The sequence below is a fragment of the Betta splendens genome, chromosome 21 (assembly GCF_900634795.4).
Source record: "Betta splendens chromosome 21, fBetSpl5.4, whole genome shotgun sequence".
NCBI classification, from domain to species: Eukaryota; Metazoa; Chordata; class Actinopteri; order Anabantiformes; family Osphronemidae; genus Betta; species Betta splendens.
The window spans coordinates 7,371,902-7,427,783 of NC_040899.1; the positions used below are offsets into that span (position 1 = coordinate 7,371,902).

The following is a 55,882-nucleotide window of genomic DNA, read 5'->3' on the forward strand; positions in this document are numbered from 1 at the left end:
GTGGTTGTGTCGTTATTGACACTCATTTGCAACTTGTGAATGACTGCATTGTTTGCTGGAGACGTCCAGCAGTTTGGTCTCGCATGCAGTGATTAAGATGTTTTTAAGCCACTTATTTAAGCCATTTTTACAGGAATTCGTTCTAGGTTTGGATAGTAATAAAATGACCCGTCTATTCAGTTCCACTACTATAAATGACTGTGCTTTCTGTTATTGTTGACAAGGATTACATAAACCCAAGCAAGGCCTTAATAATCTGCTCAGAGCCAGAAGAGGATTGGGTACTTCCAGGCGTCTTTACACAAGATTCAACCAATCAAAAACTTGGGATCAGTGGCTTAAAAATCTCTCCTTGTTTCCACTTTAGCTCCATACATCCATTTATCCTCTGTGGGCCAAAGGCCACGGCCCTGAGGCTCTCCATGACTATGAATAGATTAAGTTCTCAAAGATACTACATAACTGCTCAGTTTGATAATATTGTATATGGTATGAGTAACGTGCAGCCTAAATAACTATTTTAAGGACAATTAACACTGGTGGATTAACTTGCCTTAGTCCACATGACATTTCGAGTCCACGATCTGTATTTCAGTTTAGACAATGTGTTATGTCGGCAGCCGGGCTTTCTGGTTTTGGGCTTTTATTGTCGTGGATTTTGTTTTACATCCGGTTGTTTCGTTCCTGTTCCTTGCCTTGTTGATTGTTTTCACCGGTGCCTCATTAGTCGGACTATTTAGCCCTTCCGTTTCCGAGGCATCCTTGTCGGTTTATTGTTCGCCCACAGCTGTTTGAAGCCGTCCAGGTTTGATCAAGTTATTTCGCCTTGTGACCATAGTCCTCGCTGTTGTATTTTTGTTTCACGTTGACTTAGATTTTGTTTGTGCTGGCCACGCCAGTTTTCCGTATTTTGTACGCGCTTTGAGTTTACGGTTTTGTTTTCTGTTCGCACGGTGAGCATTTTGCCCGTGCCATTTCGGACAAAAAAGGACACTGACGTGAGGACGGTCCTCCGTCGTTCGGATCGCGCGCTACTAGCCGTCGGACCCGGTATTGTTACGTGAAGCGCTGTGCGCGCACCATTGTGCTCCTCCACAGACACCGTGGGAAGGAACCTCCGGAATAACGCTGGAACGAGGACCCGGTCTCCACAGCCACGCCATCGCTGTTCCTCAACCTGCCTCATGCTCGGAGCTTCACCTCGCGTTTGCCCGGTTTTACCAGGTAGTACCGTTCAGTGAAGACAAGTCCAGGTGTATGCTGAACACTGTCCAGTATATAACTTGCCTTATTACTTACCTTCTCTCTCTCTCTCTCGGTACTCAGGGACGCTACTATCTAGGACGAGTTTACGCCCACGCACCCTTGTTTCCTTTTTTTTCTGTAAATAAAACCCTTTTGTGTGCATACTAGGTCTCTGACTCGGTTCTGTGGAACACTCCCTGGGGGTCCAGCTGCGCATTTAATGGTGCACAGGGTAACATTTCTCTGACAGAATAAACCGACCAGCGACCCTATGGACCCCCCAGAACCGACGATGAAGGCATGGCAAGCCGGTATTGAGTCGATATTAGTAGAGCAAGGTAACCAGATAACGCGTATTGCGCAGTCCCTCTCACAGTTAAGCTCTATGGTCTCTCAGACATGTACCGCTGAGCCACGGTTACATCCCCCGGCACGTTACAGCGGCGAGCCCGGGGGAAGCCGCTCTTTCCTTACTCAATGTGATATTATGATTCAGCTACAGCCTTCAGCTTTCCCCTCAGAGTCCTCCAAGGTGGCATACGTGTTAACCTTGCTAGGAGGTAGAGCGGCAGCTTGGGGAACAGCAGCGTGGCGGAGAAGGGAGAGCTACTGCGATACCTTAAAAGCCTTTGGTGATCAACTCTCCCGAATCTTTGACCCAGTTCGGCCCCAGACGGAGGCATTACACGGACTGGCGGGCCTTTCTCAGGGACATCGGCCGCTCGTGGACTATGTGATCCAGTTCCGCACCCTCGCAGCAGACAGCAGGTGGAATGACCACGCCCTTTATGATCAGTTTTATTTAGGCCTCAGCGACCGTATTAAGGATGCGCTATCTTATCGGGAGGAACCACAGACCCTGGACGACCTCATCGAGGCTGCTACCAGGGCGGAGCAGCGTCATAAGGAGAGACAGTATGGGCGGAGTGGTTCCCGTGCCACCCCTACACATAATGCTTTTACCAGTTCTGTACATAATTTCCCACAGCAGAAGCAGGGAACGTGACAGCGCCTCACCACGGAGGAACGAGAGCGACGCCATCAGAAAAGACTGTGTTACTACTGTGGTGAGTCAGGACATTTTGTGTTGCATTGTCCAGCAAAAGGGGTGGCTCAGTAGCCTCCGTGGAGGTGCTACTGAGCCGTTCTTTGGTCAAAGCCTCCACCGTCAGACCACGGACCCAGGTGGTGATCGGTTCAGGACCATTCCAAAGGACTGTGACTGTGTTGATTGATTCAGGAGCTGACGCTAACTTCATCACGGAGACCCTGGCCAAGGAGCTTCACCTAACCCCTGAACCACTGAGTCAGGCCTTACAGGTCAGATCACTGAATCGAACATTTTTGCACAACGTTACCCACATCACTGTTCCTGTATTCCTGTCAATGGGTAATCACCAGGAAAAGATCTCCTTTCATATTGTTGACATGGCTGAACCACCATTAGTCCTAGGAATCCCATGGCTCCAGCTGCATAACCCCCATATAGATTGGGTAACAGGAAAGGTTCTGGGGTGGAGCACGGCCTGCCACGCCTCCTGCCTTCTCTCCGCTCGCCCCTCCAGGGCGGTCTACGTACATGAAGACTGTTATCCAGACCTCTCCAGGGTTCCCCAAGCATATCATGACCTCAAGGAAGTCTTCAATAAGGCCAAGGCGGTCACCCTCCCACCACACCGGCCTTACGACTGCGCAATTGACCTTCTACCGGGACACACCCCCCCCAGGGGTCGTTTGTTTTCACTGTCCGGTCCGGAGAAGGCGGCGATGGAATCCTACATCCAGGAGTCCTTATCTGCAGGTATCATTCGGCCGTCGACCTCGCCTGCAGGGGCAGGTTTCTTTTTTGTCGGGAAGAAGGATGGGGGCGTAAGACCGTGCATAGATTACAGGGGCCTTAATGCTATCACGGTAAAAAATAGATATCCTCTACCTTTGATCGCCACTGCTTTTGAACTGTTGAAGGGTGCACGAATCTTTACCAAGTTAGACCTGCGTAATGCATATCACCTAGTGCGCATCAAGGAGGGGGACGAGTGGAAGACTGCTTTTAACACACCCACAGGCCATTTTGAATACCTCGTCATGCCATTTGGCCTAACGAATGCCCCAGCCGTTTTTCAAAACATGGTTAATGATGTCTTGGGGGATATGTTGAATAAGTTTGTTTTTGTATACCTCGACGATATTCTCATTTTTTCAAAGTCTGAGACCGAGCACTTCCAGCATGTCCGAGCGGTTCTTCAGCGTCTCCTCCAGAACCAGCTATATGTTAAGGCTGAGAAGTGTGAGTATCATGTGTCCAAGACGTCCTTTTTGGGTTTTGTTATTAGCCCAGAGAGGATTGCTATGGACCCTGATAAAGTGCAAGCCGTTAGAGAATGGCCGGTGCCCACAGATAGGAAGCAACTACAACGGTTCCTGGGGTTTGCAAATTTTTATAGAAAGTTCATTAAGGGATACAGCGGGGTGGCAGCACCACTGCACAAGTTGACATCACCTAAGACAAAGTTCTTGTGGTTCCCAGAAGCCAGGGATGCATTTGAGAAACTGAAGACCCTGTTTACAACCGCTCCTATTCTCACACTCCCCGACCCAAATCTGCCATTTGCCGTCGAAGTTGATGCCTCGGACTGTGGGGTGGGAGCAGTGCTATCCCAGCGCTCGCCTTCAGATTCAAAGATTCACCCCTGCGCTTTTTTTTCCAAGAAACTGTCCCCCCCTGAAAGAAACTACGATGTGGGCAACCGGGAGCTGCTGGCAGTCAAGTTGGCCCTAGAGGAATGGAGACACTGGCTAGAGGGTTCGACTCACCCTTTCACGGTTCTAACAGACCATAAGAACTTGGAGTACCTCAAGTCGGCTAAGAGACTGAATTCCCGCCAGGCTAGGTGGTCGATCTTTTTTGAGCGTTTTGCTTTCACCCTGTCTTTCAGACCTGGTACTCTGAATAGTAAGGCGGATGCTCTGTCTCGTATTCATGCCCCATCTGACCCCCCGGATAGGTCAAAGTTCATTCTCCCAGGCTCAGTTAGGTTGGGCGCTGCACGCACCGGTTTGGAGGAGAGTGTCATCGGCGTGAATCAAGGTACCTCAGCACCTTCAGGTTGCCCTGATCACTGTCTCTTTGTCCCTGCAGAACTCAGATCACGGGTCTTGCAGGTCTGTCACGACTCCCGCCTTGCTGTGCATCCGGGGGCAGCACGCACCGTACGAGCGGTGCTCCAACGTTTCTGGTGGCCTACAGTGCGGAAGGATGTGCGAGAGTATGTTGCCGCCTGTCCCGCATGCTCCAGGTCGAAGGCTGGCCACCAGGCTCCAGCAGGGCACCTACATCCCCTGCCCGTTCCAAAACGCCCATGGTCTCATTTATCCATGGACTTTGTCACTGGGCTGCCTCCTTCCAACGGGAACACTGTGGTCCTCACGGTTGTGGATAGATTTTCAAAGATGGTGCACTTTGTTGCACTCCCCAAGTTGCCATCGTCCTCTGAGACTGCTCAAGTGATGATTGACCATGTTTTCAGGCTCCACGGCATCCCGGAGGATGTGGTCTCTGACCGGGGGCCTCAGTTCACCGCCAAGTTCTGGAGCGAGTTTTGTCGGCTGCTGGGTGTCTCTGTCAGCCTATCATCGGGCTACCATCCCCAGTCTAATGGGCAGGCCGAGCGTTTGAACCAGGAACTGGGAACGGGTCTTAGACTGTTGTGCTCTGACAATCCAGGAGCGTGGTCTAAGAATCTGACCTGGGTGGAGTATGCTCATAACAGCCAGCCTTCCGCCTCTACGGGACTATCTCCTTTCCAGGTAGTTTACGGCTATCAACCACCGTTGTTTGAACCGCAGGTGTTGGATGCCATGGTCCCCTCCGCTGCTGCGTCTGTCCGCCGTTGTCACCTAGCCTGGCGTAAGGCGCGCCAGGCTCTGCTTTCCTCTGTTTCTCTCTATCAGCGTCAGGCTGACCGCAAACGCCGTCCTGCTCCCACCTATCGCCCAGGACAGAAGGTGTGGCTGGCCTCCAGGGACATTCCTCTAAAGGTGGAGAGTCCCAAGCTGGCGCCGCGTTTTATTGGGCCCTTTCCTGTCTCTAAGGTGATCAACCCTGTGTGTGTGTCAGACTTCGTCTTCCTCGGTCGTTGCGTATCCATCCCACGTTTCATGTATCTCGTATCAAGCCGGTGCAAGCCTGTCCGTTGGTCCCCTCCTCCAGGCCCCCTCCGCCCGCCCGGCTCATTGGCGGGGGGCCGGCTTATGTGGTGCGTCGTATCCTCCGTTCCCGGCGCAGGGGGCGTGGTGTGCAGTATTTGGTGGATTGGGAGGGGTATGGGCCGGAGGAGCGCTGCTGGGTCCCGCGGGGCTTCATCCTGGATCCCGCTCTCCTGCGGGAGTTTCACGCTGCCCACCCCGATCAGCCCTGTCGGCCGTCAGGAGTCGGCCGTTGAGGAGGGGGTTCTGTTATGTCGGCAGCCGGGCTTTCTGGTTTTGGGCTTTTATTGTCGTGGATTTTGTTTTACATCCGGTTGTTTCGTTCCTGTTCCTTGGCTTGTTGATTGTTTTCACCGGTGCCTCATTAGTCGGACTATTTAGCCCTTCCGTTTCCGAGGCATCCTTGTCGGTTTATTGTTCGCCCACAGCTGTTTGAAGCCGTCCAGGTTTGATCAAGTTATTTCGCCTTGTGACCATAGTCCTCGCTGTTGTATTTTTGTTTCACGTTGACTTAGATTTTGTTTGTGCTGGCCACGCCAGTTTTCCGTATTTTGTACGCGCTTTGAGTTTACGGTTTTGTTTTCTGTTCGCACGGTGAGCATTTTGCCCGTGCCATTTCGGACAAAAAAGGACACTGACGTGAGGACGGTCCTCCGTCGTTCGGATCGCGCGCTACTAGCCGTCGGACCCGGTATTGTTACGTGAAGCGCTGTGCGCGCACCATTGTGCTCCTCCACAGACACCGTGGGAAGGAACCTCCGGAATAACGCTGGAACGAGGACCCGGTCTCCACAGCCACGCCATCGCTGTTCCTCAACCTGCCTCATGCTCGGAGCTTCACCTCGCGTTTGCCCGGTTTTACCAGGTAGTACCGTTCAGTGAAGACAAGTCCAGGTGTATGCTGAACACTGTCCAGTATATAACTTGCCTTATTACTTACCTTCTCTCTCTCTCTCTCGGTACTCAGGGACGCTACTATCTAGGACGAGTTTACGCCCACGCACCCTTGTTTCCTTTTTTTTCTGTAAATAAAACCCTTTTGTGTGCATACTAGGTCTCTGACTCGGTTCTGTGGAACACTCCCTGGGGGTCCAGCTGCGCACTTAATGGTGCACAGGGTAACATTTCTCTGACACAATGACTCATGAGTGAGTCCTATGACTCCCCATGGCAACAAGTGAAACTGTAGCAGACATTGCTACAGGTTGTGTGGCTAGCAGTTGAAAATTCACTATAAAAATGATCATTTTAGGTTTTCACCTCAACCAGGACATGTGCATATATAACTTCATTATTTCACGGGAACCCTTAATGTGACCTTAAACTCGACTTTCAGTGTCTCACTTCATCCATAGAGGTGCACATTTCTATTCTCTTCATTTAGTCAGTGTGAATGACTTTGAACGGTTCAGCATGTGACCATAATTGCCGTCTGCTTGAAGAGCACTACTCCCCGCAGGCAAAAGTCAAATTGAGTAAACACAGATTAAATTTCTTAGTGCTATTACTGAACTGAACTGTTTTTTATTGTTGTATTTATGTACTATATTTATTTAACAGTTTTTTTTACTTTAAGACAAACCTTGGTTATAAAAATGTACAATAAAATCTTATGTATACATTATATTGCTACAGTTTGTATCCAAAGTTAAAGCAAGTTAAAATATTTCAATGATAATAGAATGGAACAACCACAAAACAATACAGCAGTAGTTTGATTCCATTCTTTTATGTAATATGTCGCAATGCAGATTTGATCCTCCCTGGCATGAATGTTACCAGAATTGCACAAATCTCTGGAGAAAGGTTCCATTTTTAACAGATGATTCCTGTCAGTTGCTCAGGGCAACAGAGGCAGAGTCTTAAAGTCTATCCTCCATCGGTGAACGGTGATCACAGGTAGACTCACTGTCGAGATATTTTCAGCGCAGTGTGTCTAATTCTCTGTCATTGCTGCAGCAGGGTAACACGGTGCTCACTGTGCCACCAACCCCCTCTAGACTCATGCCCTCTGTGTTTCCCTAGAGGAAACTAATCATATTGTCCTTGTGGAAAAGTACTGGCATCCAAGCCATGCTTTGTTCATTGTCTATTTTGGACAGTGAAAACACGAACAATAGTCTGTTACAAATCCTATAAATTACTTCACAGTAAAGGAATGGTGGTGCTCACAGATGTGATGCATATAGAGCTACTGTATGCATTATAAAAGCTATGTAGAGTAGTTAGAAAGAAAGAAAGACGTGGCTAAATATAGCAATAGCTTACATCACATATCTTTACTGTACATAGAACCTTCTCTAACAGTTCACTGGCATGATGTCAAGTCTGTGCCGGTCCAGATGCAATCTGTTTTGCAAGATCCAGCCCCCATCCCCCCCAATCTTGAAAATCTTAAAGCCCAACTTTATATCTCTTTCCCAACAGGACCGCCTGTTGTTTCTGTGTTTGCTGTGATCCAGCCTTCTGCCTATAGTTTGTAGCCATCTCATCATATTACAGTCTGGCGTCTCTCAGCGTGGTAATCCTTTGGCAGAGGATGTAAGATTCAAGAATGTTGATTTAAAGCGTTTCCCAACATGCCTCCGAGCTGATAAAATGTTTGAGGTTTGATGGATGGTTAAGATAAGGCTCTGGGTTAAAGTCTGTCAATCTGTTACACAGGCAGGATTTAGGATGGTCTGAGGTTCAGCTCAGGACATGCTACTGAGGCTGCAATACTGCCAACCTATGAGAAGCACAGTGAGTCTGTGTGTTGTCACCAAGTTCAAATACATTATTTTACAGTACATTAATCAACTGTAACTGCCATCTTTAGAAGATGGAAGGTACTGTACTATGCCAGGTAAAGGTGGAGTAGAAGAATGCAGAGATAATTGGTGCTTTTAATGGTCTAACCACACCTCACCTAGATAATAAAGTGGGAATAATAGCTCCAGAAGCCCTGCAGCGTATTCAGAGACACAATGTCATAGCTTCTATGCATACACTAGTTTGCATGAAGTGGGTGCACGTGCATGATGCTGAGCTTCAGAGAGGCCTCGTTTAGCTGTTTCTTTAAAGGCCCAGATTTCAAAATGTCCTAACGCCATATGAGAGGCACCCATCACAATATGATTCATGTCACAACTGAGAAGTAAGCGATCGTTAAGAATTGTATTTAGTCAGACCTGCACACTCAGACACAGGTCTGCCCCAAGGACAACCCACTCATTCCTTCTTTACAGAGAGTCATGGATACATTTAAAACAAACAACAAAACCACAATGTCAGACAGGAGGAACGATGACAACCCACTGTAAATCAACCTGCCAATACCTCTGCTCCTTTATTTTCTTGTAGCCTTGTTCATCTGGTTCTATACACTTAAAAGTACAGAGGGTGCTCTTAAACATTGGCTTACTGGGTTTTGAAGGGATTTCTAGGAAGTGCCGGTTCCACCTCTGAAAGGTATGACTGGGTGTCACCCACTAAAATTTATATATGCTTTACAGACAAAGATTGGATTTGGAGGCCGATATAGTGTCTACAGGTGTACCTAATGAAGTGGCCAGCAAGTGTATGCTCATGTATCACAAGTAATTATTCACGCGTCCAAAAGCTTCAAAAACATCAGTGTTATTCATCCTGTTTGGGACAAAAACAGAAGCAGCCGCGTAGGGAATGTGTTGTGACCTTTCAAATATACTGCAAACACATAGTCAATGCATTCCTGCCATTCCCCGTGCACTGGCCAAGCTAATCTATGGTGGCATGCCTGGGATTCTACCGCTGATCCATGGAACAGGGTTTCAATGACTAAAGGAAATATTTACCTCCTTTTGTAATAACAGCCGGAAGAACAGCGTCTAGAGGTCACGAGTGTGAACCACCCGCGATAACAACACTGATGTGGACAGTCATTCCCGTGTTTAAGCTGCGGGTAACAATAAATATCTAATTAGCTGATGTGGAATGAAATAAACCTTATCAACAGTTGATGTTGTAAGTTGTGTTGTACATCTCTCTTATCAGTCTGATTTAATAGTCTGCAGTAGCATGTGACTATGCGCTCAGTGCCACAGCTTTTAGAAATGAGGTGATTGTGAATGGGAGTATTTAAGGCAGCGGCTAAATAAAACCTTGAACGTGGAACGTAACGGGCGTTTCTCTGCTCCTGGGAAACATACAGTACAGTATAGAGTCCAGATGCAGGTCTCCTTCCAGGTTCTCAGCCATAGACAAAGGGATGATTGGCAGTTCAGCCTGACATGTTCTGTGACTTAAGCTCGGGTTTAGAGCTTGGCAGAGGTGGATCATGGGAAAAATGCTACAATCAACAATGGCTTCTCCCATTGCCAGCGCAGGCTCTGCTACGACCAGGCCTCAATCCAGACATGAATGTGTCAACACGCGCGTTGAGGTCTGTCACGGTGTAAAGTGAAGCCTAAGCCTGAACCAAGAGCACCCGATAGAGTGGAGATTAGGTGATTTTAAGAGCGACGGCAGCTCGTGGAGATAATGCAGACGCTCATCAGCAGCACCAGGCGGAGGGAGTGGCAGCGGAAGCAAGAGCCCGCGTCCACGTGTGGAAAAGTACTGAGCTCCGTGCTTCCCTTCACAAGTCACCACACGTCTGCATGAATCACTTGTACAGGAAGTCATCCCTCAAACTGTTATCCCCTTACACGTACATGCGGATTTCGTACTCATCAAACCTGTAGCTGCTCCCGTTCTTACGAGCGCGCGTCGCCTCCCGTGACTCCAGAGAAGCGAGTGGCACAAACCCGATGACACGCACATGCGCGCTCACATGCACAGCCTCACACCGACCTGTGAGGTAACAGGACGCGCTTTGTGTGAGATCATTTAATCAGTGGCAGAAACATGAAGTGTGTGTGTGAATGTGTGTTGGGTCTCGGGCCCAGCAGGGGGTTTCTGGGTCACTGGCTGCGGTGCCACTGCCCTTTCTTTTGCATATGCCAGTTTTGCCTCTGGGCCTCGGATGCTGTTCCACTCCATCTCTGACCCCTGATATTAATTCAGCCAGGCTTGTTCTGCTTCTGGTTGTTTCGGTCCAACAAACCTTCACCACACTTTTGATGATACTTGAGCTTAAAAATGTCACATTTTTGCGCTATGAGACGGAAACTGAGGACGTGCCCATTATCACCGCTCGTCTACCACCACTGTTTACTGCTGATCCGTCCTCTTTGACACGCTAAGTTCATGCTAATACATGAATAGCCAACAATAACCAACTCCTTGTCTGTTCACACTGTGTGGTTAGCACTGATGCCTCTTCATTTGTGTGCGCTCCCCGTGGGTTTTGTGGGTTTCCTCCCACAATCCAAACACATGCATTCAGAGAATTTACTGCTAATTAGCATATTGGTGACTTTGAACTTGTCTGTCACTCAGACCTGTGGTGGACTTGACCCTTGCACGCAGTGACAGCTGGAAAGACCATGACAGAGAAAGTTAATGGACAGACATTCTACTGCCTTATGTGCATAAATGGGGCATTTGTCAGGAAATATTGAATATAAAATTGTATCGTTATTATTGTAATGGTGGCCATGTATCAGATTTGTGCATAAACATATAAATCAAATCAGTCGCCAGTGCTCTACAGATTAAATACAAATCATCAATAACAAAAACATTTGGCTTGGTACACTGTGAAACATTCATTAAGTGATTGATCGCTTTGTTTGACCACTACACACGCTACAAAATTAAAATCATTTAAATACTTCAGTTGTGAGAAAAAGTTGGTTGAGTTGATTTAGATTTCAGAAACTCTCTTCCACTCTCCTTTACTATGACAGCGTTTGGAGGCTGTGGTCTCCTGCTGCTGCCTTATTAAACACACACTGTGTTGTAAGATCCTTGCATCACACTGAGGCACCAGAGACATTCTTTTTGTAAAGAAACAATAACTTGTGAAACATCATCTCACTAAATTGTCATATTAGCAAGAAATGCCAACTGACCAGAGAGTGATAAGTAGAGAGTGTAGGCCCCCCCAACCACCAACCACACAATCCGCCGCTGTTTTGCTGTATGCAAAACCTTTAACAAATTTGCTAATGCAAATTGTATTTGCAGAAGGCACCACCTCCTGGATTTGCATTGTGGGAAAGCTGCATTTGCAATGCAGATAACGTCCCCCTTTTTATTTTAAACCATAGAACAGTTGAAACACTTTGCAAGACATGCTTCACATAAATTCCTTTGTTGTTTGTGTTTGCAACATTTTCGCCCCTCTCTCTCTCTCTCGCTCTCTGTCTCTCTCTCCAAGCTCTGGAATCTTACCAGTTCAGCTCATTTCTTCACACTTTTCCGTCCATACAGAGAAGAAGGTCAGCATAGGCTGCACCCGCTGGCACAGCCCAGCAAAACATAAATGATGTGGTAATGATCAGAGGTGGTGGGAGACATTCCCTCCTGCTGCGTGTCTCTGTGGGGGAGAAACGCCGCCCCTTCACTCACAGGGACTCGTTTCAACTATTCTTGTCCAGCAGACAGACACGTTTTAAGCTCAGGGCTATTTTTCCTCTCCTCCAAGTTTTCAGCGGACTGACAGTCACCTTACGGCAGCAGATTTGGTTCAGTTGTGAAAGTAATTTTGGTTTCGTCCGTCATCGTCTCTTGATTCGTCAGAATTGGGCCATATGTGGCACGGACGGATCTGGGCCACTCAAACCAAATCACACTTGAGCCGCATCAAACCCGTATCTGCCAGGTTGATAAGGACGATGTCTCAGATGAAAAAAGCCTATTATTTTGAAAAATATAAATATGAATAACATAAATGGAAGCTAACCTGTGTTTAAAAAGATACACATACTGATATTTTGATGGTTTCTGTAGCTGAAAGTTTGCTGGAGCAAAAAAACCTACAGAAGAACAATAATAAATCTTTTATTGTAAGCGATAATGAATGACAAGGCCTTGACCGTGAACAGTTGTGCTCTTAGAGCAGCAGTCTGCTGCCATCTAGGGGGGATGCTCAGTAAAACATCAAGGGGAAGTCAGACAGCTCAGGCAGGACAATGCAACGGATTTGATTTTCAATACAGGCATATTGCAATGCATGTACATGTGTGTATGTGTGGGTTGTATTGAATCGCAACACTCCCATTTCTTTATCAGACCGATCATTTCAAGGTCGTCAGTCTATTTCTAACCAAACACACACCTCGTTAGTCCGCCGCAGTAACGATTAGGAAAGTAAATAACACATGACTGAGCCTGTGGCGCGGCGAGCTAATGACTTTGCAGCTCACTCACACTAAAGCCCTCGATCGGTTAATTTGTTGTTTTCGTCGTTGTGTTCCTGCTTCTCCGGTTCGGTGAAGCGGCCTTTGGACACCTGGAGCAAGGTTGGTGACACAATGACATGCGTAGTGTTCGACTTGGCGTGAATTCCAACTCTTTAAAGCTCAAAAGCCTCTCAATTAGACATTTGAAGCATCTTATTGAATTGAGAGCGATGACCCCCCTCCCCCCATCACACTCTGATTAGATGAGTGCCTCTGAATGGTCCAACCTGACTCTGCATCTGGAGGATTCCTTGACCAGCGTCCTGAGTCACTATCTCGACAGCTGGAGGCGTAACCTGACGACCGCAGCGCGAGCCCTGGACAAGACGCTGGCCGAGGAGAACGTGCGAGACGTCATCTGGTATCTGACGGTGATGATCGGCATGTTCGCCTTCATTCTGGTGGCCATGCTGGTCAGCACAGTTAAGTCCAAGAGGAGGGAGCACTCCAACGACCCCTACCACCAGTACATCAAAGAGGACTGGGCTGCTCAGAAACAGCACAATGGCCTCTCAGACGACATCGGAGGCTGATAGTAGGCGTTTTATTCTTTCTTGTCATATGTGTAATCATAATAAAAATAAATAATTAATGCTGAAAAGATTCATTGAGATTTAGCTCAACTTTAAGCTACTTGCCTATATGTTCCCCACAACTTTGTGATTTTCAATTCAACTCTTCATGCTTCAGGTGAAGGGTAGGAAATCCTTTGGAAAAACAAGCAGCTCGTACAGAGGGAGTCGCGGTTCTGCCTCTAGAGAGCAGCAAAGGCTTTATCCCAAGCAGCACAGTAGTTGTACATGCTTAAGAACAGAGCAGGGATGGGGAACATTAAGGAGAAGCAAAAATAGAAGCGCAGCTGCTGTTGCTTTGTCAAGTGTTACAAGTAGAGATTGAATGTACGGCTCGAGAGGGAACCTGCCTTTGAGTCAATGCGTGGGTTCGTGCAAAATGTTCTCTACTTGTGGACCAACTACACAACAAGTGCGATTACAAAAAGACGTTCAGCTGTGGGGGATCAAAAACGGAGTTAAAAGTTAAATTTAGAACGTCAGCCCACGGAAACACACTCGTTGCCCTTTGCACACCTGACACATTGTCCCGCCGCCAGCTTCTTGACATATTTGTAGAATCATCTGCTCCAAAGCACACATCTGCCTTACTTCCGCTCTTAATTAACCACCTCAAAATAGCCGAACCTCCAAATCTCTGGGGCTCGTCTCCCTCATCCCACATCCTTGACATCCTCCAACTCACCATTAAGCCCCCACTGTGTTATTTTTAGCATCCAAACAACTGGTCTCCTAAAAATGGTGCTGTTCAGCGTGGGTAGGGGCAGGGGAGAACTGCTATGTATGGTATCCGCCCCCCGGCACCTCGCATGCCCGGCCGCTCGTCTTTCGCCTTTGTGTCTGCACAGAGAAGGCGTGAAGAAGTAGCTGCAGCGGGAGAAACAGGCACTGGGTCTGAAGATGCTTTGAAAATTGGACTTTGTGGAAACAGGAATGCTTCTGATTCACCCCTGGACCACGATTTACCTCTAAAAACATAATTTGCCTCTCTTCCACTGTGAAACTAAACCACACTGTGACTTGTGTGACTGTAACTCTGGACCATGATGTCTCTGTGGCTGTTCCTGCTCCCCTGTCTGAGCCTCGTGGCCCCGGCTCCGGCTGAGAAAGGTCTGGAGTTCCCACAGTACGACGGGAAAGACCGCGTCCTGGACATCGATGACAAAAACTACAAGAAAGCCCTGAAGAAGTACAGCATGCTGTGCCTGTTCTACCACGAGCCCACGGGAGACAGCAAAGAGCAAGTGAAGCAGCAGCAGATGACCGAGCTGGTGCTGGAGGTAACTATAAAAGGAGGGGGTGCAGGAAAGGCAGGTCTAGGGCTTAAAGTGCCCAGTTTCAAGGTCAGGGAACTTCATGAGCGTGAGCAGCCACTAGCACAGTCCAGGGAACACGTCTCAACAAAGAGACATCTAATTCAGGATGAGCTAATGGCTACATGTGCAACTGACAGGTTAAACCTTTGACTCTCAGAGAGCAGGAGGAAGCCACGCAGCTCATGTTACACAAGGCTGAGGGTGAGCTGATCTCTGGTCTGTCAACGGTAACCTGAGCCGGGACATCTGGGCGCTCTCATTTTACGCGGCACAGGTGGACTCTGGAACCCACCGGTGACCCACACAGAGCAAACGCCCCCTAAGTTACTACTGTGGCGTGGACGTTCTCGCATCCTCTGCGTCACACGTTTCTTCTTCACTGTCGCTGCTAAGTTTGCTCACACGTTACCACCACCTGCTGTGGAGACGCGGAACAGGGTCGAAGCGTTGGCAGAACATGAACATGAGCCACGGCTGCACGTTGGTGCATTTGGCTGCACGTTGGTGCATTTGGCTGCACGTTGGTGCATTTGGCTGCACTTTGGTGCATTTGGCTGCACGTTGGTGCATTTGGCTGCACGTTGGTGCATTTGGCTGCACGTTGGTGCATTTGGCTGCACACAGTTCCACCACAGCCATGTAGATGAAAGCCTTTCTTCAGCTCATCGCTGCAGTGTCTGGTTATCTTTAGCACAGGCAGTCCAGCTGGTTATGTAACTGTGTTTTACAGATCCTGGCCAGATCACCTTGTTCTCCGCTTATTCACCTCACAGCGCTCTTGTTCTTAACATGTTCCCCTCTTGTTCTCGTGGCTGCAGCTCGTGGCTCAGGTTATGGAGGATAAGGACATTGGCTTTGGAATGGTTGACTCCCACAAAGATTCAAAGGTGGCCAAGAAGCTGGGTGAGTGTACGACTAACCTTAACCTGAACGTCAATTCTATTTTCTATTTAGCAAAGAAAGACAGCGTTTTAAATGGCCTCCTGTGTTGCAGGTTTGGAGGAGGAAGGCAGCGTGTACGTTTTTAAGGCCGATCGGGTGATCGAGTTCGACGGCCTGCTCTCCGCCAACACCCTGGTGGAGTTCCTGCTGGACGTGAGTAGATTCCAGCCCTGACGCCAGTGTGGTCCAGTTCACAAGGTTACTGAAACGCGTCTCTCTCCTGTGCCCGTCTGTGTCTAGCTGCTGGAGGAGCCGGTGGAGCTGATAGGGAACGCTCTGGAGCTGAGAGCGTTTGATAGGATGGAGGAAGACATCCGAATCATCGGATACTTTAAGAGTGAAGACTCCGAGCGTGAGTCGGCCCCTTCGCCGCTTCGTCTCATGCCCGCTGTCGTAACACAGGTTCCTTTAACCCCCTCATCTCCATGGATTTACAGGTCCATTTTTACACTGCTAAACGCACAGCTGTCAGCTGGTCCGCTCACATGCTTTGGAAGCACTAAGTCTAGAGTAGTTTACTGGTGGTGATGGGATCTGCTTCATCCCGCTGGACAAACTGTGGGAGCATTAAGTGGAGGTTAAAGTTCAGCTTTTTCCATTGGCCAAAGAAAGCAGAGGCAGATGTGTGATCATGAAAACAGGAAGTTCAAATCATGTAGTTCATACCATGTACGTAATACAGTCACAACACTGTTTTTGTGGACTTATTTGCAGATTATGAAGCTTTCAAAGAAGCTGCAGAGCATTTTCAGCCCTACATTAAGTTCTTTGCCACCTTTGACAAATCTGTAAGTAACAAAGTCACGAGTTAAAGCATTTCGACAGATGTGCGGTTGGTTTGAGAGAACTGTCGTCTGCTGCAGGTGGCCAAAGAGCTGACTCTGAAGTTAAACGAAGTGGACTTCTACGAGCCCTTCATGGAGGAGCCTGTCACCGTCCCAGGGAAGCCGCACTCCGAGGAGGATCTGGTGGAATTCATAACTGAACACAGGCGGTAAATGAAGAGCAACAATAAGCACACGTCCCATCCATCGCGTGTAATTATTAACTGTGAAATGTTTCCGTGCCGCGGACCAACATCAGACCAACTCTGAGAAAGCTTCGTGCAGAAGACATGTTTGAGACCTGGGTGAGTGGAGAGCTCTTGGGAACATAAACAGTATTTTGCAGTATTTTAGTAACACAACTGTCATGTTCTCAGGAGGATGACATTGAAGGCATCCACATTGTGGCTTTTGCGGAGGAGGAGGACCCTGGTGAGAGAATTTTAAGTACTACCATTATTAATGGAAGGCAGGCTGTATTCATTCATTCAAAATGATCTACATCTGGGTTTGATGTTACTCTCCTTCAGATGGATATGAGTTCTTGGAGATTCTGAAGGAAGTGGCCAGGGACAACACTCACCTGCCTGAGCTGAGCATTGTCTGGATCGACCCTGACGACTTCCCCCTGGTGAGACGCGACCCCTTAGGCCTTAGAACATGGAGGCACAGCTCTAATCAAATCTGTCTGACTCTGTCCAGCTCATTCCCTACTGGGAGAAGACCTTCAAGGTGGACCTGTTCAGGCCGCAGATTGGAGTAGTCAACGTAACAGACGTAAGTCCGTGACAACCCGACAGCCTGTTCGACACCACGTTGGATGTTGCGTTGAGTGTCTGTGTCTGTGATCAGGCCGACAGTGTGTGGCTGGAGATGGACGACGAGGAGAACCTGCCCAGCGCTCAGGAACTGGAGGACTGGATCGAAGACGTGCTCTCTGGCAAAGTCAACACTGAGGACGATGACGATGACGACGATGATGACGATGACGATGACGATGACGACAATGATGATGATGATGATGATGATGAAGATGATGAAGATGACGAGTAACTCTTCAGGTTGAGTTGAACATGGACAGTTGTCTAAAGTCCATATTTTCAAATTTATACGTGCCTGCTAATAATAAAATGAATAAGTGTAATATAAAAATTATTCTTGACAATGTATATAAGCCTAAAAAAAAAAGTTTGGGAATTTCAAATAAAAATACATTATTATTTAAATGCTATATTATAAACTGAGTTGTAAACTTTTAAATAAACCACTGTCATCGCCAACCATCAAATTAATTCAGTCTTTTTCAAAGATGTGTGAAAAAGTATTGATGGAAATATCGACAGGTGTCAGAGTGGATCTCTTAACGTCACTGCTGTTCATTCCTTCATTCGTCTTCACCAGCTGACTTATTGGTGCAGGCATGGATTCACATGAAAAGCTCATTTGAATTCCTAATTTCTCTTCCTTTGTGATTTACCTCCATCCTTCTCTCACTTGCTTCTCATCTTTCTCTGAACACATTTAAGCAGAACAAAATCAAGTGATAAACCTACTACACCAATACAACACATACAAATACAGTACAGCAGGAACAAATACAATGACTACGTCGGTACAAATATTTATTTATAGTGTTTTTACAAATGACTTCAACACAGCTTCTGCAGTTTTACATGTTTTGTTATAAAAAATGACGATGTAGGACTCAACTTGTCACCTACACTTAGAAAAGCAACTGGGATTCTTCAATATGGTCCCATTGTCTCTCTCTCACTCTCTCACACACATCCACACACACACATTTGAAAATGTCTAATGAGCAGATCCTACATATGTCAAACTGAGGCACATGTGTAGTCAAGTAGTAAGTATTTACAACCAAAACACTCCGAAGTCCTAAACATCACTACTGGGCCAGCGACATTTACAAACGTACCGTCCACATCCAGAGAGACCGACTGATGCACAGGACAGTCGCTATTCCAGTAGTGTGAGAGAGGTGGCAGCAGTGAGACACAAACAAAATACTGACATTTCAATTTACTGAGATGTAAGATAAGAGTCAATTAATTCTTGATTTGTTATTATATTGAAGAAGGAGTCACATTTTTGCTCCGGACACAAACAACTCCTACATTTCATACATTGTCTCATATGCCTGAAAACGTCTTTTTGAAAACAAATGGTATCAAACGACATATATAAAAATGTCAACCATGAGCCTCAAAGCTACAGATCATCTGACACTGCACACACTTAACTCCACAGACGTGTTCGTTCACAATCTATTGGCTACACAGTCAGTTGTGCTATGGTTGGCGTTCAGTTCAAAATACTCCAGAAAACAGGTCTTCAGATATTTACAGTCCATTTATCGCCACAAACACAGCCAAAAAAGACAAGGTATAAAAACATTCAATCAAAGCACGATCTTGATATAAAAGTCTGGCAAGATAAAGTATATTCACATATAAATACTGTACATACTGTGATAGAGGACGGTAAATAACTTAGGTGAGAGAAGGGGATGGGAAGCTGAGACAGACCCCTGGTACAGTATATACCTCACACACTTAAATCACTCACACACCTCCTAAGTCATTACCTATCCCATGCAGACACACACTGCTGCATGCAAACTGTGGAAACATGGTGGGTCTGATGTGCATAGAGAAATACCTGATCTGTGGTCTATAAATGTCAGGACAGACAAGTCCAAGCACATTCCCTCCAGTCTTCTGTCATCACCCTTCATGTCTCCTAGAACCATCCACAAGGACACAAAGATACTCCATGTAAAAAAAACACATAAGCATGAGTACAAAAACGGTACAAAAGTCTGTCAGGGAAGCATAACAGTCCTGTTTCACACCCAGCACCAACAAGCCAGGCGTTAAACCGAGGTTTCCGACTGGAGCAGCAGTATAAACTTATGGGACTTGGGGTCGATGTACTCCTCCGTCACTCGGATGTAAGGGATGCTCTTGACGGTGACGGCCAAGCTGAAGTCGAGACACCTGAGCAGGAACTCCGTCCCGTCCTTTACCCCGCTGGTGACAGACGCCTCGCTGACCAAAGTCCACTGATCAGCCATCCAGCGCTCAGGGCCGTACTGCAGGGTGGGACCGGGGGCCAGGTAGGTCTCAAGGAAGGCCTGGGTACAGAGACATTCATATTCACACAATGACTTCTGATCTGTTTTCTTCAAGGCCCAGAGCCAAACTGACCTTAGGGCTCATGTTATTGACGAGGCAGAAGGCCAGGTGCTTCTGGATGCTCTCCATGCTGTGGCAGTGCTGCCTCCTGGTGGTACGGAGGTACTTCTGCAGGGAGCGCGCCATGGAGGGGAATATGGCCAGAGCTGCCTCCCGCACATCCATAATGTCGGAGGGCGTGGCACGCTCGTCCTCCTTCTTCATGCGCCGCACGTGTGTGAAGGCCTCCTCTACAGCCACTACCAGCCTGACAGGGGGGCAACAGAAGCATGACTCGCCCCGAAGCTGAATCCTAATTAACGCAGCAGCAGCAGGTGTTTCTCTTGTTAGTGCATTGGGTTCCCACGACTCACCTGGCTCTCCGTTTGCGGACCCGTCTCTCGTAGTCGGCCTCTTCGTAGTACAGCTCATTGTGGGCGCTGTCTTTGCGTTTGGCAGCAGCTGTGACCATGGCCCGTGACTGATTCCCATTACCAGACTGGGCCCCGGCTGTGTTCCCCGGGGCTGCACCAGAAAGAGGGGACAGAGGCAAATGGCTTAAAATCAATCTGGGCTGAAGGTGGTGCTGCCCGACCCCCGCAAGAGCCTGATTAATGGGCTATGTCTTAATCTGAATGGTCTGAGGGAATAGGTCACATTGGAGCAGGGCTCAAATCCAACACATCACTATAGGTGTAAAACAAATGCTAATCCACCTGTTCGGGCGGTACGCTGTCAGAATGGGTATTTGAGACGGATCTGTGCTAATCTGTGCAATTTATCTGGGGCATTCTGCCAGATCATGTGTCTCAGTCACAGGGAATGTTAATTATAGCGCTGACAAACGAGGCAACATCCCCATTTCTCCACAGTCTGATAAAGAAACCTTCTTATCGAGAGGAGGGGGCAGATTAACTATTCATCATTTTGCACTTCAAAGGCCATAGTTGTTGTCTGATGTGTGAATTTACTGGTTCACAGATCATACCAGAAAACTAATGGAGCTTGTACAGCAATGTCTTTAAGTTCCTGGGGTATCATTGTGGGGGAGCGCGATGTGGTCCATATTCATGAAGATCAGCACAGTTTGGGGGGAGGACACGGAGAGTAAACCCTGCAGGTCAGGTATGGATATAAATCATTAATGACCTCATCTGCATATGTGCATTTATCTGCACGTTTAGGTGCGTGTGCAGATGTGAGAGAGACACGATGAAAAGCATCCTATTGTATATTGCAGAGACACTGCCGTCAAATCCTTTACACTGTAAACGTTAAGCTCAGGTAAACAGCAGCCTGGGTAACTTCCTGCCTTCTATCGCATTCCTGCAATGGCGAAAGACTGTGAATGAGAGAAAGAAAAAGGGAGGGGTGGGGGTTGAAGCGAGTGGAAAACAAGATAAAGACGTGGGGGAAGCAGGAGCTGGAGACGGCCTGAGCGGGAAGAGGGAGAGATGTGGAAGTATGTGAGGAATGAGCGATAGTCTGATGAATTATTTAAGGCTTGAAATTCCACAGCCCCCTAGAGGCGCTTCCCCTGTACTTTGATATGGAAGGAGGAGGAGCGGAGCTCGGAGGACACGTCTCCTGCCGTAGATCTAACCCACTGTTCAGTCATCGGGCGGTGAGGGCAGGAACCCTTTTAACAGCAGGACAGGGCGGAATATGAGGCGCGTGTGCATGTGGGTGCACGGAGGCCATACACCAAGTATCGCTTTGAGCGGCCGCAACGCATTCAGCACATTATGACGGGGACAGAAGCTTTAGAGTGCAGCCGAGGTGGAATGAAGCGAGCCATGAAATTAGCAGCTTCCCGTCAGAAAGTGCTGTCAGAGGCCTTTATGTGCAAAGACAACCGCATCCAACCACTCAGCTCCTTTCACTCCACGAGAAAACGTTTGCCTCCTGGAAGCGGAGGAACACGGAGCGGAGCACAGTGGAGACGCCCGTGGCCGCGTAGCGTAGCCCTAATGTGGCACGGCGCGGTTCCTTCAGGCAACAAAATATACCAACAATGTCCTCACTGCTGCACACGCCTGTTTTCCTTCTCATTGCACCACAGCATTCTTAAACAGGCTCGTGTTATGCTTTTCATGCTCTGCCCCTAGAGGCCGGTGAGCGTTCGCGTTCTGGCCGGTGGCTCGGGTTTCACGCTGTTCGGTCCAATCTGTTCACTCAAATGACGCGACTGGGACAGAGGAGGGTACCAACCATCCACGTTGTAGACCTTCAAGCCCGCCAGGTGCTTGGCCGCCCTTTGCTTGGAGGCAGAAAGAAGCGCCGGGTTGTGAAGAGGGAAATCTCTGTAGTAATACTCTAAGATAGAGAGAGCAGCCCTCTGGATGCTGTGGGAGGGAGAGAGACAGAAAGAGACTGCAGGAATACAGTAACATCACAGAAACACAGGAGCTCCTCTGTTGCGTAAATTACTTAACTCAATAAATTAATCGCCTGCATTTCTCAAATGTTATTTAATGTACTTCAGACGCATGACCACCACTCTCACGCATCCGCTCAGGATCCTAAATCGGCCTGCTTTGAGCTAACGAGGAGGCCGAGGACCGACAGAGGACAGGGGACAGTTGTGTTGACGCGTACCTGAGCTGCCCTATGTTGTAGTGGCGCGTCTCCCCATCTGTGGAGCGGATGACGCACATGCTGTAGCAGGGCTGGAGTTGACGCAGCTCCAGCAGCACCACAGCCAGGTAGTGGACGAACAGCTGGGAGTCCACGAGCGACACGGCGAACTGGACGATCCCATGGTAGTCGCCGTTTGGCTTAGAACACAACAAAAAGGCCCGATTACACAAAAGTCATTGGGTAAATACTTGTGTATTTGTGTGCTAATGCTAAATATAGACCCACCTGGGAGTCAAGGATCCGGACCCCGTAGAAGAGCCAGTAAGACATGGTGAGCAGGAGGGTGAGTGTGATGAGGAAGGCACGGTACACGCAGACCCGGGGCAGGCTGGCCCGGCCCGGCCGGAAGAACAAGGCCCAAACCGCCACCAGGAGGATGAGGAGCTTGAAGGAGATGGAGAGGAAGAGGCCTTCGCAGGCTGCCTCACACGTCTGCGTGCTCCCCGGCCACATCACGGTCGGAAGCAGCAGGAAGGCCAGCGGCGTGGCCAGCACCAGGAGCCCCACGCACGACACCACGGCCAGGGGCAGGTAGCGGCGGAGGCCCACGGTCCGGCCGTGCATGCCCTTCCCCAGGCCAACGACCTCCTCCTGGGACACGCTCAGCTCTGAGGTGCCCGTCACCGCGGTGGTGGTTTCCCCCCAGTTGTCGTCCTGGAGGAGGGCGGACAGGAAGGTATGTGTAGGTTCAGCATTGAAGAGGAGTCGGTCCACGTGCCTCTCTTTTATTCTAAACATACTATATAATAAATTCATCAGATGTGGGGCATTTGTACATACAGTAAATATAAAACAGGCTGAGCTTCAATTTGTCTTGACCGAATGCGCACAGCAGTTCCTTCATGCTACATAAAGATCCCTTATTTACTCGTAGTTTTGCCTCATTATGATGATGATGAGAACTAGGATGGGACAAAGCTGCAACACACACACACACACACACACACACACACACACACACACACACACACACACACACACACACACACACACACACACACACACACACAACATAGCAAAACAAAGAGCTGAATCTTTCCAGACCCATCACTGCAAATTTAAGTCACTTCTTGTTCCACTCCCCAGAAGAATTGTTTTAAGCATAACTCTTCTGAACCAACAAAAAAAATACAGGGAGAATAAATTAATGATAATTCTGTTGTTATTTCCTGCGCTTGTCATTTATTCATGCAATTAGACATTCATTGTCCCCTAGAGTGTCAATGCAACGTATAAATCACCAGCGAGAGGAACGAGGGATAGAGAAGATGACAAGCTGAACAAATAAACCGTAATGACTTCACACAGACTGTAAGTAAACAAGGCAAAGGGAGACACATTCATTCTCACCGGTCTGAAGGATGTGAACCACTGTCAGCGGTGCCTTTCTGGGCTGTTTAGAAGCTTGCCTGAGGTTAAATGTGAGGTAAACCCTGCTGCTATTTCTATTTTTAAATGTGAATTGGGGAATCTTAATTGACTTGGCACAGTTGCCAACAGGAAAATCCGACCTAAATAGGAATTCTGACCTCCATTTTGGTTCACAGCCAATTAAGTCAGCGCTGCTGGAGGAGCGGATGCCGAGAGGAGTCAGAAGATGAATGATCATGAGGAGTGGGGGGGGGGGGGGGGGGTCAATGTGAGAGGGAAAGGCAGCAGTTGAGGTGTAAAAGCGGAGGAACAGCAGGGCAGGGGGCTGGGGGTGGGCGTCAGCTGATGTGTGAGGCCGGAAGGAGACGCCAAGACGACGCGTTTCTCACTCAAAGTCACAGTAAATGTGAAAACGCTTCGGAAAAATGAAGCTCGGCAGAAAATGCATAGGAAGAATAAAAACACAAATGCAAAAGCTTTAACGGAGGCAAGCAGCTAGCGTAGCATGTTAGCATAGCATGTTAGCATAGCACTGCAAAGCTAGACCTTTAAATCATTTTCCGGTGTTTTTGTGCAGAGCATTTTCTTAACTCAGGTGTAGAACTAGAACCAGAACCGAGCCACGGTCCAGGCTTAGCTTAGTTACAGTACAAGTATAGAACAGGACGAGACCCAAACGTTGAAGGAACCGGACTCAACCGCAACAGATGTTTCCTCCTAATCATTCATACTCTACATAATCCTCTATCAGAGACGCACCACGCTAACAGTCCTCTCTCCCCAACCATCTCTCTGCCAAGGTGTTTTCACCCACATTCACGCTAATGTCTCACTTAGCGGAGAAAAACTATCCCTGACTGAGCCAATACAGTCATTAAGTCTCGGTGGATTAATCGGGAAGATTAATCCGGCACTAATCAGAGCTGATCTCCACATACAGTAAACGGAGGAGCGGCAGTAAGTAACCGGGCGGCTCGGTGGCTGCCTGCTTGGCAGCCGCTTCCCTTGGCACCGGGTGAATGTGGATTATGTTTGGGCCTGTTCTGCCGCCACAAAGCAGAACACAGCGACACACTGGGTAGTGCTCGCTACAGTCGCACATACACACAGCAGGCTGCCAGCTACACAGCACACAGACTCACGCCCTCTGGTCCGGCTGGAGGTGACGGTGATGTTTGGACGCTTCGCTGCTGTGTCGGTCAGATGTGTGTTGCTTTTGCATTGAGTGTTTTTTTTTCAGACGTGTGTGGGTCTGGATACATGAGCTTCTTACCACTCGCTTTTGGCACCGCTACAGATGACATTATGATCAAATTGGCTTTCTGGCACAGAGGCACAGCTGCGTCTAACAAAGCAGCATGGGCAGTTTCAGTAACAGATTTGGTCTCCCTATGAGTCACACACACACACACACACACACACACACACACACACACACACACACACACACACACACACACATACACACACACACACACACACACACACACACACACGAACAGAAGCCACGTTTCAAGGCCGCTCACATGTCGTGGACATGCGCGTAAACACGGAGGATTATTCATATCAGCTTCCCTCAATGTGCCGTTTGGCTGGATGCTAAAGCTAATCAAAGTCTGTGAGAATGTCGGAGCTTGGACTTCGGCAATGGCGGCGGTGATGTGCCATTTGGAAACATTTGTCTGGAGGGCGAATACAATACAATGGCAGATTACCTTACGCTGCCAACAATAGATGTAAGGGACAAGCTGACAAAAACATGACGGCAAGGAATGTGGCAGATGAGCCAAATAGGTCAGGGCTCTGAGAAATGGTCAGTCTGGCTGAGGCCATTTCAGTCCTAATGGAATGAAATGATGAGGTGGGGGAAATACACGGTTGTATTCATAAACTGTATATACATACAAACATATATTTCCTGCCCTTGTGCATAAACCAAGAGTCCATTCACTTATATATATATATATATATGTTCATCCTAAATTATTTGGAGACCAATCCTGCTCTTGTATCTGTGCACTAAACATGGAGAAGAGTAGCTCTGTGCAAATATGAAACCTCATACCAGACCCTCTGAAGCCCCCTAATTAAAACATTAAACCTCATTAGCTGAGCATGTGTTTTATTCAGGGTTAGGACTTGAAATAGCACAGTGATAAGAACTGAGACATAATCAGACACATACTGTACAATACACTAAACGAGCTTTAAACCCCCTCTGTGTCCAGTTCTCCATAGAGGGATTTCTACATATGCTTTATTGGATGACTGACGGTGATTTTACCTGCTTTCAAAGGTTCACACTCAACCCACGGTCCATGCTAATCTGTCTAAGAGGGATGTTAACCAGCTAATCTATCGCATCTCTTGCCTCCATCGTTATAATGTGTGAGTCACTGTGCCAGAGGGCAGTGGGCTGTGAGGGTGGATTTAAAAGGTCATGGGGCAGAGTTTGTAGCCGGGTTACTGGGCCTGCGTTCTTCTCTTTACTCCACAGGAATGTGGTTCCTGCACAGACTGTTTGGAAGCACCGTAGCTTTCAACAACATGAACTGCCTGCATCTATTTACAGGCGTTAGACACAAAGCCGGTACCTGGGCTTCATCCCCGTGCTCCGCCGCCGGCGTGGGCTCCCCGGGCAGCGGCTCTCCGTTGTGAACGGGCGACTCCTGGGACGGCGTGTCGGGGGGGTTGATGACGACCGACCGCTCAGAGCGGCTGCTGTCTTTGCTGCTGCTGGGTTTGTGCCGCTCGCGACTGCGATCCCTGGAAAACAACACGGATGATTCGATAAAAGAAACAAAGCACAATGGACGGACTCAAGCGCTAAAATCCACTGCAGCCACTGGGTTGTGATGCTTTTCATTAGTGGGTTCTGTCTGTTCCAGCCTCTGGTTTGTGTCTGTCTCCTCGTCTCTCATCTCACTTACTTGGCTTCAACCGACTTGTGGCCTGTCTAAACTGACAACAAACACAATATGGCCAGGGAGCTTTCCAGTGCAAAACAAAAAAATCCGCCATGCAACATGTGGTCCATCAAAACAAATGACCGTCACCAGAAGAAACAGACAGATGCAGTGGACAGCAGGCGACGGGAACCATACCCGGGTCGGGCCGACCTCCCGGATCGGCTGGAGTGATAGGAGTAGCCCGAGTGGGTCGACTCGGTGTCCATCCCAACGCGGCTCGGCGCTGGCGGTTGGCCAGGGGGGTGAGGAGAGGCTCGTGCGGTGGAGAGGGGGAGCTGGCAGCGGGGCTCAGGAGCGGGAGGGGGTTGCTATAGCGACAGGCCTCAAGAATCCACGACAACAGAGACGACTGCGCCAGAGCCCGGCTTCAGCAGCCACATTGATCTGAGAGAGGGGAGAAACAGCAAAACATTAGACCTGACCTGTGTTCCATAGTTCAGGCTTTGTTACATTAAGTGTACATTTTCAGAGGGAGTTTTTTATTATATTGCAATTTAAGCTTTTTCAATGTAGTCTAAAACAATACATTAACAAACTTCTACAACTTTTACATTTTTCTGTGGTTCAAATTGATAAGTTCGCATTCATTTCCTGAGCCTTAAAATTTGCTGTGATACATGAGCATGTCTTATTGCGCTTTACCATGCATGACTATTCATTTAGATTCAATCTACACCCTGTCTGTCTCCCAGCTGTTGTCCTGACAACCACCTGCCCATCACCATCCGCGGCTCAGCCTCATTTTACTAAGTGGGATTCCGCTGCCTCCTGTCGTTTGCAGCCTATTTGTTATCTGTCGGTGGCAAGTGTTGCGAGCAAAACCTACAACAGCTCATTCAGGGTATTAGGAATTCACACAGTCGCATCGAGCTCAGGCACTGAAGACGACGGCTTCTACAGTAGAAGATTTCTATTAAGATGACGTCGATGGGATTAAATGTTGTTTTCCTATTAGCCATCATGGGAAATGTGACTGGCACCGCCTAAGATTTTCCATTAGGATTGGAATACAATACACAGGAATGGTGTAATGGCACTGCCACCGGGGGACATACTTATTATCACATAAATGCTAGAATTCGCATTCGTTTACAGATCTGTGCAGTCGTCATCCAGCCGGGAAATTATGCTATGACGACAAAACGAGAGTGAATAAGAAATGATTCTCCACTGATGCAGCTGCTTGTGCTAATAAAGGTAGGTGAACATGAGCCGAGTTGGATCTACTGTACTGAGCAGGACGGCAATAAATAATGCACTTAAACATGCTCACAGCTCCAGCGCTACTGTAGCAGCATCAAATTTTAAACACAAGCCAGAGTTTTGACTGCGGCTGAACCAGCGTCTCGTCTCCAACCCACATCTGGAGCGTCCACTGTTGCCTTGGCAACGCTGGAGGCTGGAGGCCTCCCGTCTAAGAGGCATAATCAATCATCCCTGCTGAGAGTAAATTTGTGTGATACACTTATGTGTGTGCGCATGAGGCTGGGGGGGGGGGGGGGGGGGTACAGAGAGAGGGCATGAAGAGCAAACAATGACTTCTCACCACGCCCGTATGCCTAAATGAATAAGCCTGTGACTCGTATAGCTGGTAACCCCCTGGGTGCTGATCCCTGAGCCACGTGGCAGCGGTATGTGGGCCAGGACGATCACCCCGAGAAGCCACTCAACCGCAAGGCAAGCACGGAGACGCACAGTGAACCAGGCCATGTAGAAAATCGCAGCCACGGGGTAAGAAAAACTATCAGTTACAAACCAATGGACGACTATGAATAAAGCATGGGGGGGATAACAATGTGCATTAGAGGCGCGCAGCTGCCTGTTCGGGTTGATCCATCAAAGAAAAAAAGCAGTAGTGCTCTGTGACAGAGTCTGTGTAGAAATGCTATTCTCTAGTGGAGCGTGACGCCATCACTGTAGACCGTTCCGCTCGGCCGCACCAACGAGAGGTTCACGGGAGCAGAAAGTGACACTAATGCAAAACAAACACTCATTAATGTGTTTGTTTAGCGGATCAGGGCGTTTGTGCAGCGGGAGCTGCTGCGATTTTACAGTACAGGTTCACGCAGCATATGGACTGGAGAGGAACAGGCACGCGCACGCGAGCCACGCCGTTGCCGTTCAGACGCTCAGTGTGAGGACGCGCCGGCGGCGGCCGATCGGCCTCGTCTCTCGCGGCTCCCGCGCGCAGAGCCAGGTTTCCATGGCGTCTGTGCCCTCCCTCACGCCCATGCGCCGCCGCGCCTTCCCTCCTTCATGTGTGCCCTGCCCCACTAGCATTACGCCATAATCTGCCAGATGCGGCAGCTGCTAGTCTGCGCTGCTGTTTCCTCTCGCAGACGCTGGCCCGATCTGAAAGCAGTCCTCGCGTGCAAAAACTCCCATCTACGCCTCTAAGAGTACGCCAGAGAGGATCTGAGGCCTGCTATAACTAACCTGTCCATTACTGGCAAATCTGCTGAACCTAAATGTGTGATGAACCCGTCAAATGCAAAATCAAGCGTCTGTGTACTACCTCGCTTTTAACAAATGCTTAAAAGTGGCAAATAAAACAATAGAAGCCACACACACATGCACAACACAGTCTCTAAGCTCAGCAAAACCCCTTTGGAATCCAACAAAGGGTGACACAGTACGTGCCTGTATTATTTAGAGTGATAACAGCCTCCAATCCCTCCAAGGACTAATCCAGAGCAACAGCTGCTGATTAAGCGACTATTAAACTCCTGCAGCTAGAGGAAATTCTCACAAACTCCGCCAAAGAAGCAAAGGTAGCGATGTGGGCAGATACCTGTGACCTTTGAGTGACAGGGGAGAATGTTAAGCGCACACACACACGCACACACACACACACACACACACACACACACACACACACACACACACACACACACACACACACACACACACGGGGTAAAATGAGACAGTTAAGACCTGACACAGTTCTCTGGAATGCACACTTCCCCTCCTCTGATCCGCTCATGTGCAGCTGAATAGAAGCAGGGGCTGAGGTTGTCCAGTCCAGTCCATTCCTAGTGCGATGTCTGCGAAGGCACTGCATCGCGCCTTACACCACGCTACAGCATGGAAGCTTGGCAGGAACCTAATGCCCCTGTGTCGCCTGAAGGCAGCTGAAAGGTAGCATCTCTCTTTACACACTGCCCTGCCTGCCAGAAAACATCCTTCAGAGGAGAACAATGGCAGAGAGCATTCCCAGCACCACTTTTGATCATTAATGGCCAGAATAGCTTCCAGGGGCATGAGTCATGTGTTCGAGCAATTCCCATAGCTCACGGTGTCCTTCAACCCTTCTGCACAGGACCCATCGGCACTGTTCAATAATGCATTGGCTGTGCGCGCTACGGTTTCGCCGCGGCGTCATGACCGGAGGACGGACGCACGTGAAGCGGCTCCGCTCGTAGTAGCAGCTCATCCAGCGGCGCTCAGCGTGCCCGGACGGCTGCTACTGCTGCTGCTGCTGCTGATGATGATGAGGATGATGATGGTGATACAGACGAGCGACAGTCTGGTCTGAAACGCCCTGGATCTAAGCGAAAGGATGCGATGCTGCTTCTGCCACTGCAGCGCCCCTTTATTCTCACCCTGAAACCCATTATTAACCATAGCGGGCCATTAAGGCTGCTATTCCTTCAAATTACGCATGCACGTCATTCAGTCTATTCATTTTTACGCGAAAGATGCCCAATTCCAGGGCAGCGTGCTCGAATCCAGCCCGCACATGAGATAAACCGGGTTCGGAGGGGCGCAAACCGAAGGCTACATCTGTCTGCTTAAAGGGAACCATTTTCCCACGACGACAGCGTTGAACTTCACCAGCAACACCCACAGAACGCGAGGCTGTGCCAGGCTGTGGGTGAAGGTGTCGCCTGGACCGCCTCACCGCGCGCATCTGCTCGTCGGACCCACCTTTTATCCAGATGTTTGTCATATTCCTTCAGTGGCGAGCGTCCGTGGAACCGCTGCTGCTGCTGCTGCTGCTGCTGCTGCGAGGCGCGTCCGTGCACTGGGAGGCAGCTCCCTGCTCACACAAGCCTGGCCATTGTGGTTAGCAGGAGCAGAGAGGGGAGAGGGAGGCAGCATGGAGCCGCAGCAACTCAAAGTGCAGAGAGGATTCTGTTTAGCTGCAGGCCACAAGAGGTCGTGCTTTACGTTTGAAACGACGATTTCGGAACCATCCTCTCAACTATATGAACTTCTGCAGAAGACATCCTGTCTTGCAGCGTGCTCATTGGATTAAAATTAATTTGTGACTGTTTTCTTATTATATCTGCACTTACTGGAGTCACGTGGTGATACAGCAGCATACCTTCCAACTTGAAAGTTCCAGGGAAGAGGTTAATAGGGACTTAATTCATTTTCTGCAGCGAGCACCTGCGTCTGATTAATGTCTGATTAGAATCATCCCACAAATAGTTTCTATTTAGATTTAGTGTCATTACTGCTGTGGAACAATGAATGCTCTGATTTTTGAAGTTTAGACTTTTGGCCCAAGTCACGAGTCTCAGAAGCAAGAGGTTAAGAAAACAGCAAAGAAAAAGGGTCAAGACACACGACATGAGGAAAAATGGAGAGACAGGAAATAAAAGCCTTTCACATTCTATTTAGTGTCTCAACAGCATCACTCAGACGGCGCTGTGTTACAGAGCTCAACAAAGACTCATGTTAATGATCAGATACGATGTCTGGCCTTTACAAGCTCCCCCGTCCCATTTATCTTAGACTTTAATGTTGAGCCTGACCTCTCCCCCTCCAGTGGCCAACATACCTATTGTATGCAGTGTGTAGAGCCGTGTGTGTGTAATGTGCAGTGTGTAGACAAAGGGCTGTCACTCTTGCTGCTGCAGTGGACATGAACAATACCCCGAGCCCCTTGGGCCACATTATACCTCAGAGACTTGCATAAAAGGATGACAGGCAGTCTGTGACTATTAAAGAGAGAAAGCTACGGCGCAAGCCTGAACTCAGCACAGCAGCAGCAGCTGCTGGTCAGCACCCTGAGAAACACAAAACCATGCATTTGCAAACATTTTCATGTATGAGCTGAACTTATCATGACAGTTTGTCCAAATAGTCAGAGTTAATTTGGAGAGCTGCCCCACATCAGGAGGCATCAGGGCTAAATGTTGTGAAGGCTATTCACCGCTTCCTGCGTATTTTATCATTAGTGTCTGATTTGTATGGCTGCACATTTGTGTGTGTGTGTCCCCAGAGAGGCAGCAGATGGATGGTCATCGTATGGTTGTTGTGGTTTGTCTGGTGAAGCACCTGCCTCATCCATGGAGAGAGAACCGCCCACAAATTAGATCTGGCACATGCATCAGAGGAGACGTGTGAGTGGAAAAGTTCCTCTCAGGCCCTTTACTTAAAAAAATAGCGAGAGAAATATGAATAAAACAGGCTACAGTATAAGATTAAATCTAAAACCCATGAGGATGGAATAGGGTTGGAAAAGACTGACTTCAAAACAACAGACGGCATGAACATGTTTTTCACTGTTTATTTTCATCACAATTTTGCAGCTCGCACATAAAGCACAAAAAAGCAGCAGTAAACAATAAGCTCATTATAAATAAATATATTTACACATCGGTGCAGCTATACTTAACATTCAAGGTCAAAATTGTTAATTTTTTAGTAGTTTGGGTTCACAATGATTCCACAACATACATTCAGTTTAAATTGAAGTAAGACAGATGTTTCCCAGAATGAACCCACTGACCTCTCCACTATAATCCTGGGAGGTCCCAGACTTCCGCTTCATGTCTGGGCCTAAACATCCAGCACGTGGTTGAGGTAGGAGATGTAACAAATTGCCAGTCGTAGTATCTCAATCTTAGAGAGTTTCTTGTCTGGTGGGAGCGTTGGGAGAAGTTTTCTCAGTTCTGCAAAGGCCACGTTGAAGGCGACCACGCGGACTCGCTCCCTCGACGCGTGCGCGGATCGATATTTAGCTGTCGCGCGCCTCCTCCGCCTCCTCTCTTGTCTGCTGAGACCGGGCGCGTGCACGAGGCTCACCGTGCCCTCGTGCTCGGCGGGCATGGATCCACTCTGCGCATTTGAAGTGTCCAGGAGGGTCCTGGAGGCGGTTCTTGGCGAGGGCGGTTCGGGCTCGGGTCGAGCCGGACTGAGCATCATGCTCCTGCGCGATCACACAGACGACAAATGCTTGATTGTGATCAACCAAACGCTGCACCACAGTAAATGTCATGATCTATTCATGCACATCAGGGTTCCGTGACGTCTGGTTCATAATAGCCAGATCTGTAAGTTAAGTTAAAAAACTCCACTGATGGACACGAAGCCACAAAACGCGAGGTTCTCGTACTGTACACCCCCTAACTCGGATACTGGCGCTGTCCGAGGTGCTGAAAAACGTCAAAACAACGCCACGACAGACAATTTAGTAAAATGACCAAGATATAAGTCTAATGGGTTGTGTCAAAATAAATGAAAATCAAAATTAAACGATGAGAATCATAGTCTGAACTGTCAAAATTCAGACGAAATGTCTGATCGAATGATCGTTCAAAACTTAAACTCATATATGTATATATACATAAATACATATGTTTTCTGCGGTGAACTATTTGAAGTTAAGAAAAAAATATTGTGCATGAATTTTATTGTGATTTAATATTTAACTAAAACGCCAAACGAGCAGCGTTCACTACGTGCAGTAACTCACCGTGAACATTCAAACAGACGAATCCATCGGAGTCGTGTCACATATTAAAGCTGCACCGGGTCCTAGTTGGAGTCGGCAGGTAACGTTCTCCCCCCGTCAGCCTCCATTCTGTCCAGGGCTGAGTTAAAGATCTGGACAAGCGACGCGGGATCACTTTGTACCCGGGTGGAAGCAGACGCGCGGCCCCTCTTGTCCTCCTCTCTGTCCATCACGGTGACCAGAGCGCATCAGTGCCCTCAGCAAGCGACAGCCTGTCTTGTTGCTCTGCCCCGTTCATCCATCACGCGTCTCCTGTCCGTGCGCACGGCGACGCTCTCTCTCCCTCCGTATCCGTAACCGTGGAGCCAAGTGACGCCGCGCGCAGCGGGATCACGAGGACGCGTTTATTGTCCAGACCTTTCTCTCCTTTCACCTTTATTCCCTGCAGACCTGCCGCATTAGCCACATCTGTTTGTGAGGACGATTCAATCTAAATGTTACAACCCGCTAAACGTGGATGTCGAGTTAAAAAGGTCCTAATAAATCATGATATATCTTCCAGGATGGCGTGAAAGTCAGCTCCTGTGTCCAAACAGAAAAAACACCAGACAGAAGCTGCTGTTAAAATACAATCAGCTCTTGGCGTCCATTGCTTTGTGGAATATAAAAATTATTTTATTTGTGCAAATGAAGCCGGGTCTGATTACAAAATGGGGATTTATGAGACCAACAGGCCTTTAAATACTTTTAACGTTTAAACCACAGTGCACAACATTTAGTTTGGTCCAGTGCTGCAGAGACACATGTGAGGACATTGGTTATGAATGGACAGAATGTAGGAGAAGAGAGTTTCTCCAACAATGCAGCATAAGCTTTTCAGACCACAAAGTGACACAAACTCAGCTTTGTGTGGTTTGCGTTGTGCATTGCAGCCTGCTGCGTGGGTCCGATGTGTTAAGGCTGTGGCATTTGAGTGGGCTCATCTCCTGGATAGAAATGTCAGCGCTAATCATTAGTAACATAATGACTGCGAGTCAATCACCAGGGGGCCTCCACCTCTGGGCCAGTGGTGGACAATATTTCCTCAGACGCTGTCAGAAAAGGCTCATGAAGGCTCAGCTGGGACGGCGTGTGGTGATTGAGGAGGCCTTGGCATATGGCTAACGTCGTTATCGCCATCGTCAAGCAGCCCGTTTCAGTCCCGTCAACGGGGAAAGGACGTGGATTCACCGCCGACCACCGGCTGATGTGTGAGAGCTGTTATTTTAGCAGACATTAACATTTATGTGCAATAGAGCCTTTATGGCACAATTTGGGGTCCGGGGCAGTAAATGTGTTGTTGTTATGGGTAGAATATTTCCACTGATCTACAGTAAATACATCAGTTTAACGCTACAGTCATCAGTTTCCTGGATCAATGTTGTGGGTTTCACTGCTCGTCTGTCTGGACACCATCTGTTTGAAGGTCTGGGCCACAAACCTGACATTTTCATCTCCTCCTCTTGGTCTGTTGGTACGTGTGTGTGTGTGTGTGTGTGTGTGTGTACATACAACTGCAGTATCTTCTATACATCACCTGCAGCATAAAATGGTGTGTGACCATTGATTAATTCCTGGTTTGTTTTGTATTTTGCTGTAAGTTTCCCTCTCTCCTCTTACATCATCTTCTCCGTCCAGCTTCCAGTTTCTTCAACGACAGAATCAAACGCAATAATTGTAAATTACCTGAAGTAGCATAAGTTTTTACATTTGCGTTCTGTTTCCCACCTTCCCCAGATCTTCCCACAGTTTCTTTCCTGTCTCTTAACGTCTGCTGTCGTATTTTTGTTTCTGCTGATTTGGAATCAGGTGACATCTAACTGTTCAGTTTGTCACCATGGTTACAACACTGGAAAGGAGGAGGAGCTGAGGTGAGATGATAAAATAGTTCTTTAAATAATTCTCTTTTTTCACATAACTTTAGAAGCAGAGTCAATAGTCCATTTTATCCTTATCCTGTAAAACTTCACTACAGGAAGTCTGCATTGAGATGTGCAAGATGTGCAAAACATTCATCTGTCACTCAATCTACAGTAGAAATATAAAGCTTAACCTGGCTCACACAGATTTGTAGACTCACAAGTTATGACAAACTGTGACTTCTCTTCTGCAGGTGATGCAACGCCGCCCTTTCCTGGTGCAAGCTCCTCTCAGCCACATCAGACAGATCCAGTGAAGCCCACATGCTGATGCTACAGCTGCCGTCACGTAGAATACGGATCACCATCAACATGAAAACTCATCCCTTTATCGCACTGAGACAGAGGAGCTGAGGTCACGTCAAAATAAAAGACGCCCGACGTTAGAAAGAGGCGGCTGCAAACTTCCTCCAGCTGCCATGGATTGAATCAGCAGTGCTACAGTACGTGCAAGCGGCTGCCAAACCTAAATCCTGGCCCTGTTTGCGTTTGCCCGATCCAATCATCCAAAGATTGCAGTTTACGTGCTCTAAAAAATGTGTTTTGCCATTAAATAGTCACATTTCATGACTTGCCATCTGGATGGCTGTTACTCACCCTGGCCTCCAACACCAAGCGGACTGGCAGATCTTCACAAACTCTGATTAAAGCACGAGAGGCCTCAAATCAATCTCTTGACACCATCTAGTGGTGAAAGGAGGAAGTTAAACTCTGCATCCTGTGAAGAGAGAGCATCCAGGATTCTGTTTACTGTAGAGATGAAACATGTCTGACGAGAGCTGAGACCGTGTCCTTTACGTCTTCCCTGCCGTTCAGACGAGGGTGGGTTTATATTAATCGGTATTTAATCACCTTTCAAGACATAAAGGGAAAAAGACGTTGAACATTCAATCACAACCCTGCACCAACCTGGTGTTCCCCACGCTGACCACACGGTGGCACTGTAGGCTAAATATTATATCCAGCGTTTGCTCCAAAGTCCAACTTACTGACACCATCTGTGATTGCTTGCATGCACTCGTGCTTTGAGTATATACTCCCTTCTAAAGGTGGACTGCACGTGGTCCTCGTATATGTGTCATGACACCAAAATGACTCATGCAAACAACCGTGAGCACATGTAGAAGTAAGTGGGAAACATGCTGGTGAGGCCGCAACAAAAAGCGCCCTGGATCGTATGACAACATACATCACAAAACATAAAAACACGGCTTCAAGCTCAACATTTGATCCATTCCCATGACAACAGGGGGAATGCAGCCAGAGGCTCCGCGTGGACAATGAGCTCCAACATCTCAGGACACTGGCAGCATGAGAAACAGGGAGGAAACGGCATACTTCTACTTCTGCCGCAGTAAATAAGTAAAAACAGGAGCAACAGGAAGAAGTAGAGCGACAGAGCACATCCATGGCTCTAACTCATGTGGTGTCCCTGCATGTCTGTGCACCCATTTACTAATGTGAAGCAGGTGCTACACATACTGTACCGCCGACCCATATGTGAAGCAGCTCACGTCTGCCTTTGATGCCCATGGCTTTTTACGGGGCATCAGTCGCGAGCGCCTTGGACCGCAGGCGACTGTTCCTCTGCAGGAAAAGTAACGCGAAGGAAAACACCGAGCTGTAAACCAGCAACAGTGGAGCGAGAGGTTCACCCGCCCACAGCTGCTTGATGTGGGCTGCAGATGCACGCGGCGGTGAAACATCTTGAACGCAGGCGGCCGGCGACAGAGACGCACGCGCGGGAACGTCCACGGTTGCTGCGGGGAGCACGTAAAACAGGAAAGCGTGCAGAAACGGGGAGAGACCCGCGCTGCGCAGCAGCACTGGCTGCGTGTGCACGTGTCGTGCAGGTGCTCGGTCAGCCCCAGTCAGCTGCTGCTGGTGCCGAGCTTGATTGCTGATTGGGAGCACATGCGAAGGTGCAAATGAGCCAGAAGTCCGGGAGGGCTTTAAATGCAGCATCTGGAGCACGTGCTCCGTCATCAGCGCCTCTGTCTGCTGTTCTACAGGCGTCATCAGGAGTTGGGCCTTTTTGTCAGGATGGGTGAGTCTCGGTTTGCTTGTCTTTGATTGAGGAGGTTTTCGTTGGCTCTGTTTCATGTTTCCTCTTCGTCGTTTGCTCGCTAGGAAAGAACGTGCTCGTCGTTTATGCTCACCAGAGCGCCGGCTCCTTCAACGCTGCGGCCAAAGACGCTGCTGTGGAGCTCCTGACGGCTCAGGGCTGCACAGTGGAGGTCTCTGACCTGTACGCCATGAACTTTAAGGCCACCGCCACCGCCGAGGACATCACTGGTATGGGACCGTTGAACTGGGACCTTGATGTCTGGGTGCTTGTGATTAATGCACGTGTGTTGCTTCTGCAGGTGACGTGAAAAATGCAGAGCACTTCTGTTACGGAGACGAAACCAAACTGGCCTTTGAGGGGAAGGTGTTGTCTGCCGACATCGCAGAAGAGCAGCGTAAACTCTCCGAGGCGGATCTCGTCATCTTTCAGGTTCTGGCACAAACGCGTCGGGCTTATTGTGTGATGGTGAGACTCATTTGAGGTTCTGCTTGCAGTTCCCCATGTACTGGTCCACTGTGCCTGCCATCATGAAGGGCTGGTTTGACCGGGTGCTCACGCTGGGCTTCGCCTACTCTGAGGAGAAGCCGTACAGCCGGGGAGTGTTTAAGGTGAGCCTCAGGAGGCCGTAGTCTCACTATCAGAGCTCTGGGACTTAATTCTATCTTATACAGGACAAAAAAGCAATGCTGTCCTTCACTACTGGATCCCACGAGGCCATGTTTAGGGTGACTGGCATCAACGGGGACATGAACGTCACCTTGTGGCCACTGCAGGTACTGTCTGCAAACGTTAACGTCATTATCCTTTTGTTTAGAGCATTTCTAACCTAATTTCCGCCTCCAGAATGGCGTGCTGCACTACTGCGGGTTCCAGGTTCTGGCCCCGCAGATCTTCTGGGCCCCAGCTCATGTTTCCTCGGAGGCCCGCGGCTCCATGCTGGAGGCGTGGCGCGCGCGGCTGCGCGGCCTTTTGGGAGAGGAGCCTCTTTCCTTCACGCCTCTCGACTGCTTTGACACAGAAAAGGGTTTCCAGCTGAAGCCGGAGGTGCAGGAGCAGCATGCCACCAAGGAGTTCGGCCTGACTGTGGGGCACCACCTTGGAAAACCCCTGCCCCCCAACAGCCAGATGAAAGCCGGCGTCTGAGGCGTTGCTGGGCTCAAGTGCATGAATAAAGCTTGTCAAATATATTTATGGTCTTCACTTTTTTTTTTTTTTTTTTCTAGTCATTCAGTCGCTAAGGGCTGGTTAAAGGGCAGCACTGGCTTATTTCAACCTCCATTCTAAAGTCCAAGCATGACTCATGGACAGCATTAATGCAGGCAGCGTCTCATGGCACGTGGTCCTGACAGGCTGAAACCAGGTTCTTCAGTCTATTGCTGGACCTGTGAAAACAAATGTTTTTCACATGTCCATAACACGGCGTGTTGTCACAGGGTGAGAGCCTGAAGCTGCCTCACGCTAGGCGTAAACACGTTCTCCTAGTGGAGCTAATCTAAACGCGCTAACCCAAACAAGCTGTCACTCAAGTGACTAAGTGTAGTTGCCTATGGATGAGGAAATGAACACAAACCAAAGGCATTGTCCCAGGAAATCTGCAGGATGTGCTGCTGATCAGAATGGTTTCACGTGGCTAAAATGGATCATTTGGAACTTTGGACCAGGTGGAACATGTTTGGTTCCTTCACATTTAAAACCTCTGTGTGTATAAATACTAATAACCCTTAACATTTTTATCGCCCTTTGTTCCCTCCCCAGTGAACAAACTAAGGCCCTCTCAGAGCTATTGAAGCGATGCCCTTTTCTCCCACTTCCTGTCGCCGCCTCGACAGGAAGTGGGACTTCCAGCTGAAGCCTACGAACCCTGAGAAACCGGGAGCCGGTTCCGTCTGTGGGAACCCACCTGGCCCGGCGGCCAGAGGAGCCTCCTGCCCTCATTGTGCTGAGCCTGAGTGTGTGTGCGCCACGGGCTTTCATCGGCGGTGAGCAAATTGTTTTGGACTGGTTGTTTTGACCGAGCCAAACAGACGTCTCACGCGCTGTCTGGGCCGCGGCCGGAGCCTGCACCTTGTATACAGACGGGCAAACAGTCCGCTCGCGTGCCGGTTCGGTCCGCACACAGAAACGCGGGCGGTCGGCCGCTTTTCCCAGAGAAGCCGCTTTTGTTTGGGGATGTGGGAAACGGGGCGGGGGGGGAGGGCGAGTGGGCCGGGCACTGAAGGAAATGGCCTTGCACGCCGATGTCCAGACCGCAGCCTGTGATGGAGGACGTTTCACAGCTGGGGGTTCCACCGGGTCGCCGCGTGTTTGTTTGTTAGACTCAGGTCTAGTTTAAAGATCACCTGTCACAGGTCAAGAAATGAGGGAAGGGATTTGAACCGTTCAGCCGCCCGTAGTCTTCCTGGCTGAGACCTCCCCCTCTACCACATGAATGCACTCATGGGTAACAAACAGGAGAGTTTAATCAAGTTCTGGAAGAATGTGACTCAGTGCCGTCATTCGCTTTATCCTCATAATTATCTGTGTATACACAGATCTACACAAAGAGTAAACAGCTGCTTCAGTTGTTGGTTTCCTCTGGTTTTATACGTCATTGTCCGAAAGCAGAAGTGTTGGACGTGGTGCCACTGAGTGTTTATTGACGCTTGGGCTGCACCACTGTCTCATCCTCGTCACCCATTGTCCTTCCTCGTTCTCCCAGCCTGGCTGCACGGAAGTCCATTTTCGACGGGTTCAATGGGAGGAAGTGGGCACCGTCTTGTAGCAGGAATGGAAATGAGCCCTCGGATAAGCCGTCGTGTTATTTTTTCAGATACGCACATTTATTCTGATTAAAAATAGCAATTTAATGTTCAGAGGAAGTTAAGTGGAGCTTAACAAACGGTCCTCCTATAAACAGCACAGGAGGAGATGGATAAGTCACACTTAGCTCATTTTTTTGATTGTTCAGTTTCTTCGTTTGATGAAAAGACTAAAACCACTCTCGTGTCTAATGACTGCGTTAATCTACCACCAGCAGCCGCTTATTTCAGCCCGGCACAAAGACCCGACAGAGAGAAACCGCTTTCTTGGCTCTATTCAAGTAACAGAATCCACCTAGCGGTGCCTCTGAAGCACACGCTACAGGCTTTATTAGTTTAAACTGACCTAAAAGTGATATTTAAATCTAACCTCCATGGTTTTCTGAGGTTCTCTGTGCCAAACGTTTGTCGAGGAGTTTGGCTGGAAACAGCTTCAAACCAGCACTTCATCTCTTAATGTGCTATAAAAGTGACATGTTTGCATTTAATTTTATTTTTCCTAAACTTACTATTTACTATTACGCCAGTAAAAGACTTTAATATTGTGAATATTGAAACTGTAAATACAACTGGGTTTTCTTTCTTCCCTGCCTCATGATTTGAACCATTTGTAATGCTTGAGCAATACATTTGAGCATGCATTGCTATGCCATATGCTATTGATTGTTCTTTGCTGACTTATGGGTGTTTTGATTAGGCTGTAAATGGGTCCTTGTGTTTGCACCAGATGTCACAGGGTTAACAACAGGGCAGCCATTAAACACTGAGATCCAAACAGAGAGAGAGAGAGATGGTGAAGCTGGGAAAAAAGAAACTGGTTGAAAAATTAGGCAAAAAATTTATATGATCCATACTCTGGTTCTTTCGGGGGCCACATTAAAATCCAATCAATTACAGGGCACGGAAAACCCCTTGAACGTCATCTGTGTGTGATGTTTCTGCAACAGAGTGGGGCACAGTTCAGGGTAGTTCTATTAAGATTGGCAGCAGGAAAGGTTTGTAATGAAGAACTACCGGCGTTTCCCCTTTGTGCTTTAACTCGGGTTATAGCATAAAGGCTACTTTTGTGCCACAGAGTGTCCATTGTGTGTTTCTCATCATAATGAAACGGAGGAATTCACTGTGACATCTGAGCACAATCATTCCCCCTCTGCACCAATCGCAGCAGCCTCCTAAATCAAGGTTTTCTCGAGGAGCATCGATGGGTTCCCACAGTCGGGAGAGCAAATAGAAAATGTTTAGTTCAAAAATGGATTTTATTCCCGCTACTTTATATTCTCGTAAATTCAGTGTGAAACGTATCTAAGTGTGAGCATCGCAGACATGTAAGAGCTGATAAATGGGTTTACCAACAGCTGTGGAGGAGCACAGATGTGAAAAAATAACAATTGCTTCCGTCTTCCTCCTTTCATGAGCTTGTGCAGGATGCGTCTTTCAGGCCGCGCTCGTTCCCATCCCGTCGCCATCCTCCTTTTCTCTCGCCGCTGTGAAAACCTCGACCGCGCCGGGACTTTTCACGCATCTTTTGCTCGTTTACCGACCCCAGTTCGCGGCGGGGGCGCGGCCCTTCGGCGGCCGGGCCCCGGTTCGCCGCGCAGGAGCAAGCGCTAGCACAAATCAGGCTCGCAACAGGCACGTCGGGCGGTGAGAGGGCGCGGGTCCGCGGAAGGTCGGCCATGACGGCCGTGATGAATGCATGGACGTCCGGCTATTGGCTCCCATTCAGGTTCTGATGCACAGAGTGCCTTGTGCCGGCAGGCTGACGTGACGTGAGGCACCGAGGCTGTTTCGTATTTACAGGCGGAGGCTGAATGCGGGGAAGGCTCTTGGTGGTTTGGCTGTGAGTGTCAGGGTTAAGGCTGCACTCAGCCATCACGCTCCTCTCACAATCCTATATCGTAATGAGAAGCAGATCCCCACTATCTGTAGAGTGATGGGAGAAGCAGCCCCATGGTGACTTACCCTCTCTTCCATAATGTATCTATATTCTTTATGGCACACAGATATAAATGATGAGCAATGACAGTCTGATGTTTCTGTCGGTGAATAATGGGTGTCGGGTGCTCAGGGGTGACAGATGAGGCCACGAGGGAAGACTGCATGAATAGCTCTGGTGCGTGTGCCCCTCACCAGGAGCTCTAGGCGCTCACGGCTCACATCCAGATGCTGCCTGGGTTGCCACATCCTGGTCGTAATCCCCCCGCAGTGCCGCGCTCGCGCAGATCCCGGGGAGGACGCACGAACGGGAAGCACCTGGAAGCCAGAGAAATTCCTCCAGGTCATTTTCCATCGTGTGCTGCACATCGTTTCAGCTGCAGGGGGATTTTTTTTTAAAGGACACTATTTACAGTGGGATGCCATTGCGATAATTCTCCATTAAGCGAGTCCAGCTCATTTCATCTGACATGTTTATGCACATACTTACTTTATCATCTTGTTTGAGTGCTTTGGACTTGTGTTTATATCCAATAAAGCCTGCGGTGTTTTCTCTGAGTAAGTGTTAAGGCTCAAACTTGACATTCTTCTGTTTGCACTTTCACCGTCACTGCGTCTGCGTTCACCCGGCCTGTTTCCAATCGATGCAACCTTAAAGCCACAAATGAAATTAAACCCCCGATCCCAGTAGTTGGGTGTCAGCGCCGGCGCCTGCAGTGCGTGCTCAGTCCTGGTCGAGCAGGACAACACCTACAGGTGATGCCGGTGAAGCCGTTCCTGCAGGCCTCTGCAAAACAGTGCATTCCAACAGCCAGTCAGTCCATTTTTCATTCGGCGTGACAGCACAATGGGGGTGAGAGTTAGCCATCCTGTGTGTGAACTCTGTCAGCAGCACGGGGAGGCACTGCCTCCAAAGGCACGTATCGGCATCGTGGGGATAGGATTACTAGCTTAGCGCCGCAGCCCTCGGGGAGCGCAGTGACGCGGACGTGGACAGATCCCGTCGCTCCCTGAGCCGCGCCGCTCGCACACCGTCCCCCGGAGCCACATCCCCCCCAGCTCCTACCCATCCCCGGCCTGATCCCGCTGACCCCGCTCATATTAATGGACCCGGCACGCACGTCTGTGTGTGGAGAGGGTTGGGGCTGCACAGAAACCCCCGTGACGCTCAAGGAAAGCGGAACGCGCGCCGTGAGTTATTGCCGTGTGCAGCGGCGAGATGATGGATGAAGTCAATGGAGTGTTTGAGCCGCAGACGGCAGCTGAGCGTGACGGCAACGACAGATTCATCAAGGTCAGAAAACGAGGGGAAGAGAGCGAATGCACGGAGGAGAACATGTTGGGAAGCGAGCGGGTCCTTCCTACGGCCTGACAGCAGCCGGTCCCGGACTCGCTCTGCTTGTATCCATCCTCTTTGTGCCCTCGTTTCTCATAAAAGCCCATTTTATGCAAGTAGCTCTGCACCAAATGAACTCTCCACCTGTTGAGCATCGATCTGCATTTAGCCGTTTAATAGCCAGATATTTCCCCCGGGAGCCGGTACCGAGCAAACAATCCAGAATTTAAAGCCGAGTCAATATTGGACCCGCTCACCACACGGACACCGGCTCAACTCCCAGCGTCGACTGGAAGCAGAAGGCTCATTTCAAGTTCATGCCACTACGGCGAAGTCATAATAATGTATTTCACACATGTGACACACAGGCTTTTAGCACATCCTCACTTTTCTGCACGCTCGACATCCGAGCGGTTCTCGGGCGTCACTCCGGTTCGGGCCCGGCGTGTGGAATGCCTTGATTGCTACGTTTCCCGACAGGGACGCGTCCCCGCTGCCAAACGCACGCCTGCACCGACAGGTCCCTCAGAGACACGGAGCATCGCCTCATCGCGGGCAGCGAGACAGGAAACTGGCTGAGACTCACAAGCAACAGTCAGAGCCGACACGCGGCTGGCGGTGTTTTCGTGAAGCTCCGACGCCTCCCGCCCCTCGCGGTCCCTCGCTCTTAAACCTCGTGCACACGTGTGCGTCGGCGCCACTCGCTCGCGCACACTCGGCTCCTCCTCGAGGATAATTGAAAATGGAAGCAATTAAGTGGGTGAGACGAGCAGGGGACAAGGAGGAATGCGAGGGAGTGGGGAAACGCTGACAGTTGACCGAGGGATGTGTTTGAGAAGGACCCTCTGAATGGAGATTTGCACAAAAAAGCCCGCGTCTCTCAGACCCCCCACTGTGACACGGAGCTTTACTACAATGGAAACGGCAGCCATTAGGAATAACTCCCTCGGCCTTTCTTCCTCTGTTTGCCTCAGCCTTTCTCTCCCACACTCCCGCCCTCCCTCCCGGCTCCTCTACGTCATCGCTGCCCCGCTTCCCTCTGGCTGTCGCCCGGCCTTTTCCATCTCCTAATCTCTCCATCGTCGTGTTTATCCTGTTTGTGAGAACGCGTATTAAGAGCTTGGCCCTCTCTAGGATCCAGAAAGGAGAAATGGGCGCAGGCCAACACTTTTCCCCAAATTGTATTTAAATTACAGGAAAAACTTGAATGGTTTCCACTGAATTTGAACACACCAAGAAAACTCTAAAGCTCTAATTAACTATTTAATCTGAGACCACAACTTTATCTGATGTGTTTCTGAACCGGGGTGCATCTAAGTGTATTATTGCTCTCTTTTGGTCTCCACCCTCCTGAGCATGGTGGGTTTATAAGCCTTCGCTCATTGGAAACAGCTGCTTGAAGAATGAACCGATTCTGTTGCAGGCCCAAACTTCGATCACAACTGCTCCTGCATGTATGCGTTTCATCTTGTGTGAAATCAAAGGCTGATGGTTAAAGGTGCGTGGAGTACAACATGTGGCCTACAGTGATCAGCCGCGGCACTGAAAGCGTGAGGCGCTTTCAACACTGTGGTTGTGAAAACACAGGGCGCTGCCTCAGTGCTGAACCTGGTGCACTCTGACATCCAAACATGACCTGTACTGTAGCATCTGGCCTCATAACACGCTGCCACATGCATTAGGCGCCATTTGGCGTAATGGATCCATGGTTGTTGCTCAGAGGTGTCTGGCTGCGGCGGCGCTTTCCTTGACATCAGTGCACACGTACCACTGCTGGACTCGCTCTGGCCTCTCTGTGAATAACCCCACAGCAGAGGTTGGCAGCAGTCTGCAGGGCTGCGGATGCTTATCAGCCCGGCTTACAAATCCCCCCGATGCTGCTGATACGGAGGACAATGGGCCTGCGTGCATAGTGTGAGCTCCCTTTAAAGCCTCATTGAAACCGACTTTGCTGCTCAGCGCTTTAATGAGGTTAGAGCGCCCTGCTGGCTGTGTTTCATCACTGAATGCTGGACGTGCAGTCATAATAAACTACCTGTGTCAGGCAGCGCTATCGTTTTCCAAAGCAAACGTGAACAAACTATACTCGGTCAGTATTTCCACTGCACACGATATCAAAGGAATTACTTGCGATCGAGGCAGATGAACGTATTTAATCACGGCTTCACAACTGAGACAACAGTTCTCAGAGCGTGCTTTAAATAAATTCCGCAGCTCTTTGTGTGATCCTGTCTTTGTATTGAACTTGGGGCTAATTGCCCCGGTGGAAGCAGCTGCGAGGCCACCAGAGTTGCAGGTGAGCTGTTAGAGATTCAGTAAACACATGTGCCTCCCACAAAGCTTTGTGCTGCTTCCAAAGGGATATGCCTGAAATGGGACTGGAAAAACGCTGCAGTGACAATGAACCGAGTCGGGGCCGAAGCCGCTCAAAGTTCCTGCAGAATAATGTTTGCAAGCTGTAAGCTGTGAGCGTGAAGGTGCAGCAGGACTGCGTCGCTCGCTACTCGCTGGGTGTTGTCAGTTGCTGGTGTAACGCGGTTTGGGTTCAACCCGTTTGTCGGTTTTTGGGTGGAAGCGGGAGACAGTGGATGTGGTTTACCGGCTCGACTGTCTGCAGCCCTGGTTTCATGTGGGTAACTGGGGTGGGGCACAGCAGGGAGCACAGGGCGGCACCTTTGTAGTCTGATTTAAGAGACTAATGTGCATTGTGCAGCGTGTTTATTACAACTCTAATACACTGTGGTATTGGTTAATTCTGGGCATTACTGTGTATTGAAGCCATGGAGTCATAATCAAAACACAGAGCTGCAAGGAATTGAAAGCAATAAAACAATATTACTTGTTTTTACATAAAAATAGCCTCACTCACCTTTCATATATTAGACATTTGCCAAATGAGGCAAATGATGTTTTAACACATTTAGAGTGGAGACTTTAATAAGTGTCTTCCAAGAAAGGGAGTAAATACAAGGTAATAATTTAATGCTGAAGTCTGATTATTGAGACATATTCACACGTATATTAAAATAAATAGTTTTTCATATTTACTCATTAAACCGCACTGCTGCTACCGACACTTTGCATGTGTGAACATTACAACACGCTTTGCATTTTTCTCCGATGATACATATTTGTTACATGTGTTGACCTGACTGGCATTTAAAACGCGCACGAAGCGACACACTGCGCCTTTTAACGGGCGACCGGGCGAAGTCCGCCGTCCTCTGGCACGTTCGTCGCACCGGAAGGCGGAGGTCGCTCCACCGTCGTTCTGTGTCCGGTTCTGCTTCTGCTCGCTCGAAACTGGGCTCCTCGCTGTGTATTGGAGGCTGGAGGAGATGCCAAGTCAGCGCGCGCGCGGCCGCCGGGACGCGCTTGGAGGCGTTGCTCCGCTGAGTATCAGCAAGTGCAGAGAGGGGAGGGTCGCGTTATTTGCGCGAGAGGCGGAGAGAAGTCGGCGCACAACTTTCCCGCAGCGGCTGCAGCTGAAGTTAAGGGGGGACTGAGCAGTTTCCACGGAGGGAAGCGGGGATATTGAGTGAGAGGAGGACTCAGAAGCAGGTAAGCCGATGCAACGAGCTCCTGCGCGTTTAAACGACACTTTGAACCCCCCCCCCCCCAGAGATGCTCGACATTCGATTCTTTCTAACGCGACGAAAACAAGGTTCGCGTCTGTTAATGTGCCCGCGTTATTAACACTAACCACCGAATGCATTCATGAGTGGATCTGTTCAGCGCGAACTGCGTTTCCTCGACGCAGTGTTTGGCCCGTATCGCTCCATCTTCCCTGCGCGTCTCGCCGGTTCCCATTCAAAGCCGGACTCCGATCTGACGTCTGATAAGAGCAGTTTGTTCTCAGAGCGATAGGAATCACAATGACATTGTATGCGTTCCCCGTCAACGGCAGAACTGGGAGCTGTCGTCGCGCTTTTCTCCCTTCACGCGGAAGCGCGATGCGGGCGAGCGATTCATCCCCGGCCAAAAAAGCCTGACAGCAGAAGGAGAAAGTCCTGACAAACACGCTGCACCTGCACTTCTCCCGTCGCCGTCATTAGCACATGAAAATGCCCCTTTGTCGCTTTTATTTTCTGTGTATTGGCGGAACAAAAGGCGCTTCCAGCTCGTTTGTAATTGGATTCTAGCGCGTTTTAAACGAGCACTCAGAGAGAGAGAGAGAGGTTGGACCGGTGCTGCCTGCGTTATCTGATGGTCCAAGTGTTAAGAGGTTAATGAGCTTGAAGCCCGTGGGGCTACCTGGCACCTACGGGTCGTTTCCATATAATGTGACGGAATTAGACGGACCTCGCCGCTGTGGGGGATTATCTCAGCATATAATCCCCCCTTCAGAACGAGGAGCGCTCCCCATTGTGTCGGAATAATTGGAAAGTTCAATTCAGCGTGAGGTATGTGACATATCATTATAACAAGGAGAGGAAGCAGAATTAATCCAACCACTTATTAGTTTCATCATTTCAGAGAATCTACTGGTGATTTCTATGAATTCAATTTGAGAAGTAAGAACTTTTTTCATGCCTGTCAAAGGCTTTAGATTAAAATATTGTCTCATTTGAAAGAGAGTGGAGTGGTGTTAAAGGGGAAGTAGACCGATATGGCAGACATGTCACTTAGACCGGACAGCTGCACATCCTAATGTGAACCAGGTGTTCGTGCACGGGCTTATTTTCACTTTGCTCTTTATTTTTGTTTTTCCACCGTCTTCGTTGCCAATTATCCCGCGCGCCGCTCACGCCTCCGCGCAGACAGACGTCTCCCGCGGCCGCGCTTCGCCGCCCCCCGACGGTCGCTGACCCCTGGTCTCTTAATCAGCCGCTCCGTGCGCGCTCCCCATCTGGGGGCGTGCGCGCCGCGCTCCGGGGTCAGGCCGCCCGTGTTTTTGGTTTTGATCCATCGCCTCGGTCACCTTTGACCCCTGGCGCTGCGGCAGCCTGCCAGTTAGAGGGGCTGAGAGAGACATCACAGAGGAAGCGTTCCAGCGGCCTCGGGCTCCAAAGGTTAGCAGTGCGATGAGCACCGCACCTCCGTCACTGACTAACAGCCGTACGGGACGCTTTGGGGCCTGTGTGCAGGCGCTTATTAGATTCAGATGCTGCGAAATGACGTATTCGAGGGTATGAGCAACCTTCCCTTTGATCGTCCGGGTGGCGACAGCTCCTCTCACCCTGTCGCTGCTTGTCTCTAGAAAGACTTTTAAACACGGGGTTTTGATGATGATTTTAAGGGAAAGCTTCAGGTTTCGCACCGCGAACCGCGCTTTATCTGAGAACGAAATACACCCAGTTCAGAGGTCTCCCATTTCCTGCTGTCCAGTCTGTGGCAGCAGAGAGCTCAATTTTTCACAGGCGGCGTGGTGACGAGTCGACCGCTTGTTTTCCAGATCCGAGCCGACGCTGGTGGAACGATGAGCATGAGCGCCAGTGAGATGGAGGACCTGCTGGTGTCGTGGGAGGAGTTCAACCTGTCGGAGGGCTTCAGCAACATCTCCAGCGTGGACGCCACGGTGTGCGTCACGGCGTTCGACCGCGGCGCCCTCTTCCACTCCATGTGCGTGCTCTACACCTTCATCTTCGTGGTGGGCCTGGCCGCCAACGCCCTGGTCCTCTGGGTCAACGTGCGCGCGCAGCGCGAGCCGGGCCCGCGGCCCGAGACGCACGTGTACATCGCCCACCTGGCGGCGGCGGACCTGTGCGTGTGCGCCACGCTGCCCGTGTGGGTGGGCTCGCTGGCGCAGGGCGGCCACTGGGCGCTGGGCGAGGCGGCGTGCAAGCTCACGCACCTGCTCTTCTCCGTCAACCTCTTCGGCAGCATCTTCTTCCTGGCGTGCATGAGCGTGGACCGCTACCTGGGCGTGGCGCGGCGCGGCGACGGCGAGGGCGGCGCCCGCGGCCGGCGGGTGCGCCGCGGGGTGTGCGCGGGGGTGTGGCTCCTGGCGCTGGCCGCCTCGCTGCCCGACTGCTACTTCCTGCGCACGGTGAAGGCCGCGCACGGGGGCGCGGTGCTGTGCCGGCCCGTGTACCCGGGGGACGACCCGGTCCGGTGGATGGTGGGGGTGCAGCTGAGCTTCATCCTGCTGGGCTTCGCGCTGCCCTTCCCCGTCATCGCCGTCTTCTACGCGCTGCTGGCGCGCGCCTTCTCGCGCCGCCCCCCCTCCGCCGCCGCCGCCTGCTCGCCGGCGCTGGAGCAGGAGCGGCGCGTGAGCCGCCGCGTGATCCTGGCCTACATCGTGGTGTTCCTGGGCTGCTGGGGGCCGTACCACGGCGTGCTGCTGGCCGACGCCCTGTCGCAGCTGGGCCTGGTGCCGCTCAGCTGCGGCCTGGAGAACGCCCTCTACCTGGCCCTGCACCTCACGCAGTGCCTGTCGCTGTTCCACTGCTGCTTCAACCCCATCCTCTATAACTTCATCAACAGGAACTACCGCTATGACCTCATGAAGGCCTTCATCTTCAAGTACTCCACGCGGACGGGCCTGGCGCGCCTCATCGACGCCTCCAACGCGTCGGATGCCGAGTACTCGGCCGTGGCGGTGGAGAACCCGCCGCAGATCTGAACCCAGCGCTGTCCAAGCGACTAGAACACAATGACAGCTTTTAGAATGGGCTCACTGTATGACGTGTGTGTCTGACATAGACGAGTGAGAGGAGATCAATTCAGTCCAGTGTAATATTTCATAAATCTGCTCGGTTGAAGGTGGAGGTCGACCTTGATGGACTGATTCAAAGCACTTAGAGAAAACCTTTATTTTAGCCGCTGAATGCTGTGACTGTCATGAAGCAAAACAGCGACAACCGTGTATAGAAGCGCTGCCTTTTCTGTGTTTGACCTGTGTGTCTGTGCTTGTGTGTGCGTGTGTGTGTGTGTGTGAGTGATGATGATCTGTTGGGCATTGAATAATTACAGGATCAGCAGAGCAATATTAATGTTTTTGTATCTATTTATATGCGTTTCAAGTGTTTTGTCTCTTCTGCATCAAACATCTCTGACGTCTCCTGCTTAGTGCTCCCCTTCATACACTCCTGCCTCATCGTTCTCGTCCTGCTGTCTCGTATCACATCGGCTGAATCCTTCAGACTTGCGATGAATCATTTCAAGTTGTTTTATGCAGAACTTTGCAATTGCTCAGTGCAATGTTGCTTTTGGGGAGATATACCTGTTCTTGCAGCGCTGCGCTAATTGATGCCACGTCTCTGAGCTGAATGCTGATCAGCTTAATTTAGCTGAATGACCAGAGTTGTAATGTTCAGGTGATGTCATGTAAACAAACTGGAGAATTAGGTATAATTTCACAGACAGCAGCGCATCATCCTTTCAGCATCTCTGTTTTGTTTTGGTTGGTTTACAAACCTTGAAGAGGCTGCTTAGGGGCATGTTATGTTTTTATCTCTGGGCAGATTCAAACCAGCTGCTTCGTCCCGTTTCCAGTGTCTGAGCCGAGGCATCAACCTTCTCATCTTCCTCAAACAACCGATCGTGTTTCCCAAAATGTCAAACTGCTCGCTAAACAAATAAGCAAAAGAAAGTTTTGTGCTCAGAGTGATTTTCATCAACCACGGTGATGGACAAGACAGCTTTTTGTTGCTTTTTGAACATTTCCCAACATGGTCTGAAGGCTTCAGCTGAGACTACTGATCTTAGAGTAGACGCATGTCGTCTGACTCGTCTGATACATTAGTATTTAGTACTAATCATGAATTAAAGAGGGGCAGCGTCTAAAGGCAAACAGACTCACTGACAAAAGACTGGACGCAACTGCACAGACTTGAACCAACTACACATGCAGTACATTTAATATAGGAAACTCCAAGGCAGGAAACTAGTTCAAAAAGTAAGAGCTCAAAGTCAGACTGAGAAAATACTGAACTCACAAACCAAAATCACTGCTCTGCAGGAAGAATAGCTCAAAAATTAATGTAAGAGCTAAAAATCACTGCTCAAGCAGGAACAAATGAACTCACAATCAAAATACTCAACAAACGTACAAAGCATCTGACAGACAACGAACGATGGCACAGCTCACACGCCAGACGAAACCAACCTTAGCTGTGCTAACACCGGTTAGCATCAGCGCTACGTGTAATCCTGCTGCTTCTGGTTCCGATGACCAAATACGTTGATTATTAGCTTTACTGCTCTCGCTGTGCGACAACCAAGTGTTTGCTAGAGACCAAATCGCCGACGCGTCACTTCGTAGCTTCTTTTTATCACATGTGACATTTGCTTGTACAGTTTACTCACTGTCTGTAGTAGGAAACAACATGCTTTTTGATATGTTGACACAAACACATGGATGCTGTTATGTAGATTTAGTGTTGCAATTACAGAAGACTGGAGACTGAACATGTGTCTGCTAGAAACATTCCTTTGGTGTAGTAATGTGTAACATGTGCTTTGTTATATATTCAATAAATGCAAAATGTTTTGCCTCAGTGATTTCTGTAGTTCTTGTAAAGTAACTGCACAACTCAATGCTCTTCGTGCCTGTGTTTTAAACGCGAGGCCTGGATGAGGATCGCGTCGTTAGAGGAAATGAAATGATTAAAAACAAACAAACCCGTGGAGAAGGAGCCACGCACGCATCGGCAGCACCTTTAGTCTTCAGCGCAGCTGTCGTTCACGGCCAGAAAGCTTTTTTATAGACGGGGAAAGAACAAACAGATGCGGCTGCTGCTTTTTGGGGGATCAGCCAAGTTTTCCTCTGCTGTCGGTGCCAAATGAGAAAAGACTAATTAAAAACTACACTCGGGTTTGTAAAGTGCCACCGTTTGTACTGAGACAGACCAATCAGACGCATGGGCTGTAGCTTTAACACTGCTTATACACGTCTGACTTCCTTTCTATAGATTTCCAGTGACCTGACCTCTTTTTTTTGTCAGCATTTCCCCCTGAGACAATACAGGCCTGGTGACAGGATGTGTAGAGGGCCGTCATTAACAAGTCGGGGTCAGTTCAGAACCACTGGAGCAGCCCGGCCGGGGTGTTGGAAGTGACTGCTGAGGAAGTTGAACAGGAGTTTCCAAAGGTCAAGCGGCTCCTGGTATAACCCCCCCCCCCCCCCCCCCCCCCCCCTCACACCCCGTCCCTCCTCGTCCACTCGTGAATCATCGTCCCAGCTCCAGACTTTTATTAGCAGAATATGCGCTGCGGCCTGAACCTGGAGCCGGCGGGTCCCGGGGGCCGGGGGGGTCCGTTTTAGCAGACAGTTTAATTTTTCATCAGCGCTCGCGGCTAAGTGCGTCGTTTGCGCTGGATGCACGGAGAATGGACGATATTGATCTGCTTCGCCGACTGGGTCTGATTGCGAGCAAACACAGACACTCGCACGCAGACGCGAGGGTTTGCTTTGAAACAAGTTTCGATTGTGATTGCAGCTGAGATGCTTCGCCGCGGTGCTACAGCGCGAACACAAAGCATTGCTCGCGACTCAGCCAGCTGTGCTGAGGTGCTGCTGACTGTGAGTCAGTGTTTGACTTGGCAGAAACCTTCACTGTGAAGTGTTTTGCTTCCTTTAACAGTTCGTTAGGTTTTTCTTTTTCTCTCCTCCTCTGTTGTTTACGCAGGATGTGTCAGACTCACTGAGAATAAAATGTAAAAATGCCAACATCAGGACCAAACTCTGGAACTTCTACTCCATTATCTGATGTCTGAGGCCTTTTATGACGGCCCATTTTTCATGGTGTAGTTTGATTTACTCTATTAAATCTATTAGGGAGTGTTGCTTTACAGCATGTTGATGCACCTCCTGCTGAGGAGAGATAACCCTAATGAATTAATGAATGAGAAACAGGAAGGAGAAGCGCAGTTGGAGTATAATTAATAGCAAATGGATTTTTTAAAAAGTGGTTTTGCTGGAGGGGAATGTTGCAAATGTGCTGAGCTCACTGATATTGCGCAGCAGGACGTATTCCAGCAGACACTTCAGGCCTTTGTAGTGGTAAATGTAGCTTAAATTATTTGTGTCCCCTCTCTGAGCGTTTACAGTAAGTCAACTTCCGAACCAAGTCTGAGCTCGCTTCGCTCGGCGCGGTGGGAATTCCATACAGCGACCTGTGGCAAATAAAGGCTCGTGAATTATTAATGAAGTGGAGATCGGCGGCTGCTGGCGCTCGCGGGGACTTTTTGGTGTAATTACAAAGAAAGTCAGAGGCTACGGTTTGTTGAGCGCCGTGACTCCGGCGTTGGGCCCAGGTGCTGGACAGATGTTGGGTCAGAAGTGGCACGAAAGACAGGGAAACTGAAATTGGATTAAACAATCGCAATCACCGCTTATGTCATTCTGAGCAGAGACTTGTTGACGCCGCAGCGTTCTGTCCGTGCGGGTTTTCCCCAGGTTCTCTCTCAGACCCGACCCGTCCGACGGACGAACGGAGGCCGGACCCCCCGCCTGCTGCTGGATGCCGGGCTGTTAATGAAAACAGGTCCATAAATGATGACGCCACATAGAAAAACAATAACGTTGCAGAAACACAACAATGACGTGATAAATACTGAACGCTCCGCAGAGCATGAAATACTGGAGCGATGTTTCTCTACCAGCTCATCGCCGGCAGAGTTAGTCAGAGCTCTAGAGATGCTCTTCTTGTTGCTATTGGCCCGTTTTGGTCCAGGTCCCCCCCCCCCCCCCCCCCCCCCCCCCCCCCCAGTGGCAGCGCCCGTGATAAAACGCCACACACATGAAAGGGAAGAAAAAGCTTAAAGGAACGCACAAATCCACCAAAACCATTTGCTCGCGTTCCTAATGCACCTCTGCCATATATTTCCTATGCGCCCTGTAATGTGTTTGGAATGAGGAGGAGGGCGAGTTTGATCTCGAGTGCTTTCTCAGCCGTTGTTTATTGAACTATCTGTCTTATCTCCTCGTATTAAGCCTTTCTCCCCGGTGTGTTGTTAATTATGATGGAGCTGCGTACAGATTTACACCCAGCAGGCTCCTCATGGCAGAGCCTGCTCATACACTATGTGACTCTCCCCCGTCAGCTCTCAGACTTGTTGGAATTTACTGCGCACCAGGAGTGACAAAAGAAAAAGAAAACAAAACAACAGCTTTTGGCTGCGTGCGATGTTTTGTCTGTCACGACGCCTGAGCAGACAGATGTCGTCCTTTGGTTCCTGTCCGGGGTCAGACTCTGGCATTCTGCTGGAAAAACAAGCCTGTTGATGCAGACAAAAGCAGGGAGCCTCAGTAACTCAGTAACGCAGACGTAACTGCACCACAACCCACTTTAATAAGCTTCATAAACCTTTTTCTTTCTGCTTTGTAGACAAGAACAGTTTTTTATTTTTCAAAATAAAAGACTTTGTGAATAGAGCAGCGGTAACATGGACGTGAAATTCTGTTAACTGATAAATGCTAGGCTCTAATTCTCTTTGTATAATGTTTCCTAGTGTGTAAGTGTTTACGTTGGCTTCGCTTTCCCCTGAAACGAGCGTCTCCAGGGCAGAGACCAGGGCATGAAACTCTAGAGCTCAGATACAACATGGAAATCCCCAAAACGAGATGCAGCAGCGTTTGGGTTCGCAAACACAATGCAGTAATTCTCCTCCTTGTGTGCTCTGACACTTTCATTACGACTACTTAACATTTCTAACCCAGGATGAAATGTGCTCTGTGAGCGCCAGCCAGAACCCATTCATCCGGCGTGGAGCTCCACGCGGGGCAGCTCGTGATCTCATTCGGCGTCTTTCGAGGGTTTGTCTTGAAATTATTAAGCGCCATTAGAACGCACTCCTCCGCGCTCCGCTCCTTGACAGCATGTTTATTCTCCATGGCCCTGATTCCATTTATCCCGCCGCGCTGCGGCCAGGTTTTCAGTTCGTATAAAAAGAACAAAGACGCGGATTCAAGCCCTGCTCCGTAGGTAATCATGCTTTACAGCCCAGGAAACAATGCACATGTTTCATTTCATTTAATGTCTTATCAAGACTGTCGACCTTTGATACTGTACGTTAGACTTTGTCACTGTTTAACCTGTGCATTGGCTCCATAACAAAATAAAACTGAAACCACCACAGCACATTTATCACCTTGTTTTTGATGCCACACGGCTCCAGCTCGTTGCTCCATCTTCAACGCTGAGGCCTAACTCAACAACAATGACCTTTCCTCTCCCCCCGCTCTCCCTTTCACCTGTTCCTGTCCTGCGTCATATCGCTTTACAGGGAGTTCCTCTCGCCCTCAGTGACACACACAGCTCACAGCCCGAGGTGACGATGAGCGTCTGTATGTCACACAATAACGACCTTGGAGTGTCCTGGCGGAAACAGGAGATGCTCAGCAGCCTCTATGACACCGGCGTCACCGGCCCCGCAGGAGCCAAACCTCCACCGCTCCTCTACAAATCACCCGGCGCTGACTCCCATTTATTTCCAGCACGCTTCATGAGCGCCCGACTGCTCCCGGTGACTTCCCAGAGCCGAAGCGCCTGTATTCCGCTGTGGCCGAGGTTTGCTGCGCTTGGCGCCGGTACAGCTGCTGCACTGGACCTCAGAAGCGAGCCGGTGCTG

The 55,882-nt window shown here is 49.3% G+C and overlaps 5 protein-coding genes across 5 annotated transcripts; 4 read left to right on the forward strand and 1 right to left on the reverse strand.

Moving 5' to 3' along the window:
- Positions 1-12,674: 12,674 nt before the first annotated feature.
- On the forward strand, positions 12,675-13,403 carry LOC114847422 (potassium voltage-gated channel subfamily E member 2-like). Its single transcript, XM_029137145.2, has 2 exons — positions 12,675-12,818; positions 12,962-13,403. Exon 2 carries the CDS (start codon positions 12,962-12,964, stop codon positions 13,289-13,291), a length of 330 nt encoding a protein of 109 aa, XP_028992978.1. The 5' UTR covers positions 12,675-12,818; the 3' UTR covers positions 13,292-13,403.
- Positions 13,404-14,150: 747 nt separating this feature from the next.
- casq2 (calsequestrin 2) lies at positions 14,151-17,692 on the forward strand. Its single transcript, XM_029137144.3, has 11 exons — positions 14,151-14,610; positions 15,465-15,549; positions 15,641-15,741; positions 15,829-15,940; positions 16,303-16,376; positions 16,452-16,582; positions 16,672-16,717; positions 16,790-16,844; positions 16,943-17,043; positions 17,115-17,189; positions 17,265-17,692. Exons 1-11 carry the CDS (start codon positions 14,374-14,376, stop codon positions 17,463-17,465), a joined length of 1,218 nt encoding a protein of 405 aa, XP_028992977.1. The 5' UTR covers positions 14,151-14,373; the 3' UTR covers positions 17,466-17,692.
- Positions 17,693-18,020: 328 nt separating this feature from the next.
- LOC114847419 (vang-like protein 1) lies at positions 18,021-30,705 on the reverse strand. Its single transcript, XM_029137143.3, has 9 exons — positions 30,514-30,705; positions 26,722-26,970; positions 26,212-26,383; positions 22,472-22,900; positions 22,205-22,383; positions 21,818-21,951; positions 19,981-20,131; positions 19,640-19,874; positions 18,021-19,566 (listed from the first exon to the last, which is right to left on the reverse strand). The coding sequence occupies exons 2-9, from the start codon at positions 26,790-26,792 to the stop codon at positions 19,306-19,308; spliced, it is 1,632 nt and encodes a 543-aa protein (XP_028992976.1). The 5' UTR covers positions 26,793-26,970; positions 30,514-30,705; the 3' UTR covers positions 18,021-19,305.
- Positions 30,706-37,118: 6,413 nt separating this feature from the next.
- On the forward strand, positions 37,119-38,484 carry LOC114847802 (ribosyldihydronicotinamide dehydrogenase [quinone]-like). The gene is made up of 6 exons (XM_029137849.2): positions 37,119-37,276; positions 37,360-37,524; positions 37,596-37,726; positions 37,792-37,905; positions 37,969-38,070; positions 38,141-38,484. The coding sequence occupies exons 1-6, from the start codon at positions 37,186-37,188 to the stop codon at positions 38,438-38,440; spliced, it is 903 nt and encodes a 300-aa protein (XP_028993682.1). The 5' UTR covers positions 37,119-37,185; the 3' UTR covers positions 38,441-38,484.
- Positions 38,485-46,601: 8,117 nt separating this feature from the next.
- Positions 46,602-51,807, forward strand: ackr3a (atypical chemokine receptor 3a). The gene is made up of 2 exons (XM_029137610.3): positions 46,602-46,927; positions 48,762-51,807. The coding sequence occupies exon 2, from the start codon at positions 48,786-48,788 to the stop codon at positions 49,929-49,931; it is 1,146 nt and encodes a 381-aa protein (XP_028993443.1). The 5' UTR covers positions 46,602-46,927; positions 48,762-48,785; the 3' UTR covers positions 49,932-51,807.
- Positions 51,808-55,882: the final 4,075 nt, after the last annotated feature.

Coding starts and splice junctions, on each gene's coding strand:
- casq2 (XM_029137144.3), top strand. CDS start 14,374: ATGATGTCTCTGTGGCTGTTCCTGCTCCCCTGTCTGAGCCTCGTGGCC. Junction 14,611..15,464: donor TGACCGAGCTGGTGCTGGAG/GTAACTATAAAA, acceptor TCGTGGCTGCAG/CTCGTGGCTCAGGTTATGGA. Junction 15,941..16,302: donor TAAGAGTGAAGACTCCGAGC/GTGAGTCGGCCC, acceptor ACTTATTTGCAG/ATTATGAAGCTTTCAAAGAA.
- ackr3a (XM_029137610.3), top strand. CDS start 48,786: ATGAGCATGAGCGCCAGTGAGATGGAGGACCTGCTGGTGTCGTGGGAG.
- LOC114847802 (XM_029137849.2), top strand. CDS start 37,186: ATGCAGCATCTGGAGCACGTGCTCCGTCATCAGCGCCTCTGTCTGCTG. Junction 37,277..37,359: donor GGGCCTTTTTGTCAGGATGG/GTGAGTCTCGGT, acceptor TTTGCTCGCTAG/GAAAGAACGTGCTCGTCGTT. Junction 37,906..37,968: donor ACAGCCGGGGAGTGTTTAAG/GTGAGCCTCAGG, acceptor TATCTTATACAG/GACAAAAAAGCAATGCTGTC.
- LOC114847422 (XM_029137145.2), top strand. CDS start 12,962: ATGAGTGCCTCTGAATGGTCCAACCTGACTCTGCATCTGGAGGATTCC.
- LOC114847419 (XM_029137143.3), bottom strand. CDS start 26,792: ATGGACACCGAGTCGACCCACTCGGGCTACTCCTATCACTCCAGCCGA. Junction 20,132..21,817: donor GAAGGTCTACAACGTGGATG/GTTGGTACCCTC, acceptor TTTCTGGTGCAG/CCCCGGGGAACACAGCCGGG. Junction 19,567..19,639: donor TCAATAACATGAGCCCTAAG/GTCAGTTTGGCT, acceptor CTCTGTACCCAG/GCCTTCCTTGAGACCTACCT.